This window comes from Lepidochelys kempii, chromosome 15 (genome assembly GCF_965140265.1).
Source record: "Lepidochelys kempii isolate rLepKem1 chromosome 15, rLepKem1.hap2, whole genome shotgun sequence".
Taxonomy (NCBI): domain Eukaryota; kingdom Metazoa; phylum Chordata; order Testudines; family Cheloniidae; genus Lepidochelys; species Lepidochelys kempii.
In genome coordinates this window covers 10,780,636-10,845,281 of record NC_133270.1, presented here as the reverse complement: position 1 = coordinate 10,845,281, position 64,646 = coordinate 10,780,636, and the positions used below count along the sequence as shown (strand labels likewise).

Genomic DNA, 64,646 nt, shown 5'->3' with positions numbered 1-64,646 from the left:
GGAAATTCTACTGTGTTTTCACAGCTATCAAGGTGGGAGGCTTTGGGATAGACTGATCCATGAAGACCAGAGCTTTCATCTAGTATTCTTCAGTGATACAATGAAATGTATCCTGTTTCTCCTTGTTTGGTGTCTGGGTGGTGCTCACTAACTTGCTTTCCCACACTTTAGCATTGGTTGTTTGGAAATCACCAGACGCAATTGCTCAGAGACTTGAATTGTACCTGCCACATGTGGGCCTTGTGCAAATGGGACACACAAAAATACAACACACACAACCATTGAGTTGTTCTTTGGGAGCACGCACGCTAAAACTGGAGAGGAAAGAAACTCCAGAAGGTTAAGGCTTACAAGCAAAAGGAAAGGGCAATAAAAGGAATACAATAAGCTAGCTAGAGTAGTGGAGAACAAGAAGGCTTACAAGTATATGAAAAGTGAAAATAGTAGCAGGAAAGACAATGGGGAAAAGGTGAAATTAATGGTGATTCTAAAGCAACTGAGATACTGAATTGTTTTAAATCTGGCTTTAATAAAGAAGAGGTTTGGACAATTTAGTCACGAGAATCTTGAACAATGACTTGATAAAAAGCAGGGAAGAGTACTTCGAAAATGAACACATACTTAAGCAAATGCTCTGAATAATCTGTATCTCAGGGTGTAAAGGGAACTAGTTAATTAACTTTCTGAGTCAATGAGTGGGAGTCTTAGAGAACTGGGGAGGAAACCAAGAGTTTAAAAAACAACAAACAGCACATGGGGGGACACAAAAGGAGGAAAAAAGTAATCCTGGTAGTTGCAACCAGTAAAACTAGCTACAGTCCCTTAATACAATTATAGTGAGAATCTGAGCAGAGGCCTAGAATTTAAGGCAGTTCTCCAACCCTTTCTCTAGCCCTTGAGCATTTCCAGCAGTGTTTGAAAAAGTAGGAGCACTAGTGTAGACTGGTCACCCAGTGGTTTTGACACTATGTTAACTAGACCTACTCTGAGCAGGCTTAGAAGACAGGTTGGTAAGAATGGAAGTGGTCAGTCTCCCACTTTTGCTAGTTTTGGTGTGGTGGTACAGATACTAGACAGAGTGGGAGAACTGGCTAAAAGTCTCAGTGTAGTTGCATCCCTAGAGGATAATGGAACCATAAGTAATAAATATGGCAAGTTTTTATTTATAAAAATAGTTCTGGAGAGACTTGATCACACAAAGCACAAAATGACGAGCCCCAGGAAATGCAGTACCTGGAATATCTGGATATTAGTAAAGCATGCAAATGAAACTTGTCCATAAAAATTGAGACATTGAAAAGCGCCAGATGGGCCACAGATTAAGGGGAATGATGATAAAGTATTGGGTGGGTTGTAGGGAGGTGGCTAGTGGGGAGCTGCTTATGTTTAAACCCACTTTTATTTAATATCATTTATTATCTGGAAAGTAGTCAAAACTCCGTGAGAGACATGACTGGGTGCTCCCATCACATGCCAGCACTGGAAAATCAGTATCTCTGAGATAAATGATAACCAGGTGGGTGAGTTAAAAATAGTGGACCCAATTCACCCCTGGAGTAATTTTGCTGAAGTTGGAGTTACATTAGAGATAAATTTGGCTCTCTCTCTAAGTTAGATGGTTTGTCTTTCCAGGAGTGTGAGTACCATGCCACCTGCTTATTCCTGGAATCAATTAATCAACAGTTCTTTCCATTAGCAACTCTGTCATCAATCTGATGACATCTGACTGGAGAGAAGTGGATGCAGGTGTTGCCAGAGCGGTCATGGGTCAGCAGGATCATAGCCAGAGAAAGATCTGGCGGTGCAGTGCTAATTAGAGGTGCACTTAGTAAAGTCTGTCATGCTAGAATTGCTCTTAATGTGGGGCACTATATTCATCATTCCTGTTATACACCGTGTATTCGAGTGAACGAAACATTTGTGTTTTCAGGATGGTTTTGATGCATGGGAGAAGGGAAACTTCAAGGTGCTGGTAATTCTCCAATGCCCTCTGGAAAGGGGTTTGCAAAGTCGGTTCTATTGACCAAATACAGGCCAGGTATATCTACAACACTGCCCTGTGCATCTTTAGTTCTAATGTTGCCTGTGGAGATGGCAGGTCCCAAGATGCAAAGTGCCATCTTGATCCCAGCAGCCTGGGAAGCACAGCATGCCATTAAAAATTAGGTTGGCTGAAATCTTCTCCATTTCATACGAACTAATTGGGGCTAGTGTATTTCTTTTGGCAAGATGCTAATGTAGCCACAATTCTGTCAAGGCAAGTGCTACCTCTGCACAAGAATGAGCTCAATTTTCTGTTGGAGCCCACTCACAATTTGCATCTCAGTGAAAGCCCTGCTCGATCTTTTCTGAATTCTGATATGGAACTGCAGGCTTAGTAACTGATGTTAATTCTTCAGACCATTCCTTTTGACATTTCTCCTCTCCTTTGTTTACATCCTACCACCAATATTTTCCACGTTACGGCTGTTCCCTGCTTCTGCACCCTAAGAAGCTGAGAAACATTCCAACTCCCATGGTTCCTCCAACTTGCCAAACATTCAGTGATCACAGAACTGGAAGGGACCTCGAGAGGTTATCTAGTCCAGTGGTTCTCAAAGCTGGTCTGCCACTTGTTCAGGGAAAGCCCTTGGCAGCCAGGCCGGTTTGTTTACCTGCCGCGTCCACAGGTTCAGCCGATCGCGGCTCCCACTGGCTGTGGTTTGCTGTTCCAGGCCAATGGGGGCTGCAGAAAGCAGCACGGGCCTAGGGACATGCTGGACACCCTTCCCGCAGCCCCCATTGGCCTGGAACGGTGAACCGCAGACAATGGGAGCCGCGATCGGCCAAACCTGCGGACGCGGCAGGTAAACAAACCAGCCCGGCCCGCCAGGGGGCTTACCCTGAACAAGTGGTGGACCAGCTTTGAGAGCCACTGATCTAGTCCAGTCCCCTGCACTAGTGGCAGGACTAAGTATTACCTAGACCATCTCTGACAGGTGTTTGTCTAACCTGCTTTTAAAAATCTCCAATGATGGAGACTCCACAATCTCCCTAGGCAATTTATTCCAGTGCTTAACCATCCTAACAGTTAGGAGGTTTTTCTAATGTCCAACCTAACCCTCCCTCACTGCAATTTAAGCCCATTGCTTCTTGTCCTATCCTCAGAGGTTGATAAAAAACATTTTTCTTCCTCCACCTTGTAACAACCTTTTACATACTTGAAAACTTATGTTCCCTCTTAGTCTTCTCTTTTCCAGTCTAAACAAACCTCATTTTTTTCAATCTTCCCTCATAGGTCATGTTTTCTAGACCTTTAATCATTTTTGTTACTCTTCTCTGGACTCTCTCCTATTTGTCCACATCCTTCCTGAAATGTGGCGCCCAGAACTGGACACAATACTCCAGTTGAGTCTAATCAGTGTGGAGTAGAGCAGAAGAATTACTTCTCATGTCTTGCTTACAACACTCCTGCTAATACACCCCAGAACAATGTTTTTTTTTTTGTTTGTTTTTTGCAAGTGTTACACTGTTGACTCATATTTAGCTTGTGATCCACTATGACCCCCAGATCCCTTTCCACAGTATTCCTTCCTAGGCAGTCATTTCCCATTTTGTATGTGTGCAACTGATTGTTCCTTCCTAAGTGGAGTACTTTGCATTTGTCCTTATTGAATTGCATCCTATTTACTTCAGACCATTTCTCCAGTTTGTCCAGATCATTTTGCATTTTAATCCTATCCTCCAAAGCACTTGCAACCCCTCCCAGCTTAGTATCGTCTGCAAACTTTATAAATGTACTCTGTGTACCATTATCTAAATCATTGATAAAGATATTGAACAGAACCCGACCCAGAACTGATCCCTGTGGGACTCCACTTGTTATGCCCTTCCAGCATGATTCGGATCCACTGATAACTACTCTCTGGGAGGTTTCAGAGTAACAGCCGTGTTAGTCTGTATTCACAAAAAGAAAAGGAGTACTTGTGGCACCTTAGGGACTAACCAATTTATTTGAGCATAAGCTTTCGTGAGCTACAGCTCACTTCATCGGACGCATACTGTGGAAAATACAGAAGATGTTTTTATACACACAGACCATGAAAAAATGGTTCTCTCCCCCCACCCCACTCTCCTGTTGGTAATGGCTTATCTAAAGTGATCACTCTCCTTACAATGTGTATGATAATCAAGGTGGGCCATTTCCAGCACAAATCCAGGGTTTAACAAGAACGTCGGGGGGTGGGGGGGGACGAGGAAAAAACAAGGGGAAATCGGTTACCTTGCATAATGACTTAGCCACTCCCAGTCTCTATTCAAGCCTAAGTTAATTGTATCCAATTTGCAAATGAATTCCAATTTAACAGTTTCTCGCTGGAGTCTGGATTTGAAGTTTTTTTGTTGTAATATAGCAACTTTCATGTCTGTAATCGCGTGACCAGAGAGATTGAAGTGTTCTCCGACTGGTTTATGAATGTTATAATTCTTGACATCTGATTTGTGTCCATTTATTCTTTTACGTAGAGACTGTCCAGTTTGACCAATGTACATGGCAGAGAGGCATTGCTGGCACATGATGGCAGATATCACATTGGTAGATGTGCAAGTGAACGAGCTTCTGATAGTGTGGCTGATGTTATTAGGCCCTGTGATGGTGTCCCCTGAATAGATATGTGGGCACAGTTGGCAACGGGCTTTGTTGCAAGGATAGGTTCCTGGGTTAGTGGTTCTGTTGTGTGGTATGTGGTTGCTGGTGAGTATTCGCTTCAGGTTGGGGGGCTGTCTGTAGGCAAGGACTGGCCTGTCTCCCGGGATTAGTGAGTGTTGGGTCGTCCTTCAGGATAGGATGTAGATCCTTGATAATGTGTTGGAGGGGTTTTAGTTGGGGGCTGAAGGTGATGGCTAGTGGCGTTCTGTTATTTTCTTTGTTAGGCCTGTCCTGTAGTAGGTGACTTCTGGGAACTCTTCTGGCTCTATCAATCTGTTTCCTCACTTCAGCAGGTGGGTATTGTAGTTGTAAGAATGCTCGATAGAGATCTTGTAGGTGTTTGTCTCTGTCTGAGGGGTTGGAGCAAATGCGGTTGTAGCGCAGAGCTTGGCTGTAGACAATGGATCGTGTGGTGTGGTCAGGGTGAAAGCTGGAGGCATGTAGGTAGGAATAGCGGTCAGTAGGTTTCCGGTATAGGGTGGTGTTTATGTGACCATCGTTTATTAGCACTGTAGTGTCCAGGAAGTGGATCTCTTGTGTGGACTGGACCAGGCTGAGGTTGATGGTGGGATGGAAATTGTTGAAGTCATGGTGGAATTCCTCAAGGGCTTCTTTTCCATGGGTCCAGATGATGAAGATGTCATCAATATAGCGCAAGTAGAGTAGGGGCGTTTGGGGACGAGAGCTGAGGAAGCGTTCTAAATCAGCCATAAAAATGTTGGCATACTGTGGGGCCATGTGGGTACCCATAGCAGTGCCACTGATTTGAAGGTATACATTGTCCCAAAATGTAAAATAGTTACGGGTAAGGACAAAGTCACAAAGTTCAGCCACCGGGTTAGCTGTGACATTATCGGGGATAGTGTTCTTGACGGCTTGTAGACCATCTTTGTGTGGAATGTTGGTGTAGAGGGCTTCTACATCCATAGTGGCCAGGATGGTGTTATCAGGAAGATCACCGATGGATTGTAGTTTCCTCAGGAAGTCAGTGGTGTCTCGAAGGTAGCTGGGAGTGCTGGTAGCGTAGGGCCTGAGGAGGGAGTCTACGTAGCCAGACAATCCTGCTGTCAGGGTGCCAATGCCTGAGATGATGGGGTGCCCAGGATTTCCAGGTTTATGGATCTTGGGTGTAGATAGAATATCCCAGGTCGGGATTCCAGGGGTGTGTCTATGCGCATTTGATCTTGTGCTTTTTCAGGGAGTTTCTTGAGCAAATGCTGTAGTTTTCTTTTGGTAACTCTCAGTGGGATCAGAGGGTAATGGCTTGTAGAAAGTGGTGTTGGAGAGCTGCCGAGCAGCCTCTTGTTCGTATTCCGACCTATTCAAGATGACAATAGCACCTCCTTTGTCAGCCTTTTTGATTATGATGTCAGAGTTGTTTCTGAGGCTGTGGATGGCATTGTGTTCTGCACGGCTGAGGTTGTGGGCCAAGTGATGCTGCTTTTCCACAATTTCAGCCTGTGCACGTCGGCGGAAGCACTCTATGTAGAAGTCCAGTCTGCTGTCTCAACCTTCAGGAGGAGTTCACCTAGAATCCTTCTTTTTGTAGTGTTGGTAGGGAGGTCTTGGAATTAATTTGCAAATTGGATACAATTAACTTAGGCTTGAATAGAGACTGGGAATGGTTGATTCATTATAAAAAGTAACCTTTCCTCCCTCCCACTGTTCCTCAGACATTCTTGTTAAACCCTGGATTTGTACTGGAAATGGCCCACCTTGATTATCATACACATTGTAAGGAGAGGTTTCAGAGTAACAGCCGTGTTAGTCTGTATTCGCAAAAAGAAAAGGAGTACTTGTGGCACCTTAGAGACTAACCAATTTATTTGAGCATAAGCTTTCGTGAGCTACAGCTCACTTCATCGGATGCATACTGTGGAAAGTTTAGAAGATCTTATTATATACACACAAAGCATGAAAAAATACCTCCTCCCACCCCACTCTCCTGCTGGTAATAGCCTATCTAAAGTGACCACTCTCCTTACAATGTGTATGATAATCAAGGTGGGCCTCAGACGTTCTTGTTAGACCCTGGATTTGTGCTGGAAATGGCCCACCTTGATTATCATACACAATGTAAGGAGAGTGGTCACTTTGGATAAGCTATTACCAGCAGGAGAGTGAGTTGTGGGGGGGGGGGGGAGGATGTGAGAAAACCTGGATTTGTGCTGGAAATGGCCCAACTTGATTATCATACACATTGTAAGGAGAGTGATCACTTTAGATAAGCTATTACCAGCAGGAATGTGGGGTGGGAGGAGGTATTTTTCATGCTTTGTGTGTATATAATAAGATTTTCTAAACTTTCCACAGTATGCATCCGATGAAGTGAGCTGTAACTCACAAAAGCTTATGCTCAAATAAATTGGTTAGTCTCTAAAGTGCCACAAGTACTCCTTTTCTTATTGTAAGGAGAGTGATCACTGTACATAAGCTATTACCAGCAGGAGAGTGGGGTACAGAAGTTAAGCTGACTGGTCTGTAACTCCCTCGGTTGTCCTTATTTCCCTTTTTATAGATTGGCACTATATTTGCCCTTTTCCAGTCTTCTGGAATATCTCCCATCTTTCATGTCTTTTAAAAAATAATCACTAATGGCTCAGATATCTCCTCAGTCAGCTCCTTAGTATTCTAGGATGCATTTCATCAGGCCCTAGTGCTTAAAGACATCTAATTTGTCCAATTTTTAACTTATTCTTTCCCTATTTTAGCCTCTACTGATCTAACCTCATTTTCACTGGCGTTCACTATGTTAGACGTCCAATCACCACCAACCTTCTTGGTGAAAACTGAAACAAAGAAGTCATTAAGCACCTCTGCCATTTCCACATTTTCCTGTTATTTCTCTCCCCCACGCCCCATTGAGTAACGGCCTTGGTCTTCCTCTTGCTTCTAATGTATTTGTTTTCTTATTACCCTTTATGTCTCTAGCTAGTTTGATCTCATTTTGTGCCTTTGCCTTTCTCGTTTTGTCCATACATATTTGTGGTGTTTATATTCATCCTTTGTAATTTGACCTAGTTTCCACTTTTTGTAGGAATTTTTTTTTTATTTTTAGATCATTGAAGATCTCCCTCCTTCATGTTTTCAAAATAACAGCCTGCTTATCCCTTAGCATCACACAGTGCCTCCACCTAGCCACCCACCTCATGACAGAAGTCCATTCAGAATGGGGTGAACTGCTTTCACCCTATTATCTGGACCAGGCCAGGAGAACACAGGTGCACCTTCTGGACTGGAGATAAAATAGGGTGCCATGAAAATGTCAGGCTAGTTCCTAGGGGGATAGGTATTTGTATCAGAGGAGTCATCAGCACAACTGCTACCATTGGTGCTAGTCTCACCAGAGGCCACACACACTGTCTGGGATTGGAAACAGTTCTTCAGGCTTTGTAGTTGGGGAGCTTGCCCATGTTATACTGTATCTGTTTTATGGATGTCAAGAATTTATTTCCAGGACTTTACATTTAGCTTGTTACACAAGCATTATCTTAATTTTAAATTTAAAAAAAAAACAAGCTAAAGTATGCAGCTGGCCTGTTGGCTCCTGGAAAGGTAACTGCTGACCTTCAGCCAACTTTGCTATACTCTGTGATCCCACATCCCTTGACAGAAGTCTGCATTCGACAATGTAAACACTGCCCTGTTATCACACTTGTGTCAAGGTCAGGCTGTAATTATAAAGAGACTGATGCAGACCACAAAGACTATATTTTTCATACCCTGCTGAAGGAATGAAATTCATCCTGCTCATTCTGCTGTTTTCAGGTATGACTACATCATTTACTCACTCTCACGCCCTAAGTCTGTCTATCTTGCACATGTGTCACGGACTGGAGGTCTTGGTGGGTATGAACTCAACTTGCCACACATATGGCAGCAGACACAGGTAATTTATGGAAAGTGACAGTTTGACAATGAGCTCATCCACCTTCAGAAGCTGCCTCTGTGACACCCCATTTTTGATAGACAGGAGCATTAGCGCTTTAACTTCAAAAACCCAAAGAAGAAAGCTATTTTCCCACCCTCCCCCATATCCCAGTCTTTCGGATCTGATTAACATCAGTTTGGTTGTAGCTACAAGGGAACCAGATTGGGCACGTCTGAGACATGAATATGTGTTGTCTGCTACTGTCAGGTATAACTCCCACCTGAGTGTTTGTGTTTCTTCTCAGTGGGTGCGGCCAATGCCGCTACCATCTCCCGGGCTCTGTGGCAGTTCCGCGCACTAATCAAATGTGCCATCCCGAACAGCAACCCACTACATGATTACAATAACTATGGCTGCTACTGTGGCTTCGGAGGCAGCGGAACACCAGTGGACACCCTTGACAGGTTGGTGAGACTTTGCCTTCTCAAAACCCTTCCCTCTCCTTGCAGCTGTATCTGCAGTTCTTGCTGTCAGCCCTTTCCCAGGTGCCCCTGCCTGTAGGTGTTTGGAGAACATTCCTGGCTAATATGACATCCTGTGCCAAGAAATGGGGTTGTATTGTATTTCACTGTGTCCATTCTCAGGGGTTACGCATCATCCAAGCAGCTCCCCTTGTTTCACTCTTCTGCTGGTGGTTGCTATACTGAAGAGCTGAATTGAATGTGTAGTAGCAACTCTTGTAGTGGTGCTAAGTAGCAGCCAAGAGAGAAACAAATCAGGGTGACCAGATTTAAGCATACATCACAGGGCTTTGGACCCAAGTGATGCCACTGCAATGCTACTGATGTAAGTGCATGTGCAACAATAAGACTGAGAATTTGGCCCCTTATCTGGCAGGTTACTTTCCCTTCAGAGATGCCCTACATTTGCTGTCTGATCATTGTGCCCTTTTGTTCAGAGTATTGTCTAGACCAGTGTTTCCCAAACTTGTGACGCTGCTTTTTCACAGAAAGCCCCTGGTGGGCCAGGCCAGTTTGTTTACCTGCCGCGTCCGCAGGTTCAGCCGATCGCGGCTCTCACTGGCTGCGGTTCACTGCTGCAGGCCAATGGAGGCTGTGGGAAGCGGCACCGGCCTAAACAAACCAGCCCGGCCTGCCAGGGGCTTTCCCTAAACAAGTGGCATCCCAAGTTTGGGAAACACTGGTCTAGACAATCCACCCTAGTTAACTTAAAACAAGCCAGCTGAGCTCAAGCCTGAGTATATGGTTCTGAATGTATTCCCCATTGTTTCACAGGTGCTGTCAGGTGCATGATAACTGCTATTCTATGTCCAAGCAGCTTTCAGCGTGTAACGGACTTCTGGACAACCCTTACACAGAGATGTATACCTACAGCTGCTCAGGCACCACCATTACCTGTAGTAGTATGTCTGCCTTCTCTTATTTCACTTTAGCCACTGGTTTCTTTTTTATGGTGGTTTGATCTAAGCTGCATCTCCTTCAGCAGGAAGGTGCTTCCTAAGCAAGCTCCCCTCCATACCATTACCCACTTCAGTAGAGATGGTGTTTGCCAGGAGTGGGTATACCTCCCTGTAGAGACTCTGTAGCAATCACATTCTACACAGCATAGCCCATAGCTCTGGTTTGAAAGGCCTTAACTCCTTGGGATCACAGGTTCATATCCAGGACACACATCAAAGGACAAAGCCTTTTGTCCTGCTAAACTTGGTTTTACACAGTGTCTGGTGCACAGAGCTCCCATCTCTTCTTGCTAGCTATTAAGTTTCATGTCAACTCTTATGAGAGGGGGTTTGCCCAAGAATCTTGCCCATAGTTTCCTCTCCTCCCACTGTTGAGGGCTATTTGACTGTAGCTCTTTATCCCTGGGGTGGCTGCATTTCAATAGTGGTGTGTTTGAAGTATTCTGGAAAGCACCTTGAGAGCATTTCAAATTAAAAGGAGAAGGTATGAGAGTGAAGGGAAGGAGTATAACTTTTTAAGTTTATCAGTTTCACTAGCCAGCAGAGAGAATCACCTTGGCTGCCTCTCCTCCCTGCCACCTAGGAAGATTTAAAGTAGTCTGAAACTGCCTCTCTTAATACAGCTATTGCTTAAACATTTGAAAACTGAAAATATGTAACATTTCCATGATAACCATAGGGATACCCTCTGAGGCTGGTGCCACCTAAAAGGGGATAGGCACAATTGACACCTCACAGGGTCAGGACTAGAGCAGTGCGTAAAAAGAATAAAATATCTGATTCAAAACAGCAGAGGTTTTGGCCTCCCCAAAGTGCTGCCATTGCTTGGAATAAAAAAAGCTGTCCCATTACTAGAGGCCTTCTGAGTTTTCACCTTCCGCCGCAGCATGGGCCATGTACTTGGTAGGACCATCTTACTAAATCCTTTCCCTGCCATTGCAAGGCCCTTGGTGCAGCCGGTCCCTCCTGTTCTCTGCCTGGGGCACATCACCGTGTAGTCTTGCAAGGGCTGCACGGTGTTGACCTAATGCTGGCTGTTGGCTTGGCGTGGGTGGCTGGGAGGGGTCTGGGGGCCTGTGCAGGGCCGGTCTCAGCCAGGCCTGTAGACCCCAGGGGGGTGAGGCCACGGCTTTTACTGGCCCAGCTTGTGCTAGGGTAAGAGCCAAGCTTTGGGGGGGTCCAAGGCTCTTCTTCCGGGGGCGCTCCGTCCTCGCCCTCACAGGTAACGTGCCCAACGCCTAGGGCCCGGCCGGAGCGCTCCGAGCGGCCCACAGAGGCTCTGCCCCCACAGCCCAAGGGTGCCAGACGTGCCCTGGTGTCGTTCCCCCCCCCCCGGGTCCAAGGCCCGCGCGGGCCACCCCGCGCTGGGCTCGCCGCACGGGGAAGAGCCGGCCTAGTGAGCGGCCCCTGGGGCGGGCCAGGCCCGTGGCCGGACGCTCGCTGGCCGCTTTGCCCTCGCTGACGCCGCCTCCTTTCCCCCCGCAGCCAAGAATGACGAGTGCGAAATGTTCATCTGCGAGTGCGACCGCAAGGCGGCCATCTGCTTCTCGGAGGCGCCCTACAACCCGGAGTACAAGGACCTGGACTCCGCCCTGTGCGGCTGACCGCCCGCCCACCCGCCCGACTGGCCCCGGCCCCGGCCCCGGCCCCGGCCCCGACCCCGCGCAATAAAGCCTAGCACCGCGCCGCGCCTCCCCCTTCTTCCTTCCTGCGCCTGGCAACCGCCACCAACCGCCCCGCGGGCCCGCCCACGGCAGCGCGCCAGGGTGGGCGGGGGGATGGGACCCGCCCGCTGGCCCCACCTACCGGCCCGTTCGGGGCAGAGGGCGAGGCGACGCACGCTGGCTTCCCCGGAGTGACGTAGTAACCCCGCCCTCCCAACTGTCACACCAGCGCTTTGTCACGTGTGCGGCCCACGCGCCCACCTCCCCGATTGGGCCGCTAGGGACACGTGTTCCGGGAGCCGCCGTCCCCGCAATAACAGCCGCTACACAGAAGACAGGGAGTTCGTGAGCCCCGCCCACTCCCGGGGTAGGGGACAAGGAGCCACGCCCACTTCCCCGCCCCCATAGGAGACCTAGACCGTTCTCTCACTGTCCACCCCCACAGGGGACAGGGAGCCCCGCCCACTGACCCCATCGAAGACTGAGCCACGCCCACTGCCATTCCCTCTCCCTCCCCCCACCCCCATAGGGGGTTTGGGGCTGCAGAAACTGATCCATTGCTTCTTCCCTTCAGTGGAATAAGGGGCGGGCAGTTTCACCTGCTACGCCTTCCCCAGTGTTGAGTAGACTGGTGGGGCCAGGCCTTTGCTTGAGGTGTAATGGGGCCTGGCTGTTCCCCTCCATATTTTCCAAGTTGCTGGATGGCCCCTCCTTACCTGTCAGGGAATAGGGGGGAGTGAGTGGGAGTCATCATGGCCCAGGCCAGCCCCACCAGTGCTTGTGGGTCATGGTCCTGTTGCACATGGCCTGTCACTTTGTGACACCCCCATGTCCCACGGGGGCACTGGCTGCACAGGGAGGTGGGGACAGAAGTGGAGGTTGTGGTACTGTGGTCACACTCTGGGTAGGAGAGTCTGAGGGGGCCTGCTCTGCTGCCGCCTCTCTCTCTTAGGAGAGGGGATTTGGCTCTTCAGCGGCATTGAGCCAGCTCCTCTCCCCAGCTGGAAGTCACTTCCCTCAAACAGGATGCAGGTCATGGTCCCAGCTGCCCTTGGAGGAAAATGTTTGTGTGCAGAGGAGCCTAAGAGAAGCCCTGCCCAAGAGGATCACTTATCTCCTTATTTTCCTGTGGGAGGATGTTCTGTCCTGAAGCTTCCAGCAATTTCAGCAACTCTTATTCCCTACACAGACCCTCGCCAGGAGAGGTTGGCACTAGGATAGCTATGAGCTCCTACTAGAGCAGCAATCTACCCTCTTGTGAGTCAGTGTCAGGGCCTCAGGATGGGAAAGGAGGGTGGCCTCTACTTTTCAGTCAGAAGTAAGTAACTCTGCTGGCTCGCTTTCCCATTCAGGATAGCTTTACTGCCTGTCTTTCTCTAGCGAAGTGTAGGATGGAGACCTTGGATGAGTTTGACAATGAATACCCCCTCAGTATGTCATTCTGCAAGCTGATTTCCCCTGAGGACTTTGAAGTACAGTCTTTATCCTACACTGAGCAGTGCCTGCAAGAACTGTATACAAACATGGAGCAGAGCCCAGGGATCTGTGAGAGGGTCATGCGAAAGCGGAAGCAGATGGAGAAAGAAGCATCTGGCCTGGCATCATTTTTAAAGGTACCTGCAGTGCCTTCCTGACTAACAGCTCCCCCCACCAAATATCTGAGATTATTGGGGGAGATTTTATCAGGAATAACAGCGAGAGAATGTGTCTCTCGGAGCCAGGAACTCTTGACCACTCTAGTAATGAGACAGATCACCTTGTAGTTTTGCACCACCACTCTTTCCCTGTTTCTGCTTAGGCTGCTAGTATCTGTGCCACAAGAGGAGGGAAAAGTCTGTTTTCCAAATTGTGCATGAGCTTTCCTGAAACCCGCATCCCTCTCAGGGTTCCCCCCTGCCTCCAGCATGGAAAAGCCTGGATGTAGCCTCATTACATGACCTGGATCAATCTCTTCTGGGACTAGGGAATGAAGTGCTAGCTTGAGACCACCACTCTAGTCTCCACCTGCGTGTTGACTCTGATTCTCAGATCGCTATTTGCAAAGTGGTCCAAGCTTTAAGGGGAGTTAAATGTTACTGAAATCACAGGTTATGGTGATATATGTTCAGCCTGGTCAATATGAATCCAGTCATGCGATTTCCACTAAAGGGAATTATGGGAGCAAATTCCCCTCACCCAATGGAAAAATTACTCTCTTTTTTAGGAGTTTTTTATGTTTGTTTGCTGGGGGAGTGTGCAGGGAATAGAGACTGGAATCGACAGAGGAAGTGCTACTGAAGCTATTGTTGTACTTCCTCCTTTTCCCTGTAGTAAGGGCTCCTTAGGTTGACTTGGATACTCTCGCCAGCTCTCTATCTGCTCTGTGACATTAACTTTCCCCTGACTCCAACCCACATGAATCTAATGGCAGCCTGAAGGCACCTGACCATTCTGTGTATGTCACCGCTCTGGCAGTGTAAAGGGTCCTTAAAGTCAGTGTAAATGTCCCCCTGAGACTTCCCCTTGTGCAGGGAGCTGCCTGACCAGTGTAAAAGCTCTACCCCAGTCCTTCTCCTAGTCCATAGCATAAGGGTCCATTGAGGGGATGGCCAGATTTCACAGCACTACAGCTGTTCTCTGCTTAACAGAGTTCACAGGGAGCTATGGGAAGCAGAATGTTAGAGCAGCCCAGAGGCTGCTGCAACTTACACTGCGAGCAGGCACAGCCCTACTCAGCATCAGAATGGGGGCGTAAAAAGATAGCTTCAGGCTATCTTTGTGATTTCAGATCACTAACGCTCCCATTGCACACAGAGCCTGGTTTTCAGTTGCTCTGTTCCTGTACTTGGGGCAGGGATGGAAGCTGTGGGAGGGACAAACAGAACGTCAAAGCCATAACAGCTGGTATGTGGGATACTGGAGAGATGGTTAGGTAGTCTTGTGAACCAACAGTCCACCTTGGCTATTAGACAGCAGTACCCACTGCAGAGGCGAATAGCAGTGCCTTACCCTCCATTCCCCCCACCCTCCATGTTGTTTTCTAGGCCAAGTTTTTCTGGACACTTCAGGGAGAGATGAATTACTGTAACTATGTGGGGATTGCGGAGATGCAAGAGAAGGTGGTGCAGCTGAAACGAGACATGCAGAAAGTGAACAGCTATGCTCGGGGTAATCCCTGTGCTTCAGTATCCATTTAGACATGTGGCACAACTCTTGGAAATTTCCCTTCTTGGCTCTTCCTCTCAGACTCCCCTCTCTCCATCCTGTGGCTTGTGATGCAGAAGAGAAAATGCAGCGATGTTGTAACAGTGCCTTTCCCCATTGGGAAGGGATAACTCAGAAGTCTAAGCACAAGCTTGAAATAGCTAAGCTCTCTGAAACAGCAGGCTTAAATCCACCCTTCATGCTTCTGAGGCAGTTTCATTTAGCTAGCATCTCTCTACTGATTTTTATCCATAGATCTGAATGCTTTACAAAGGGAGATAAGCAGTATTATCTCTGTTACCTATGAAGAAATAGCCTCAGGGAGGTGAAGTGACTTTGTGAAGGTCACACAGTGAGTTGGTGGCATGGCTGTGAATTGTACCGAGGTCTTCTGTCTCCAAGTCTAGTACCTGGACAACACAGCCTGGACAACACAGCCTCCCCAGTTTGCCTCATTGTCCTGTGCCAAAATTTCTCTTTCATTGTGCACCCGTTGTGTGCCACTCTCCCACCCCTGAGCTGGCTATGTTTTAGTGGTGGTTTATGTATAAAAGTTTGTGAACCACTTTGGGATGTCTGGGATGAAAGGTGTTATAGAAATATTAGATGTAATTGTTTGTTAATTAGCTGTTTGGATTCTGATGGCCATTTTCACCCCAGTCTATGATATAGCTCTGATGTTTCCTTCTCAGTCCTTGGCCTGGTAGTTATATTAGCAGCTGGTATAGAGTGGGAGAGGGGGTGCGGGGTGTGCGTGTGTGTGTGCGTGTGTGTATCAATCTACAGCACTTCAGCATGCCTCACACTAACTCTGTGGATCCTCCTGATGCACATTAAAAGTTCCCTAGTGTGTATTGACATCCTACAGCTTGAAACAGAGAGATTGGGGACTGTCCCTCATCATTCTGATCTAGTTGGCGGACAGCAGCTCTGAGGTCTGCCCAGAAGCCTATACAACTGTATAGTTTTGAACTACTTAGAAGAGCAGGGAAAGGACAGCCCTTGACAGGGAAGTTCTCTCTCTGTATCCCCACTCTAGGGTCTAATTCCATGCATTATTAGGTAGTCTGTGGTAGCTGCATGTGCACCTCAGGCCAGGCTGGGGGTAACAGTCCAACTAGAGGAGACTGTAAGCTACACGTGTCAAGGTGTCCAGATGCTAGAGATGAGTGAAGGATGGAGTTGCATCTCATGGCCCTGCCCAGCTCTAAGGTGTGTATTTTGGGGCTCATTGGGGAAATCTTTGCTCAACATAAGAACGGCCATTCTGGGTCAGACCAAAGGTCCATCTAGCCCAGTATTCTGTTTTCTGACAGTGCCCAATGCCAGGTGCACCAGAGGGCATGAACAGAACAGGTAATCATCAAGTGATCCATCTCCTGTCGCCCATTCCCAGCTTCTGGCAAACAGAGGTTAGGGACACCATCCCTGCCCATCCTGTTTAATAGCCACTGATGGACCTAACCTCCATGAATTTATCTAGTTCTTTTTTGAAACCTGTTATATCTTGGCCGTCACAACAACCTCTGGCAAGGAGTTCCACAAGTTGACTGTGTGTTGTGAAGAAATACTTCCTTTTGTTTGTTTTAACTTGCTGTCTATTAATTTCATTTGGTGGCCCCTAGTTCTTGTGTTATGAGAAGGAGTCAATAACACTTCCTTATTTACTTTCGCCACACCAGTCATGATTTTATAGACCTCTATCATATCTCCCCTTAGTCGTCTCTTTTTCAAGCTGAAACGTCCCAGTCTTATAAATCTCTCTCTTACAGCAGCCGTTCCATACCCATAATCATTTTTGTTGTCCTTTTCTGAACCTTTTCCAATTCCAATATATCTTTTTTGAGATGAGGCAACCACATCTGCAGGCAGTATTCAAGATGTGGGTGTACCATGAATTTATATAGAAGCCATATGATATTTTCTGTCTTATTATCTATCCCTTCCTTAATGATTCCCAACATTCTGTTCGCTTTTTTGACTGCCGCTGCACATTGAGTGGATGTTTTCAGAGAACTATCCATAAGACCCCAAGATCTCTTTCTTGAGTGGTAACAGCTAATTTAGACCCCATAATTTTATATGTATAGTTGGTATTATGTTTTCCAATGTGCATTACTTTGCATTTATCAACATTGAATTTCATCTGCCATTTTGTTGTCCAGTCACCCAGTTCTAAGAGATCCTTTTGTAGCTCTTCGCAGTCTGCCTGGGACTTGACTATCTTAAGTAGTTTTGTATCATCTGCAAATGTTGCTACCTCACTGTTTACCCTTTTTTCCAGCTTATTTATGAATATGTTAAATAGGACTGGGCCCAGTACAGACCCCTGTGGGACACCACTATTTACTCTCTCCATTCTGAAAACTGACCATTTATTCCTACCCTTTGTTTCCTATCTTTTAACCTATCTCTCTCTCTATGCACTTTGGAAAGATTATGTCCAACACAAACATGAGTCCAGCATCTCAGTTGCCCCCTCTGCTTGAGCAGGGTTTTCCTTTTATTGTGCTTCCATGTGAAATTGAACTGCCCTGAGGCTTAGAGGATATTTTCCAGGACAAGGAATTTGTCCAGCAGCCTTTCCATCAGGCCTGGCATCCATTCCTTCAGCAGCAGCAGAGGCTTTAGGGTCCAGTAAGGATATATGACCTCTCGATGTCGCAGCACACCAGCCCGCACCACTTCCCGCGCACACTCTTCTTTGGGACTTGCCTGCATGGTGATTTTATCACCGATGATTTTCAAAGCATTGTCTGGGATGAAGAGAACAATTATCACACAGGGTATCTCCTTTCCTCTCTTCTTCCAGATTAAACAGACTGCATCTGGGTGCACTGGGGAGCATAAACTCTCTGAACTACAGCAGCCAACACCCAAACCTTTTCTATAGTTCTTAAGATCATTATCATGTAATAAATCTCCTGACCTCCCCTTATTCCCCTGAGATTATCTCTCAACATCTGGATGATATTTTTCCCCTTCTGCACTGTGTATTGCAGCCTAATGATTGGGTCTGCCCAGTAGAGAGTAGCATTTTTGTTTTACCTGTGTCAATATATCCCAGCACAGCAACTGTGACGGAGAGACTGATCTCCCGAAGGTGCAGCTCCCTGCGTAGCGAGCTGTAGAATCCTTCCAGAGCAAACTTGGCTGCATTGTACGAAAGGGTGAATGGACCTCCAATGCGACCTGAAGAGAATCAAAGCAATAGGAATAGCTGAGAAGTTCCCCCAAGGAAACGATTCGCTGAGGGGAAAGGTTTTAGGCAAGTGGAGCTGTCAGAGGACAAACTGGAGTCTCATGTAGATCCAAGTCTAAATACTGTTCAGATCATTTTTCTGTTGCATAACTGCCAACCTCAGAAACCAGACACGTCTTCTATTAGATGGGGCAGCCCCACCAGCTCTTGCTGGGATCCCATCGAATCTCACAAGCTAAACAGTGTCAGGGCATGTCAGTACTTGGGAGGAGACCTCCAGGGGCACCTGTAGATGGTTTGGTAGGTGGCCCTCTTTACTCTGCTTTGAGTTCCTACTCAGACTAAATCCCCAGCGTAGCTGCATTTCAGAGATGGGTGAGTGATCCCAGTGAACAGTTTGTACTGAGCATTTTGAAAGACAGATTTGGAGGAGAGTTGTAATTACCCATCCTCTGCCACCAAAGAGTTAACAAAACTTCTCTGGAACTAGAAGCCTTTGTAACAGGCAGGAAGAGATTGGCTGTTGTTGTAACTAATGGCTTTTCCTGTGGAGGAGGTGAGATGAAACAATGATTCCACCAGTATTGTTAGCTGTGAGATTGGTTTGACTGAGTAGGGCAGTTTGGATGCGTTCACTGGTAACTGAAAGGAGCAGCCTTCCTTACCACTCAGGGACGATATGACAATGATGCTGCCCTGAGACTCTTGCAGCATGGTCATTGCAGAAACTGTCAGCTGGACGTAGCTCAAGAAATTGACAGTCATAGAGCTGGTCACTGCTGCCATGTCTCCTTGGAATGGGCCAAACCGGCCACTTCCCCCAACGTGGTTCAAAACCAGGTAGTCAAGACCCCCTGAAAGAGAAGGGGAAACACAGATTCAGATGAAGTATGTGCATCTGTTCTTGGATCAGATGGATGCGGTACACTATCTGCCCTCCCCGCTCCAAGATAGCAGCCGTTCTGAATCAGAGTCTACCAGAATCAGGGGATCTGCAGTGGGATGCACTCACATTTCAACCCAAATATTTCTTAGGTGGAGCTAGACTTACAGCCACTGAAGTCAATATCTAAACTCCCACAGATTAAAAGGGAATACTACTGGACTCTGGTATTGTCGGCCTTGATCCCAAGCTAATTCCCACTCTTTGTTCCCCAGAGTTGGGATGCACATCAACTATTCCCATATACCCTCCTGCTGATGCTCGTGACGGCTGATGGCTTTGGAGTCAGGGCCCTAGCGGAGAAACCACTCACAGCTCCATCCTGCTTATAAGCCAGTGGAGCCATCTCAGGTTCTGCTTTTCTCTCCTCTGTGCAGACTCCTGGAGACCTCCCCCACTCTCACTGCAGCCTTCCCCCCCTCCCTGATAAATCTGACCTAGCACCCACTGAATGTCTGACTTGTCTGCAGCTACTCCGTGCACACTCGAGTGCTCCATTGTGAGAAATGGTGCTTGTTCCATCTGACACCGCGCACAGGCCGCTTGGGATGAAGCAGTCACTGTTGATTAAAGCCAGGACCCTTTTCCATGGAGGGCCCCAACATCTGTGATGGAATAATACTAATGGCTGTTCAACTTCCCAGTGAAGCTGCCCTGCTACCACTGACGTTTAGTGCAGGGATTTCCCAGCTGGGGCCTGGGGAAGTCCCCGTTGTTTGGAAGAGCACCTAAGCCGGTCATTCTGGAATTCTCTGCATCTCTGCTGCCAGTTGAAGTAATTAGTTATTCAAAAGAGAGCTGCACTAACCCTACAGGGAATCAGTGTTTGGGAATCTGCGTGGCTGGGCCAATCCCTAGGATGATTAGGCTTTTTCCGGGTAGCAGAAAAATGGAGCATCCTGTTTCAGGGAAAGGCAGCGTGGGTGATTGGAGTAGTTGACCCAGAAGAGGTCTGTGTCCTTCCCTGTCCCAGGAGGACACGAAAAAGGAGGGAAGCAATGCAAGTTTTACCCAGTTTGTTTCTGGTTTCTTCAATGACATTCTGGGCTGAAGTCAAGTTGTTCATGTCGGACACCACGTGCCTGGCGGAACTCGCCCCCAGTTCCAGACACTTCTGTGCCACCTGCAGAGAAAAGAGCAGCCATCAGCGAAGAACCTGACACTGCAGCAGGCTGTGCAGCCTTCCGCGTGGCAGCTGTTTCATAGCACAGAGTAGAGCGTGCAGCTGCCTGCTTCAGTTCGCCCCAGGTTAATGGATGGGGCAGGAGCTCGGTCTAGCATGAAATAGAAGGGACTGAATGCAGCTGAAGAATCACATTGGGCAGGGGAGCAAAGAAGTGATGATTTGCAGTAGCGTGCTCAAGGCCACATCCTGGCCTCGGGTGTGAATACAATTTCTGTTGAGAGAAGGGGGTTGTAATGTGGGTGGGTGGCCAATGTGTCCTGGCGTTTGGCCACCTCTGCACCCTGCTGTGTGGGATTGGAGAGTGGGGTATAATAGAAGCCCAAATGTTCCATTTCTCCACCCTCCTTGGGTTGGGGGTCTTACCTCCTTGAGCTGCTTCTCCCTCCTGGCAGTGAGGAGCAGGTGCGCTCCCATTCGTGCAAACTCATAGGCTATTTGTTCCCCAATCCCAGTGCTCGAACCAGTGACCAGCACACGCTTCCCTCGCACCATTTCTGGAGGTTTAAAAGGCTGTTAGCAGGAATTTGACCAACTGCTTCCCTAAGATACTGGGCATCAGGGAGCCCCAGGACTGCAACACTGATTCTCTAAATCCCAACAATATGTGCCATCGAAGAAGGTCTATCTTTTCATCTGTAAAATGGAGGTAGTGATACTCTAGGAGTACTGAGAGTATTCGTTTGTAAAGTGCTGAGTACCGGCACCAAATTGTTTGTACAACTGGGGAGTCGTTACACCTTTGATCAGCCTGACCTGTTGGAGGAGAGACCACTTGTGATATGGGCTTATGTGTAATTGGACAAGTTAGGGAGGGAAAGGACCTGTTAGGTCACCCCATCCCTCTCCCTGCCACTACAGGATATGGTACATTTACTAGAGTTTGTCCAGGCTTGCTTTAAATGTCCCAAGCAATGGGGCTTCCACCATTTCCCTTGGAAGACTATTCCACAGGCTAATGCAGCTCTCTGCAAATGTGGCCTTGCCCGCTATTACAGAAAGCATGTTCCCCAAACGCATGGCTCCTGTGATAGTTCCCAATCCCCAGAGGGAGCTCATGGTGAGCACCAGAAAGTTGGTTCTCTCAATGGCTTCTTTTAGAAAGAGGTATTTTCTCTCTTTCCTGATATTCGGGTTCCCCAGCCTCTGAAACAAGGTTATCCTGGTCTGTCTTTGCTACTCAGAACCAGCATTCCTCCTTTGTCACCACCTGGAGGAAATCTTGCAGCCACAAGCTTCCATTGTGATACCACGTCTGTAGGAAAGTATCTGGCTTTTCTTAGGGCATCATTGGGGCTCATTTCCTGTCAACATTCTGCATTTTCTAAACTCATTGGAGTGGTTCCCCTTACAGTGGAGACTGAGCCACATGTTCCCTGCTTCATTACCCCCTTTTACACTGGCCCTTCTCTCTGTTCACCTCTTGTTTTTCAGCTCCAGCTTTCTGTATACCTCTTAAATAGATCATTGTCATAGATCTAGCTTAGTTTTAGAAAGTATTTTCAATTGCTTTGGATGCTGACAGTAGTCACCAAATGGGGGGTCATCTTTTCCCTTTACACTGAGCTGTGAGAGTGCCACAAAAGGGGACATTTCAGCTCAGTTTTTCGCAATCAGCAAAAGATCTGACTGTAACAGGGAGTCAGCGCTAGCCCTCTTCTGTGCCTGGGGTGTGAATTCCCTGGGGTCCCGTCCTGCTTTGCTTACCTGCAGATAGGGTTTCCTGGCTGTAGAAATAATAAGCACATAGGCCAACAAGGAGCGAGAGGAGAAGCCTGATTGCAGCCATTGTATCAGCTCTGAGCATAGACACTGGAGTGAATCATTAAACCCAGCAGGCTCTTTCATGTCCAAGTGATAAACAAGTGAGGGTCACAATTTGATTTCAGCATATGTCACTGTCCAATTTCTCTCACCAGCCTCACATTGGAGCACTTCCCTCCTGCCAGCAGTTTGTACTAGACTAGGTATGCACTGGGGCAGCGATTTACTGTTTAACCCAGATCCCCTTTTGCACAGTGCACCACATATGGTGCCATCCCTTCTGAGCTGCATCCAAATGAACTGGCTTGAACTACATGGAAGATGTTAATTGGCTCCTGTTTAGGGAGACAGTTACTCCCCTTTGTTGTGGGAGAGCAGACTCTGAAAGCTGCTGCAGACCATTAGCAGCCATTTGAATGTCCTCTTACTGTCCCTTGTCAATATGAGCATTTTGAGGGATGGGGGGTTAGGGTGAGACCCAAAGAACATTGGAGGCAGCTTCTCCATCCTGACTGGCTGGTGGGGAGGGTCACTAAACTGTACTATATACATTCTTGTACTTTGCTCATCAGCATAGTATCTGAGTGCCCTCCAATAGTGCATTAAGCAACATGATTAACATCTGCCATATGTTGTTTGGTCTCTGATCCTCTCTCCACAGGGAGAAGTGTGTGCATTGGTGTCTTGTTTTGACAGTTTTTTTTTAATAACTGGTGGTGTGACTTGTGATGGATCTTAGTTCCTGAGGGAGTTAATGTCATAGAACTTTCTCAAAAAGAAAAGGAGTACTTGTGGCACCAGACTAACACGGCTGCTACTCTGAGAACTTTCTCAGGAGCTGGTCCAAGACTGTCTCCTGCACAGGCAAGCTTTTACCCTTATGGCAGAGAGAGCCATTGAGCCAGAGGAACATAGAGAACATTATCAGTGGAAAGCCATTGCCTCCCTCAGAGACCAGTAGGGTGACCAGACAGCAAATGTGAAAAATCAGGACGGGGGTGGGGGGTAATAGGAGCCTATATAAGAAAAAGACCCAAAAATCAGGACTGTCCCTATAAAATCAGGACATCTGGTCACCCTAGAGACCAGGGTGGGTCTGAATCTTCCCTTGTGTATGGCACTTTGCAGGATTTTTCTCACTGGCTCCCCATCATAATGGAGTGATAGAAAGGTCCGGAAATGCTCTCCTGCTTGGCAGTCGTCACTGGCTATAAGAAAGGGAGGCTGGAGAGTTTGGCTCCAAGTTCAGACAGAATTCACTGTGAATGCTAGTTATGTAACATAGCCTTAATGCCAAAGTGATGGGCACATCAGAACTGCCTGCAGCCTTTCTGTTGTGGGTCTGCTGTAAAGGAGAGATTAAGAATTATGGTCTAGTCCATTCTGAGATAAAACTGGCTCAAGCACCCACCACAGGGAGATGGTTCAGTTGTGTAAGCAGGGAAAGCTGGCTGAGTTGTTTGGATTGCAATGCTTGAGAGAGATGCAGTGAAGCAAGTCTGAAGCCTGTACACAGCACCCTGTGCTTGCCACCACAGAGGGATGCTCAAGCTTGTGGGATAAATGCCAGCAGACAAGAATGGACGAATAGCCCATCTAGTCTGGTATTCTCCCTCTAACCATAAGAGGTGTAAAACCCTATTGGTCATAATGTACCTAACGTTTGATACTGACCCATTGCAGGGGAGAATTCAGATAATGCCTTGAAGCATGACAACTGTTGGCCCTTATAAATATTCCCCTAGCTGGTGCCTCTGCAGCTGCCATTCCTACTCATATAAAGTGTGACATTATTTTAAAATGCATTGGGTCTAATTTTCAAAGCTATAAGCAAAAATGCATAGGTTTCACTTGCACTTTAGGTATCTGCACATGCCAAGAGCTAGCTATGTGTCTTACTAGCCATCACATGCACAAATAGTAAATATGTATATTTGCCTCTAGCTTTTTGAAAATCATGCCCTCTAGACTATAATAAGCTATAACGATGCACTAATATATTGTGGCTGTGTTTCACTTTTTTATGTAAAAAGAAAAGGAGGACTTGTGGCACCTTAGAGACTAATAAATTTATTTGAGCATAAGCTTTCAAGAGCTACAGCTCACTTAATTGGATGCTCACGAAAGCTTATGCTCAAATAAATTGGTTAGTCTCTAAGGTGCCACAAGTACTCCTTTTCTTTTTGCGGATACAGACTAACACGGCTACTACTCTGAAACCTGTCACTTTTTTATGTGTTGTTGCAGCCATGTTGGTCCCAGGAGAGGCAAGGTGTGTGAGGTAATATCTTTTATTGGATCACTTATCTTGTGGTGAGACAGAGACACTTTTGAGTTTACACTGGTCTCTTCTTCTTCTAATATCCTCGGACCAACACAGCTACAACAACGCTTCTCTATACCAGTTATTATTTCCTATATTCAGACAAACTCAAGATACATAGGTTACGGAAAATGGGTGCGTGTGTGTGTGTATGCACAGAGTTTGGGATTTTTGCCAAAAAAAAAAAAAAAAAAAGGACCCAGCCACAGCTGAGCTGCAGGCAGGATGGGTGGATAAACAAGATCAATGGGTCCCTTTTGGATTTTAATGACTAAGAGGAATGTCACTGCATTAGACTGAAACCCAACAAATCAAATCTGTTTTAACTATGGGCATTCACTGGGTATGTTCAGCACACCAGGATTTTGCTCCCTCTCAGAAGGAGAGTGTCTTAAGCAGGGAGCAATCAGGTGCTTTAAGGAAAATGTCCTCTCTGAATTTATTACTGGTGAAAGGTGCTAGATTGACAAGGCTGGAGGGCAAAGTCCTCTGTCCCTACATTCACTGTCCACCAGCATTTCTCCTCTCCAACCTGGAAGGACAACTGCCCAAGGTTGGAGAGTTCAGTCTCCATGACCTCTCTGCTGAGATGGCCAACAGGTGGCCAGTTGTGCTGATGTGGACACTCACCCCCTAGGAACTTGACTGAGCCCCTCCATATTTATTTCCTGTAGGCCACAAGCAGCCACCAAGGGCTGATAACTTTCTGTCACAACTGACCTGAGCGGCATTAGGACAGCTGATCTAGGCTCCGTTGCCTATTACCAAACCCTGAGCCATTCAGTTCCCTTCTGGGCTTGATTTTTAAATACATGGTATCACAAGAACTGAAGAACTACATTGCACCCTGCCTGCCTCTCTGGGCAGTGAAACACACCCTTAGGCCTTAAAGTTGCTGGTTTGAAGTGCTTTGGGGGTGTGCTTTTGTTTTCTTTTCTCATAGCTGCAAAGGCTGTGAAAGTGCGATACCCGAGGCAAGTGACTGGGAAGAAGCAAGCTCTGGAGGGAGGATTCTGTCCCTCCTGGGCCAGGACTTCTGGCTCCACCGCTCCTCCCAAGTTCACCATGCCCAGGATCTTCGGACCTTTTCCCGAACTGATGAGCAACCAGGTTTGTATTTGGATCTTCCACTAATATGTTCCTAGAGACCCCAGTCCTGACATATCCTCAAGCCATGCAAGTCCTCCAGGCTGCCTGGGGTCTCTCTGCTACCCTCAGTGTAGCACAGTACACATGGCACCTGTCCCAGGCTGCAGCCCTCTCTAGTGTGGAGTTAACTCTGACTGTGGGCATTAATAGAGGAGCAGGAAGCAAGGCTTTCCCAATAGGAGGAAGTCCTCTCACAGTAGCAACTCCAGCCCCAGGCTCTCCCAGCAGAGATTCTGTAGGAAATGGGCAGGAGCACTGGCTGTGCGGGAGCTCACAGTTACTCCAAGTCTAGCCTCCCCAGTAGAGGCCCTGTAGAGAGTGGGATAGGAATGCTCATTGTGTGCAGGCTCCCAGCATCTCCATCCCAGCTTTAGCCTTTCCCAGCAGGAGCACTGACTGGTGGGTTAGCTAACTTGCTTGTGAAGAAACAATGCTTGTGCCGTTGTCTAACGAGTACTTTTATTTCCAATAGATGGACAGAGCAACAGCTTCGAACACTGACCTGAAGCACCACTGGGCTGGGGTGTCGACAATGAACCAAAAGAGGTTTGAGGCACTGGGGAGGGTCAGTACTGGCTAGGGGTATGTCTACACTACGAAATTAGGTCGAATTTATAGAAGTCGGTTTTTTTGAAATCGGTTTTATATATTCGAGTGTGTGTGTCCCCACAGAAAATGCTCTAAGTGCATTAAGTGCATTAACTCGGCGGAGTGCTTCCACAGTACCGAGGCAAGCGTCGACTTCCGGAGCGTTGCACTGTGGGTAGCTATCCCACAGTTCCCGCAGTCTCCGCTGCCCATTGGAATTCTGGGTTGATATCCCAATGCCTGATGGGGCTAAAACATTGTCGCGGGTGGTTCTGGGTACATATCGTCAGGCCCCCGTTCCCACCCTCCCTCCCCCCGTGAAAGCAAGGGCAGACAATCATTTCGCGCCTTTTTTCCTGAGTTACCTGTGCAGACGCCATACCACGGCAAGCATGGAGCCCGCTCAGGTAACCGTCACCCTATGTCTCCTGGATGCTGGCAGACGCGGTACGGCATTGCTACACAGTAGCAGCAACCCCTTGCCTTGTGGCAGCAGACGGTACAGTACGACTGGTAGCCGTCATCGTCATGTCTGAGGTGCTCTTGGTCGCCTCTGTGAGGTCGATCAGGAGCGCCTGGGCAGACATGGGCGCAGGGACTAAATTTGGAGTGACTTGAGCAGGTCATTCTCTTTAGTCCTGCAGTCAGTCCTATTGAACCGTCTTATGGTGAGCGGGCAGGCGATACGGACTGCTAGCAGTCGTACTGTACCATCTTCTGCCGAGCAGCCATGAGATGTGGATGGCATGCAGTCCTTCTGCACCGTCTGCTGCCAGCCAAAGATGTAAAAGATAGATGGAGTGGATCAAAACAAGAAATAGACCAGATTTGCTTCCCCCCCTCCCCTGTCTAGGGGACTCATTCTTCTAGATCACACTGCAGTCACTTACAGAGAAGGTGCAGCGAGGTAAATCTAGCCATGTATCAATCAGAGGCCAGGCTAACCTCCTTGTTCCAATAACAACGATAACTTAGGTGCACCATTTCTTATTGGAACCCTCCGTGAAGTCCTGCCTGAAATACTCCTTGATGTAAAGCCACCCCCTTTGTTGATTTTAGCTCCCTGAAGCCAACCCTGTAAGCGCCCCTCCCAGCGTCAGAGCAATGGCAAACAATCGGGCATCTGAGAGTGCTGTCCAGAGCACTCACAATGGAGCACTCTGATGGGGCTAAAACATTGTCGCGGGTGGTTCTGGGTACGTGTCGTCAGGCCCCCGTTCCCTCCCTCCCTCCGTGAAAGCAAGGGCAGACAATCGTTTCGCGCCTTTTTTCATGAGTTACCTGTGCAGACACCACACCACGGCAAGCATGGAGCCAGCTCAGGTAACCGTCACCCTATGTCTCCTGGGTGCTGGCAGACGTGGTACGGCTTTGCTGCACAGTAGCAGCAACCCATTGCCTTCTGGCAGCAGACGGTGCAATACGATTGGTAGTCGTCCTCGTCGTGTCCGAGGTGCTCCTGGCTATGTCGGCTGGGAGCGCCTGGGCAGACATGGGCGCAGGGACTAAATTTGGAGTGACTTGACCAGGTCATTCTCTTTAGTCCTGCAGTCCTATTGAACCGTCTTATGGTGAGCGGGCAGGCGATACGGACTGCTAGCAGTCGTACTGTACCATCTTCTGCCAGGCAGGCAAGAGATGAGGATTGCTAGCAGTCGTATTGTACCATCTTATGCCAGGCAGGCAAGAGATGAAGATGGCTAGCAGTCGTACTGTACCATCTTCTGCCAAGCAGCCATGAGATGTGGATGGCATGCAGTCCTTCTGCACCGTCTGCTGCCAGCCAAAGATGTAAAGGATAGATGGAGTGGGTCAGAACAAGAAATAGACCAGATTTGTTTTGTACTCATTTTCCTCCTCCCCTGTCTAGATCACACTGCAGTCAGTCACAGAGAAGGTGCAGCGAGGTTAATCTAGCCATGTATCAATCAGAGGCCAGGCTAACCTCCTTGTTCCAATAACAACGATAACTTTGGTGCACCATTTCTTATTGGAACCTCCGTGCAGTCCTGCCTGAAATACTCCTTGATGTACAGGCACACCCTTTGTTGATTTTAGCTCCCTGAAGCCAACCCTGTAAGCCGTGTCGTCAGTCGCCCCTCCCTCCGTCAGAGCAACGGCAGACAATCGTTCCGCGCCTTTTTTCTGTGCGGACGCCATACCAAGGCAAGCATGGAGGCCGCTGAGCTCATTTTGGCAATTAGGAGCACATCAACCACCACACGCATTATCCAGCAGTATATGCAGCACCAGAACATGGCAACGCGATACCGGGCGAGGAGGCGACGTCAGCGCGGTCCCGTGAGTGATCAGGACATGGACACAGATTTCTCTGAAAGCATGGGCCCTGCCAATGCATGCATCATGGTGCTAATGGGGCAGGTTCATGCTGTGGAACGCCGATTCTGGGCTCGGGAAACAAGCACAGACTGGTGGGACCGCATAGTGTTGCAGGTCTGGGACGATTCCCAGTGGCTGCGAAACTTTCGCATGCGTAAGGGCACTTTCATGGAACTTTGTGACTTGCTTTCCCCTGCCCTGAAGCGCATGAATACCAGGATGAGAGCAGCCCTCACAGTTGAGAAGCGAGTGGCGATAGCCCTGTGGAAGCTTGCAACGCCAGACAGCTACCGGTCAGTTGGGAATCAATTTGGAGTGGGCAAATCTACTGTGGGGGCTGCTGTGATGCAAGTAGCTCACGCAATCAAAGATCTGCTGATATCAAGGGTAGTGACCCTGGGAAATGTGCAGGTCATAGTGGATGGCTTTGCTGCAATGGGATTCCCTAACTGTGGTGGGGCTATAGACGGAACCCATATCCCTATCTTGGCACCGGAGCACCAAGCCGCCGAGTACATAAACCGCAAGGGGTACTTTTCGATAGTGCTGCAAGCTCTGGTGGATCACAAGGGACGTTTCACCAACATCAACGTGGGATGGCCGGGAAAGGTGCATGACGCTCGCATCTTCAGGAACTCTGGTCTGTTTCAAAAGCTGCAGGAAGGGACTTTATTCCCAGACCAGAAAATAACTGTTGGGGATGTTGAAATGCCTATATGTATCCTTGGGGACCCAGCCTACCCCTTAATGCCATGGCTCATGAAGCCGTACACAGGCAGCCTGGACAGTAGTCAGGAGCTGTTCAACTACAGGCTGAGCAAGTGCAGAATGGTGGTAGAATGTGCATTTGGACATTTAAAGGCGCGCTGGCGCAGTTTACTGACTCGCTTAGACCTCAGCGAAACCAATATTCCCACTGTTATTACTGCTTGCTGTGTGCTCCACAATATCTCCTTGATGAAACCCCCCGCCCCTTGGTTCACTCTACTTCCCTGTAAGCTAACCACCCTCCCCTCCTCCCTTTAATCACCGCTTGCAGAGGCAATAAAGTCATTGCTGCTTCACAGTCATGCATTCGTTATTCATTCATCACACAAATAGGGAGATGACTACCAAGGTATCCCAGGAGGGGTGGTGGAGGAGGGAAGGAAAATGCCACACAGCACTTTAAGCACAGCACTTTAAAAGTTTACAACTTTAAAATTTATTGAATGACAGCCTTCTTTTTTTTGGGCAATCCTCTGTGGTGGAGTGGCTGGTTGGCCAGAGGCCCCCCCAACGCGTTCTTGGGCGTCTGGGTGTGGAGGCTATGGAACTTGGGGAGGAGGGCGGTTGGTTACAGAGGGGCAGCAGTGGCAGTCTGTGCTCCAGCTGCCTTTGCTGCAGCTCAACCATACACTGGAGCATTCTGGTTTGGTCCTGCAGCAGCCTCAGCATTGAATCCTGCCTCCTCTCATCACGCTGCCGCCACATTTGAGCTTCAGCCCTGTCTTCAGCCCGCCACCTACTCTCTTCAGCCCTCCACCTCTCCTCCCGGTCATTTTGTGCTTTCCTGCACTCTGACATTATTTGCCTCCACGCATTCGTCTGTGCTCTGTCAGTGTGGGAGGACAGCATGAGCTCGGAGAACATTTCATCGCGAGTGCGTTTTTTTTTCTTTCTAAGCTTCACTAGCCTCTGGGAAGGAGAAGATCCTGTGATCATTGAAACACATGCAGCTGGTGGAGAAAAAAAAAGGGACAGCGGTATTTAAAAAGACACATTTTATAAAACAGTCGCTACACTCTTTCAGGGTAAACCTTGCTGTTAACATTACATACATAGCACATGTGCTTTCATTACAAGGTCGCATTTTGCCTCCTCCCACCGCGTGACTACCCCCTCAACCTTCCCCCCTCCCTGTGGCTAACAGCGGCGAACATTTCTGTTCAGCCACAGGCAAACAGCACAGCAGGAATGGGCTCCTCTGAGTGTCCCTGAAGAAAAGCACCCTATTTCAACCAGGTGACCATGAATTATATCTCACTCTCCTGAGGATAACACAGAGAGATAAAGAATGGATTTTGGTTGAATGCCAGCAAACATACACTGCAATGCTTTGTTCTACAGTGATTCCCGAGTACGTGTTACTGGCCTGGAGTGGTAAAGTGTCCTACCATGAAGGACGAAATAAGGCTGCCCTCCCCAGAAACCTTTTGCAAAGGCTTTAGGACTACATCTAGGAGAACCGCAAATGCCAGGGCAAAGTAATCCTTTCACATGCTTGCTTTTAAACCATGTATAGCATTTTAAAAGGTACACTCACCAGAGGTCCCTTCTCCGCCTGCTGGGTCCAGGAGGCAGCCTTGGGTGGGTTCGGGGGGTACTGGCTCCAGGTCTAGGGTGAGAAACAGTTCCTGGCTGTCGGGAAAACCGGTTTCTCCGCTTGCTTGCTGTGAGCTATCTACAACCTCCTCATCATCATCATCTTCTTCGTCCCCAAAACCTGCTTCCGTATTGCCTCCATCTCCATTGAAGGAGTCAAACAACACGGCTGGGGTAGTGGTGGCTGAACCCCCTAAAATGGCATGCAGCTCATCATAGAAGCGGCATGTTTGGGGCTCTGACCCAGAGCGGCTGTTCGCCTCTCTGGTTTTCTGGTAGGCTTGCCTCAGCTCCTTCAGTTTCACGCGGCACTGCTTCGGGTCCCTGTTATGGCCTCTGTCCTTCATGCCCTGGGAGATTTTCACAAAGGTTTTGGCATTTCGAAAACTGGAACGGAGTTCTGATAGCACGGATTCCTCTCCCCAAACAGCGATCAGATCCCGTACCTCCCGTTCGGTCCATGCTGGAGCTCTTTTGCGATTCTGGGACTCCATCATGGTCACCTGTGCTGATGAGCTCTGCATGGTCACCTGCAGCTTGCCATGCTGGCCAAACAGGAAATGAGATTCAAAAGTTTGCGGTTCTTTTCCTGTCTACCTGGCCAGTGCATCTGAGTTGAGAGTGCTGTCCAGAGCGGTCAGAATGGAGCACTCTGGGATAGCTCCCGGAGGCCAATACCATCGAATTGTGTCCACAGTACCCCAAATTCGAGCTGGGAACATCGATTTAAGCGCTAATCCACTTGTCAGGGGTGGAGTAAGGAAATCGATTTTAAGAGCCCTTTAAGTCGAAATAAAGGGCTTCACTGTGTGGACGGGTGCAGGTTTAAATCGATTTAACGTTGCTAAATTCGACCTAAAGTCCTAGTGTAGACCAGGGCTAGGAGAGGATGAGAAAGCAAGGAAGAGAGGAAGCACATCCCCACTTCCTTATAGGTGATGGGGTGAGGGAGAAAGTGAACCTGTGATGGAGTTGGAGGGAAGCAGGCACTTGTCAGGTGTGGGCTGAAAACTCATTTGATGCCCTTCAGCCCCTGTAATGCTGCTCCTCCTGCAGCCTGGTCAGTGTGACACAGGGATCTCTTCCCTCTTGTCTGTTCCTATAGGACTACTACATCTCCCCCCACAGGTTCCACTTGTCCCCAGAGAACCAGGGTGAACAACAGGGCACTGCTCAGTTTAGCTGCAGTGAGTGTTAGCTCTCTTCCTGAATGCCTTGTCTTCCAACAGCATGATCGATCTGCATCCTATAGTGCTGAACCCTGGTGGCTTTCATGCCTCGCTCCAGGCTGGTAACCACATCAATAAGCTGAGGTACACCTGTTTCTCAAGGTAGGTCTCATTAGTTACCCACTATCTCAGGGCCAGATTCTGATCTTCTTGTTCTTTCTGAGTAGAACTGTACTGCACAAACAGTCCCATTGAAGAAATGGCAGAAGGCGCTGCTTCATGCGAGAAAGGGATGAGAATATGGCCCTTGGGGAAGGGCCTTTTGGCTCACTGTGGGATCTCCTTTTGTGGGGAGGAAAGGGGAATTTGATTACACATGAAGGGCTCTGATCCTGTTCTCACTGAAGTCAATGATGGCGAAGCTTCCTCTTCAGCAGTGCTGGATCAGGTTCAGCAGAAAGAAGGAATCCCATCGTCTCAGCCTTGTACTGGTCAAGAACCTCCATAGGGAGGAAAAGGTTAAAGTCCATTGCATAAGAGTGCTAACAAATGAAGCAATGCAGTTTCGAGGATTGACTCTGCAATGATCAGATCCTTGGTTGGGAGCGAGAGAAGAGGAAGTGTAGTGGTAGTGAAGAGGCTGTAGAGCATTTGTATACCATCATACACTGTGCAGGTAGGTTCTGACCACTGGGAATTCATTCCATACCATGCTGTTCCTATATATTTATATGTACCTCATGTAAACCATTAGAGGAATGTGGCTTAGCCTAATTTATCAGTAATGCCTGAGGGGAGCTGTGACTCCTTTCACCAGTGCTCAGCTGCTGGTACTGAACAAGTAAGGATAGGTGAAAGAGGTTAGCTACCCATCACATTACTTCTCCCTGGCTATCCTCACTGGAAATGTTTTCTTGTTCTAGGCCTCCTGGGAACAGTCCCAAGCCTTCTCCCCAAAAGGCAGGCCCTTCTGACATGAAGTCCACACCTTCTGTTTTTGACACTCCCATGCTGTCCAAGTTTCAAGGTGGCTCAGAAGATGACATGGATAATGAGAAACCTGGCCCCAGTTCCCCTCCAAAGGGAGCATAATTGTCTCTTCCTATATGGAAAATTGCTACGTGAATAAAAGTTCCATGCAAGCTCCTTGACTGTGGGTGAGAACTCCGCTGTGTAGGAGCCTTGATGATAGTACAAAGAGAATAGCTGATTGATTGCTTGGGAAGCTTTGGCAGGTGGGGCAATTCTAATAGGCCAGAGCTGGCATGATACTTGTGAGCATCAGCAAACAGACCTATGATTCACTGCAAAGGTGTCCCCGTTTATGTAGAGCTGGTGGTCTGTGGTAGGGGGACATTAAGCTACCTCACTTCAGATGGTGGCATGTGTAGCAGGGTCTCCCCTAGCTTATTAGTTACTGCTGTCCTCGTCTGGATTTGAACAAGTGCATAAGCAGGGAAAACCTCTGTGTCCCATAAGCAGCCTTCCCTACTTTGCTACTTGGAGAGGTAGTGTCCTTTCAGCAAGTGACCACAGCAGTCCTGGCCCTGTGCATTTATTATTATTCTCTTTGGATGGTTACTGTAGGAAACTGCCCTTGAAGATGGCACTGGAGCATTTTAATCTGCATCCTAATGGAATCTTAAGAACTCATCACAACACTGAAACCCCCTTATAGCATGCAGGTCAGCTCAAAGACCCAATGTTTGCCCAGCGCACACTTCTGCCTCTCAATCTGTATACAGCAAAATACATCTTAAGGGACCAACAGAAATTGGTAGCTTAACAGAGGTGGATTTTCTCTTAGTGGTGGGGCAAAATGAGGGATGGGGATACTTTAGGGTGGCCTGTTGAGACAGACAGTTCCCTCATCAGGGTGGTCTCTTGTGCAGGTATCGTCGTATTACTCTTTTGCTTCATCTAGTGCTAATAATTTCAGCTTGAATTTCTGAAACGGAAAAATGAATCTGACCCAGGCATGAACTTGACTGATTCATAGGAGAGGAAAAATTCCAAAGTGGCACCATAAATCTTGTAAGCAATTTTTAAATTTAATTACACACGGAAAACCCTACTCCCAGCTGCGCATTCCAGAGAAGGTCATAGCTTAGTTAGGAGCAGCTCTGGTCAGGCTGACTCAGTGAAACTCCAGCAATATCCCAGTCATTGGTTTTTTTTTTAAGGTTCAAATAGGAGCCAAGGGAGCTGCCAAACTGTACAGCACCTCCCTCTGGCCCCGTAATGCTCAGCCTTCTCCCTGCTCGAAGAGGAGGACTTGTTCAGCTGATAACCCACCCCGCAAAGAAGTCTCTCTCTGGAAAGCAGATGCATTTAGCAGGTGCCCTTGTTCAACTTCTCTGCTGAAAACATTTTTCCCAATACAGGTTCCTCCCAGCTCTGGGAGAGCAGAGTTCCGGCTTCACGGGGCCTGTCTTATGCCGTCCCCTCTCACCTTCTTCTGACATTAGATCCCCCAGCTGCTAAAACCCTCTTCAGCTCCGTGCTCCCCCCCATTCCAATTTGTCTTATCCCTCCTCCAAGCTCCCCTTCCCCAACTCTCCTCCTGGTGCCAATTGTAAGAAAAGTGTCTTGGTTTGGAGATACAAAAGTCTGATCACCGTGTCCCAGCACCTTGTAGTGAAGGCAAAGCAGAGGCACAGTAGACTCTAGGGACAGGTAGGGCCGAGAGAATCTCATACCAGGTGCTTTCCACCCATCCTGCTTCCAGGTAAATGGAGACCATGGCTCAGTGCAGAAAGCTGATCTGATTGGAACGGATGATGGATTGCTGTCCTCTGCTGGTCTCATCAAAAGATGCACCTTTAGATCTCACCTCCGTTTGCCTGCTGGGTTAAAATAGCCCCTCTTAAGAGATTATGATGGGTCAATAAGCACTTGACGATATGAGGAAAAGAAACTGATTTATGTTGCTTATTATTTGTATTTCCATCGCACCCAGTTGGAACTTGATACTTTAAAAATCAGTGCCCAATTAGCTGTGCGCAATCCTACGCGGCAGAGTTTTTGTATTACCACATCCTGTAAACTTTGCACTAAAAATCACAGTGCACAATGGGCCTTGGTAAGTCACTTTTTTTTTAATGTCCTGACACAAAGTTTCAACAATGTGCTGATCAGCCACTCTATGACCCTGCAGCCACTCCCTGGGGGCTTTCTGCTAACTGCCTTGTTAAAGTAACTATCTGATTGGAACCCAAAGAAACCAGAAAACTGATGAGACGAGTCAAGTCTGAAAATTCCTCTCACCCCATTCTCTGGAAGGATTAGCATCCTGGGAGCCATTCTCAAACCCAAAGAAGTCAATGGGAATTAAGGGTGCTCAGCTCCTTTATTTAAGTTAATTAATTTGTAGGCAGTCAGCCTTCCCCATCAGGACTGCATCAGTCAGAGCTGAAACTATATGATCAAGTGTTGGCACCTGTTACTGGGATGGCTTTTTTGCTTGGCTGATCTTAGTCCCTATCCTGCCAGAAGTGCTCAGCATTTGATGGGTGTCCAAGGACCTCCTGCTGCTCAGTGGGTGTGACTGACAATCCCACGTCAGCTTGTCACAGGTAAGGCTGGGGAGTTTACTCACCATGAACAGGGTACTTACCTTGGGTGGGTGCAGGTGCTTGGCTCACTAACACTAGAAACTGGGTCACCGCAGGACAATCAAAGGCAGCAACTCCCCACACCGGGAATTCAGTTTCATGGATGCAAAGTGATCTGACCTTGTGGGTCCAATATTAATGATCACAATTGGCAGCTTCTTCTCATGGGCAGCAAGTGCAAACCTGTAACCAGAGTACACCTGCAGGGACACAAAGAAACAAAGTGATGTGGAGCCTGGACAAAGGAAGAGCTATAGAAAGAACCAGTCCACATAGGCCATTGCCCAATGGTGGGACATGATTGTTCCCTCTGGTGTATTTGCAGATACACACTACACAGAAAAATGCTATATAAGCTACTCTTCATTCAAGTACTAGATTCTTTCTTCAAATCTGCACAGGATGGGAGCAGCTGCTACTTAACTCCTAACAGAGGAAAGATTTTCAATACTGTGGAAAATATTCCCCCTTCAATGGTTTTTGTGACTTTCCTTGCCACCCCTAGCTAGTTATCATAGAGTCTTGCTTATATGCTTCCACCTTTGTGGCCTATCTCCTCTGCCCATTTGGGGATAAACATGAGACCTTGATCGCTTCCAGGGACAGGATTATGACTTCACTTCAAGCTCAAGCAGCAGTTGGGCCCCAAATATCCTGAAGAGGTGAGGACTGGAACTCAACAGCCTCAGCCTTACCCACTCACGTCAGCCCTTGAGATGTGTGTGAGCATTTTACAGTGCAGCTTTATTCTGTAAAGTAGCTTTCATGCAAACTGTGTCCCAGACACTTTCCCAGGTTAAGTGGTGGGCTCAGAGTCAGGATAAATAACAACACAGGCAAGAAATAGCTCAGGGAGAAAAAAAGATGGCAAAGCAAAGAAGGGAAGCTGTCCAGCAGGGCTGTTCCAGAATGCAGGTGAAGGCTCTCTGCTCCCTCATCTTCTTCAACTTCTTTCAGCAGTCTAATGAGGAATTAATTCACTTGCAACTCTGTTCTCTCCAGGCAGAGAACGCTCTATCTCAGTCTGCTTCCTGCAGGTCTCCAGCCTGGATAATGTATAAACCTCCCCACACTAGAGACAAAGTTATTTCAGGTTGCCATTCCCATAACACTAGGGCGTGAGAGGAATATGTTAGAAAATTCAAAGGAAAACCTGAAGTGGGGGTGAAGAGGGATTTTGCAGCACTGATCTTTTACACCAGGCTTAATAGGGTGCTAAAGACAAAAGAGTTGGGCAAGAAAAAGTGGGATTGTGATCTTTGCAGGGCTAATCTGCATCTAAAGTCAGGTAGATAACAGGGCTACCTGGGCAACCGTGGAGATTAAGAAAGTATATCTGGGATAGCATAGGCAGATCAGATCAGTATCTGGGAAATGGCTAAGTCCGACTGGCACTGAAGTGAAAAGCACATTATAGGTACCTCACAGGGATGGCTGTGAAGCCAGATTATAAAGACAGTAGAACAAAATACTAGGAAATTCTGGAGACTGGATTCAGATAAGAGGGATGGTGGTCCCAGATTATGGGATCAGGGACCACTGCAGAGACAGTAGCCCAGAAAAATAGGAATACAGACAGGAGATATGAGCAGTTACCTGCAAAGAGGATCCTGCCACCAACATGGAATCTGATTCAGCCAGGCGCTTGTGCACAAAGTCCACTTTCTCCCGGCTAACTGTGTCCCCAAAGAACGTCACATCTGGCTTCAGGATCCCACCACATCTGCTGCAGGCCGGGACACGGAAGTTATGCACCTGCTCTTCTGTGAGGAAGACATCCCCATCCGGGGCCATGCCATGTGCTTCAGCTGTCCAGGTGGGATTCAGCACTTCAAAGCACTTCTGAAGCTCAGAGCGGGGAGTTTGCTCTCCACAGCCGAGGCAGAGAACCCTGAAACACAGTTCATGGTCTTTCAAAGGGCCCCATCTCCACTGGGCTGCAGCAATTCACTGATCCAAAGATTTTAAGGCCAGAGGGACCATTTGTGATAATCTAATCTGACCCCCTGCATAGTACAGGCCAGAGAATGTTACCAATCATTCCTGCGTGAAGTCTGGAAGGCCCAATATGGACCTCACAACTCTGTGTTTAACTATGACCCTGAAGGAAACTGCCCCATGGGAGCCGGTGGGTTCTAAAGAATATGTGATCTAAATCAGTGGTTTTCAACCTGTGGTCTGTGGACTCCTGGGGTCCACACACTATGTCTAAGAAGTGCAAAGGGGTCTGCATCTCCATTCAAAATTTGTAGGGGTCCACAAATGAAAAAAGGTTGAAAACCACTGCTCTAGAAAGTCAGAATTACTCAAGAAGAGATCTAAGGGTATGTCTTCACTAGCAACGTTAACGTGGCTGTGTAGCCGCGGCACCAGTGCTATAAAAAAACCACCCCCACGAGGGGAGTAGCTACCTGCACTGGTGCACTGTCTACACTAGTGCTTTACAGCGCTGAAACTTGCATCACTCGGGCGGTGGGGATTTCACACCCCTGAGCAAGAAAGTGTCAGTGCTGTAAAGTGGCAGTGGAGGCCAGGCCTAAGTCCTCTACCTACTTCCCACCTCCATCCTCACCAGCGGGGTGGGGGGATTCATGGTTTTAGCATTGCTCTGAAATATCACCACAGGTTCAACTTCCAACAGTGTCAACTCAGCCCAGCATCCTTCCAAGGCAGAGAAACTAGCTGCCAGGCTGTTTACTGTGTGTGCAGATCTTTCCCACAGGGCCTCCAAACATTGTGGTCCCATCTGTGCTGTGTAGACATTAAAGTACCTTGGGATCTTTTGGTAAGTGGCCTTGGCTAAAATCCCCCCTCCATTTCTGTGGTGCAGAGTGCTGCTCTCCCTCCCAAGAAGTGGCTGCACGGCAGTGGTGCTGTTTACGTATAGTATGCAATGTCTGTGGTATGTACTATCCTTGCTGCACTTCTTGTCTCCAGACAGGTCCACCTTCTGTGCTCCCAGCACAACACACTGATTTCAGCCCCATTTACCTTTCCCTGCACACGCATGGTCTCTGTTCCCCTTCTTGCCCTCGCTGAGAGGACTCTAGATATGACAGAAAAGGAGAAGATCCTAATGATAACAGATTAAAGGGGAAACGAGTCAAACAGTACTGCATGAAAGGTGTGTGAAACGTGGGAGCACCCGGGCAAAAGATGTTCTGCCCCTTAAACAGCATCTGTGGATTAGCCACCCTCCCGCCATAGCATAGCAATTCTGTGCTCACCTCTCCCGCAGTCAAGTAGCACCTTTATGTTGTCCCACCTGTGTAGTAACATGACATCCTTACATAATTCCTTGTGCCCCCCCATAACACCACACCCGTTCGTAAGCTACCCTCCCACCCATAAGATGGTACCTGTGCATTAACCATCTTTTCCCTAACCCTGTAGCGTACCTGTGTGTGCAGCCATGCAATTCCATCACCCGCTGACTCCCAGCCTTGGTATGCAGGGCATCCACATTCTGGGTCACCAGCCAGTGCAGCTTTCCTAGCTTCTCCCAGTTTCTTAAGGCCAGGTGCGCTGCGTTAGGCTGGTGAGAGGAGAACTGGGGCCAGCCCACAAAGTTCCTTGCCCAGTACCTCTGGCGGGCACTGGCACTGCGAAGAAACTCAGTATGCTGGATGGGCCGCCTGTCCGTCCTGGCATAAAGCCCCACCCCTTCTGAGCGGTAGTCAGGGATCCCTGATTCAGTGGAGATTCCAGCGCCGGTCATTACCAACAGCCTCTGGGAATGAGAAAAGAAGCGCTGCAATGCCTCCACTTCCACGGCATCTGGAGGAGGGCTGGCTGGCACAAAAGCCAGGTTTGGAGAGGCCTTGGCCCCGGAGTGAGATCTGTAATGGTGGAGCCTGAGGGCTCTGCAACCTTCCGGCACCTTCAAAGCACAGTATATACTCATCTAGGACCCAAGAAGATGAATATATGGCAGTTAAACCTTGGAACACAGAGGTCTTCCTTAACGACAAGGTTATTTTTTCTTAGGCTACTGTGAGGAATTCATGATGCTGATAATGATACTTTGTTCTTCTCTTCTGCCTTCTAGTCAACAATCCCAAATCACTTTGGACACGTTAATTCATTAAACAGCACCTGCGAGGAAGGCATTATTAGCCTCCTTTTCCAGCTAGAGAAACTGAGGCACAGAGAGGTGAAGTAACTTTTCCACGGTCATGCAGTGAGTCAGTGGTAGAGCAGGCACTCGAGACCAGAACTCCTGACTCCCAGCCCTGTGCCCTATTCATAGGTCTCACCCTTCCTCCTTGGTTGACAGGCAGCTCCCCCCTGCAAGTGGGCAAACTTGGAAGAGATGGGGCCAGTTCTTCACATTTTATGACTTTTTTAAAGGGACACCCAGGCAGGGGAAAGCCAGAATCTACCTAAAACATGGCTTTATACGGGGTTGCAAGTGGACAGCATCCCTTTCAGGCACATGTGATGGGCACAAAGAGTGGCAGCGGAGAGATAGGGTAAGAGAACCCCAAGTATGCCAAGCTCATCTCCACCGGCCTTGCCTGGTTTGGGAGCCCAGCTTCTCCTCAGGTGGGAGTTTGCTCTGCTGCTCTTGGCACAGAGTTGTCTCCAAACCGGGGTGGAGAGCAGCGCACACAGAAGCAGCATCACACAGAGCAAAGCCCTCACCACAGCAGCAACCCCATTCTTCAGAACCCCTCCCCACAGATGACGCCCCTCCTCACCACTGCCTCTGATGAGGGAAGGCAGAGATGACTCGCCCTGTTGTCTCCCTCCTCTTCAGGGTAGAGGCCCTGTTGGTAGAGGAGAGTATAGAGCCTCTGGCTGTTACAGAGCCTGGGCAAAACAGGCCTTGAATTAGTGGGTGAGTTTGCAACCTAGGCTGCCTCCCAAGCCAGTTGCCATGTTGGGCACCATCCCCCTCAATATGAGCAAGAGAGGGAGGCAGGAATGAGGCCTATCTCTGCTGCTTCTCTAGCAGCAGGAAGGCCTGGGTTTGGTGTGTCTCTGAGTTGCTGCTCCCTTACAGGGCTCTGGAGGGGGCTAGGAACAGAGGGGCCCAGTGTAGGAGGAGCAGCTGGGAGATGGAGGCCAACAAAGGGGCAGCAGAGTGGCCCTCAAACAGTAGGGGACAGCATGAAATGACTGAGGGAGGGGAGAATGGATTTTGGAGAGCTAGCAATGTAAATTGGCTGGGGGAGGGGAATTGATCTGGGGACAGGAGAGGCATTGATTGCTTTGGCAATAGGGTTGGGAAAGAGTCAAAGAGCGCAGAGGAGCAAAGGCACAAGGAGAGACATTTGTCCACCCTATTTTCAGGAGATTTTTGTCCACTCTGTGTACAAAGAGCATTTACAAAATTTCCCTGTGTACAAAGAGCATTTAAAAAAACAAAATAAAACAATGGAGGGGATGAACTGCCTGGAGATTTCTGGAGACAAGAGGAGCGAAAACAGGGAGAGAATTTGTAATTCACACTAAACACCAAATATATCAGTTTGGGCCAGCATGGGAGCCTAAAATGAAGAGCCTGATTTGCAAAGGTAGGTGCTGAGTGCCAGGTACAGTCAATGGATGTTGCAGCTGTCCAGCATCACTAAAAATTTGACCACTTCCTTAGGTACCTAAGTCTGGATTTAGGTACCTAATTTTAGGCACCCACATCTGAAGCGTTTGGCCTGGATTTTTCAAGATATTAGGCCTTGCCCCGCTCAGCATTGCAAGGCCTAAGGCCCAGACCCTCAAAGGTTTTGGGCGCCTAACGCCCACTGAGTTCACATCTACCCAACTGGGCCCCGCAAGCGAGATAGGTGAGGAAATAACTCATTTGTGAACCCTAAAGGGGCCTAGGTGTGAATTAGGTGCCAAGCGGCTGGTCAGGGTCAGGGCTGAGGCAGCTGAGCCCAGGCCCAGCCACCAAAATTTAGGTGCATCAGACACTTTAACTGCAGAAACTTAGGCACCTAGAGACATGAGGCGCCCACCGGCTTTTAGGCAGCAGCTGAGCAGGGATTTTGTGAGTGCTCGTGGCACCTACATATTGGATGCCTGAATTGGCAATTAGGCACCTACTGTCTCTGCTATAGCCACTACTGTGGCAGAGCTGTGGCCCTGCTGCTGTGACGATGTAGAGTAGCCATGACTTACATTGACGGCAGGGGTTTTACCGATGATGTAGGTAATCCACCTCTCTGAGAGGAAGTAGCTCGGTCTGCCTAGGCGTGTCCGCACTGGGTATTAGGTCAACCTAACTACAGTGCTCAGGGCGCAAAGATTTTCACAGCCTTGAGCAACACAGCTAGGTCAGCCTAAGTTTTAGGTGTAGAGCAGGCCTCAGTCTGACTTGTAAATCCCTCCCCTAAATGTGTTTACAAGTCTGGGACCGACAGCTGAAATTTTTAAAGGGACTTAGGCAGCTAAACAAACAGATAGGCACATGGGCCCATAGCCCCAAAGGTATTTAGGGATTTCAATGGGAGTTAGATGCTTGAATACTTCAGAGGACATTTTCAAAGATTCAGCCCAGGTGCCACCTAACCCATCTAGGTGCATAAGTTCCCACCAGCTGACATTTTCAAAGCAGCCTAAGGGCTGCTACTACTTTGCAGCTAAAGAGCTGCTCTGAGCCCTAGCACAAGCTGAAGCCCCAGAGGCTCTGCCACAGAACTGGGATTTTTAAATTAATTGGAGGAATGTCTATCTTGCCAACAGGGCCTGATCCTGTAGGTGTGCTCTGAGCATGCCTAAGTCCTGTCAGACCCTGCAACAGGTGGGCCGGATGGTGGCCACCATTAGGTGGAGGGGTGGCCAGTACAGCACCTGCACAAAAGAGAGCAGGAGACCCAGGGCAATGTAGGGTGAGGCGAGGTAAGAGAGGGATGGAGTATGAATGGGGGTGGAAAGCAGGGGGTTAGTTGCTAGGGCACAGGCTCCCTAAGCAAATGACCTGGTTTAGATGCCTAACTCCAGGAGAAGGTTTGTGGCTGAGGATCCCAAGTGGACGGAGGCGCCTATCTCTGGCCCATCAGCCGATCGGACCAAGTCAGACTCTTAGATGCTTAAGCCCCACTCTTCTGCCCTCCCCTCCCCCTGGCATTTTACTCCTGGATAGCTTAGGTGGTTCCTGCTCAGTTCTGAAAATTTTACTTCCTGGCCAGCTTCTGAAAATCCCTTTGGCAGGTGCTTAACTATCTCCATGCTCTAGTCTAGGGAGCGTAGGCAGCATAAAGCTGCCAACTCAGGGCTGAAGATTCCACTAGACAGTGGGCCACCTAGGGGGTTAGTCATAGAATCATAGAATATCAGGGTTGGAAGGGACCTCAGGAGGTCATCTAGTCCAACCCCCTGCTCGAAGCAGGACCAATTCCCAGTTAAATCATCCCAGCCAGGGCTTTGTCAAGCCTGACCTTAAAAACCTCTAAGGAAGGAGATTCTACCACCTCCCTAGGTAACGCATTCCAGTGTTTCACCACCCTCCTAGTGAAAAAGTTTTTCCTAATATCCAACCTAAACCTCCCCCACTGCAACTTGAGATCATTACTCCTTGTCCTGTCCTCTTCTACCACTGAGAATAGTCTAGAACCATCCTCTCTGGAACCACCTCTCAGGTAGTTGAAAGCAGTTATCAAATCCCCCCTCATTCTTCTCTTCTGCACACTAAACAATCCCAGTTCCCTCAGCCTCTCCTCATACGTCATGTGTTCCAGACCCCTAATCATTTTTGTTGCCCTTCGCTGGACTCTCTCCAGTTTATCCACATCCTTCTTGTAGTGTGGGGCCAAAAACTGGACACAGTACTCCAGATGAGGCCTCACCAATGTTGAATTGAGGGGGACAATCACGTCCCTCGATCTGCTTGCTAGGCCCCTATTTATACATCCCAAAATGCCATTGGCCTTCTTGGCAACAAGGGCACACTGCTGACTCATATCCAGCTTCTCATCCACTGTCACCCCTAGGTCCTTTTCCGCAGAACTGCTGCCTAGCCATTCGGTCCCTAGTCTGTAGCTGTGCATTGGGTTCTTCCGTCCTAAGTGCAGGACCCTGCACTTATCCTTATTGAACCTCATCAGATTTCTTTTGGCCCAATCCTCCAATTTGTCTAGGTCCCTCTGTATCCTATCCCTGCCCTCCAGCGTATCTACCACTCCTCCCAGTTTAGTATCATCCGCAAATTTGCTGAGAGTGCAATCCACACCATCCTCCAGATCATTTATGAAGATATTGAACAAAACCGGCCCCAGGACTGACCCCTGGGGCACTCCACTTGACACCGGCTGCCAACTAGACATGGAGCCATTGATCACTACCCGTTGAGCCCGACAATCTAGCCAACTTTCTACCCACCTTATAGTGCATTCATCCAGCCCATACTTCTTTAACTTGCTGACAAGAATACTGTGCGAGACCGTGTCAAAAGCTTTGCTAAAGTCAAGAAACAATACATCCACTGCTTTCCCTTCATCCACAGAACCAGTAATCTCATCATAGAAGGCGATTAGATTAGTCAGGCATGACCTTCCCTTGGTGAATCCATGCTGACTGTTCCTGATCACTTTCCTGTCATGTAAGTGCTTCAGGATTGATTCTTTGAGGACCTGCTCCATGATTTTTCCGGGGACTGAGGTGAGGCTGACTGGCCTGTAGTTCCCAGGATCCTCCTTCTTCCTTTTTTTAAAGATTAGCACTACATTAGCCTTTTTCCAGTCATCCGGGACTTCCCCCATTCACCAGGAGTTTTCAAAGATAATGGCCAATGGCTCTGCAATCACAGCCACCAATTCCTTTAGCACTCTCGGATGCAACTCGTCCGGCCCCATGGACTTGTGCACGTCCAGCTTTTCTAAATAGTCCCTAACCACCTCTTTCTCCACAGAGGGCTGGCCATCTATTCCCCATGTTGTGATGCCCAGCGCAGCAGTCTGGGAGCTGACCTTGTTTGTGAAGACAGAGGCAAAAAAAGCATTGAGTACATTAGCTTTTTCCACATCCTCTGTCACTAGGTTGCCTCCCTCATTCATTAAGGGGCCCACACTTTCCTTGGCTTTCTTCTTGTTGTCAACATACCTGAAGAAACCCTTCTTGTTACTCTTGACATCTCTCGCTAGCTGCAGCTCCAGGTGCGATTATGGCCCTCCTGATTTCATTCCTACATGCCTGATCAATATCTTTATACTCTTCCCTGGTCATTTGTCCAACCTTCCACTTCTTGTAAGCTTCTTTTTTATGTTTAAGATCCGCTAGGATTTCACCGTTAAGCCAAGCTGGTCTCCTGCCATATTTACTATTTTTTCGACACATCGGGATGGTTTGTCCCTGTAACCTCAACAGGGATTCCTTGAAATACAGCTAGCTCTCCTGGACTCCTTTCCCCTTCATGTTAGTCCCCCAGGGGATCCTACCCATCCGTTCCCTGAGGGAGTCGAAGTCTGCTTTCCTGAAGTCCAGGGTCCGTATCCTGCTGCTTACCTTTCTTCCCTGTGTCAGGATCCTGAACTCAACCAACTCATGGTCACTGCCTCCCAGATTCCCATCCACTTTTGCTTCCCCTACTAATTCTTCCCGGTTTGTGAGCAGCAGGTCAAGAAAAGCTCCCCCCCAGTTGGCTCCTCTAGCACTTGCACCAGGAAATTGTCCCCTACGCTTTCCAAAAACTTCCTGGATTGTCTATGCACCGCTGTATTGTTCTCCCAGCAGATATCAGGAAAATTAAAGTCACCCATGAGAACCAGGGCATGCGATCTAGTAGCTTCTGCGAGCTGACAGAAGAAAGCCTCATCCACCGCATCGCCCTGGTCCGGTGGTCTATAGCAGACTCCCACCACTACATCACCCTTGTTGCTCACACTTCTAAACTTAATCCAGAGACACTCAGGTTTTTCTGCAGTTTCATACTTGAGCTCTGAGCAGTCATACTGCTCCCTTACATACAGTGCTACTCCCCCACCTTTTCTGCCCTGCCTGTCCTTCCTGAACAGTTTATAACCATCCATGACAGTATTCCAGTCATGTGAGTTATCCCACCAAGTCTCTGTTATTCCAATCACGTCATAATTCCTTGACATCACCAGGACCTCCAGTTCTCCCTGCTTGTTTCCAAGGCTTTGTGCATTCGTATATAAGCACTTGAGATAACCTGCTGATCGCCCCTCATTCTCAGTATGAGGCAGGAGCCCTCCCCTCACAGACATTCCTGCCTGTGCTTCCTCCCGGTATCCCGCTTTCCCACTTACCTCAGGGCTTTGGTCTCCTTCCCCTGGTGAACCTAGTTTAAAGCCCTCCTCACTAGGTTAGCCAGCCTGCTCGCAAAGATGCTCTTCCCTCTCTTTGTAAGGTGGAGCCCGTCTCTGCCCAGCACTCTTCCTTCATGGAACACCATCCCATGGTCAAAGAATCCGAAGCCTTCTCTCCGACACCACCTGCGTAGCCATTCGTTGACTTCCACAATTCGACGGTCCCTACCCAGGCCTTTTCCTTCCACGGGGAGGATGGACGAGAACACCACTTGCGCCTCAAACTCCTTTATCCTTCTTCCCAGAGCCACGTAGTCCGCAGTGATCTGCTCAAGGTCATTCTTGGCAGTATCGTTGGTGCCCAAGTGGAGAAGCAGGAAGGGGTAGTGATCCGAGGGCTTGATGAGTCTCGGCAGTCTCTCCGTCACACCGCGAATCTTAGCCCCCGGCAAGCAGCAGACTTCTTGGTTTTCCCGGACAGGGCGGCAGATAGATGACTCAGTCCCCCGGAGGAGAGAGTCCCCGACCACCACCACCCGCCTCCTTCTCTTGGGAGTGGTGGTCGTGGAACCCCCCATCTCAGGACAGTGCATCTCATGCCTTCCAACCAGTGGAGTCTCCTTCTAGTCATTGGTCTGCTCAGCTGAGCCGTACGAACATCCCTTTAGAAATCTGGTCCTAACTAGAGAAGCCACTTTTGAAAATGGACTTAGCTATCTAAGGGCCTGTCTACACTTAAAATGCTGCTTTAATGATGATGCTCTAAACTGATGGGAGAGAGCTCTTCCTTCAGCATAGTTAATCCACCTCCCCCTAGAAGCAGAAGAAGGTCTCCTGCCAACAGAATACTGTCTACACTAGGGGTTAGGTTGGTATAAGTGGATTTTCACACTCCTGAATGAAGTAGTTATACTAATATAGATCTGTAGTGAAGACCTGATCTAGGTCAATTATGCCCAGATCCTCAAAGATTTTAGGTGCCTAAAATCAATAGAGCTGAAGAGAAGCCAGCGACATGATCTTTGATAAGGGACTGACATGATGAGAGCAGTGGGAGAGAACACTTGTTTATGCAGCAGCATTTGGGTCAGACTGGAGGGGAGCAAGATGAGAGGCAGAGTCTGCAGTGGTATAGGTGGGAGGCGACAGTAAGTGGCAAAGACCAAGAGGAAGGGATGTATTGGAGAAATGTGGTGAAAGATGAAAGAGAAAGATTTTGTGGCAAGCATTACTGAGGGGTGAGGGGAGGCTAAATGTAAAGAAATAAATATTTAATGAAGAAAAGAAATACACTTGAAAAACAGGACTTTTTATGTTTAAAATATGATTCTTAACCTTAATGCTTTCTAGTCCACAAAATAATTAAAAATAATTTTCCATTTCACTCTCCTGCCAAGTCCCACATCTACAGTTCTTTGTTTCCCCTGTTACAGTTGCAAAAAATATACTAACATTTCACACACAGTCTAAAAACCACTACGGAGACAGATCAGATCAGCATTACAGCAGGAAAGGGGCAGCATCTGAAGATAACCCCTGACTCTAAAGATCTCCACAGCACCCAGCTTAGCCATACCTCCATTTCTGTAAAACATGCATATTAACAAGAGAAAAATAAAACAGAAAAAATAAAGCCCTTGTTGCTAAACCAGCAAGAAAAATTCTATAAGCATTTGCAAGTTCACCTCTCATGTTATGGCAGTGCCTGACCTTCAGAGAAGACAAAAGGCTGCAGAAACAGAGAACTCTGGGAAATGAAGTTCACAAAACAAAACTAAAAAGGAAAACTACAAATCCCACAATTCAAAGAATACATATGTTGAAAAACTGAGCAAAGAAAAAAGAGCAAAATTTCAGAACACCAGGGAAACCAATCATACAATCCTTTTTCTGAAAGTCTCGGGGGAGAAAGTCACATGAGTACTAGAGACAGATTCTAGCAATACTTAGCGTATTACAGTTAATTTAGCAGATTTACACTGGCATATTTTAATTCACGAATTTGGCATCTTATAATATAGACAGCAGAGATAACTTGAGAAAAGTTGCAGCATGTGTGAAACTTTCCTGGGACAGAAGGGTGACAGAAAGCTGGTGTTGCAAGTTGGGTGATGGACTAATTAGCTTAATGATGCCTTGAAACCAGTCTGGTTCACCCCATGCTGGAAAGCAGGTGGCCGGCAAGTGAGCAAGGGTCACAGTTTCACTTCTTACCTTCTCAGAGCTAAGATCACGTGTAACTTTGACCTGTTAACCTTTTACCCCCAAATGGGAATATTGCAATTATGTATTCCTTATGCTGTCTGATTTTAAACCAAACTTTACACCACTTTATAATCTGTACATTATTCCCTGATAACCAGAAACTTCTATGCTTAAATTCTGTTTGCTTTTTTAAAAAAAAACATCATTGTAATAAATTTTTAAAGTCTTTTGGCCTATTAAAAGCTATGATCAAATGTCTTGATGTGTTTGGTCTTTTAGCCCCAAGATGAAAACCTTGTTTGTGTCTTTTGGGCCACGAAGCACAAACATTATCTCCTAGCTTCTGAGGTTCAACTGAAGCATGATTATTACTAATTGAAAACTTTTCCAAATATCCTGCCTTGAGAGGTGGAAATACAGCTGTCATTAGCAATTTTTAGTAGCTTCTTTGGAGGCTGACTTCTTGCCTGACTGAAAAAACAGATAAGGTGAAGGTTCTTAGGTAGGTTCCTTTTTAGTTGTGTCTCCTTTTCTCTGGGCTTTCTGAATTTCTCACTGGGGTTCTCTGTGATGTTTTTGGTTTAGTGGGGTTAGAATAAACACTGAACTTCCTCTCAAAGCTGTAGTGAGTCAGTCTGTGTTCCTGAGGAGCTCTGCTGCCTTCTTTTTCTGGTGCTTTGTGTGCTCTGGGGGTGATTATTCTCCAGAGCCAGGAAGTGCAGATTTCATGAATTCCTAAAGTGAATCCAGTGCTCACTCACTTCAAAGAGCATGACTGACCCCAGAAGATGTATGGGCAGCCATATAATATTCCCTTCTTTCTAACAAGAGGGGGACTGAGGAATGGGAGGTGAATCAGCGAACATGGCCAAAGCAGAGGCTCCAGTGTGACGTTGCACTCTATATGATTTTATGTAAATATGCTAATGAGTGTGAATATAATGTAACTGGAATATGCTTCATGCAAAAGGTCTCTTGTAAGGTATCATTACAGAGCTTATAATCTACTGAGTGTGGTCATCCAATTTGTATAAATGTATCATTCTTGTATCTGAAACTAGAAATATGAAATATAACTCTGAGGGCCTATTGTAATTATGCAAAGAGTGGACCATTAATTGTGGCTTGGAATCTTAATGGCTCCCATTAACCAGGACAATTGGTTGTCAATGGCTCTGTTTACTTATAAGTCCTCCTGTATACCTGCGTGCTGGCAAGTGGGTGATCATGTCACCGGAACTGGAATCCATCTTTAACCTGGTGCTTTTCCATTTAGAAAGAGGGGTGGAAACCCAGAGAGGGACAAAGGATTCCCACCTTGTGCAAAAGATATATAAGGGGGTGGAACAGAACAAAGGGGGATGCAGTCATGAGAAATCCCTTAGCTACCACCTGAGCTGGAACAAGGACTGTGCCAGGGGAAAGGATTGGGCCCAGACTAGAAAGGAGTCTAGTCTGTGAAAGAAGCTTATTGGAACATCTCTGAGGGTGAGGTTTCATCTGTAATCTGTTTCTTACTGTATTAGTCTTAGACTTGGTTGTTTTTGTTTTATTTTGCTTGGTAATTTACTTTGTTCTGTCTGTTATTACTTGGAACCACTTAAATCCTACTTTTTATATTTAATAAAATCACTTTTTGCTTATTAATTAACCCAGAGCAAGTAATTAATACCTGGGGGAGCAAACAGCTGTGCACATCTCTCTAGCAGTGTTATTGGGGGCAAACAATTTATGAGTTTACCCTGTATAAACTTTATACTGAGTAAAATGGATTTATTTGGGGTTTGGATCCCATTGGGAACTGAGTATCTGGGTGCTGGAGACAGGAGCACTTCTTAAGCTGTTTTCAGTTAAGCCTGCAGCTTTTGCAGGACGTGGTTCAGACCTGGATCTGTGTTTGCAGCAGGCTAACATGTCTGGCTCAAGAAGACAGGGTACTGAAGTCCCAAGCTGGCAGGGAAAACTGTCTTAGAGGTAGTCTCAGCACATCAGGTGGCAGACCAAGGGGGTCTCTGTGACCCAACCCGTCACACCTGGCTACCTGAGTTGTGAAAGCCAAAAGTAAAACTGGGTTCAAAAAATCATTAGCTAAGTTCCTGGAGTAGAGGTCCATCATTGGCTATTACCATGCTGCAGTGTCCCTAACCCTCTGATTGCCAGAAGCTGGGACTGGATGACAGGGGATGGATCATTCAATAAATTGTCCTGTTCTGTTCATTCCCTCTGAAGCATCCAGCACTGGTGTCTGTGGGAAGACAGGATACCGAGCTAGATGGACCATAGGTGCTGGAACTATGGGTGCTGCCACGCCCCATGGCTTGAAGTAGTTCCCATCATATACAGGGTTTACAGTTTGGTTCAATGGCTTTCAGCACCCCCACAACACAAATTGTTCCAGCACTGTTAAGATGGACCATTCTTCTGACCCAGTATGACCATTCTTATGAGCTATTCCCTTTTGCTGACAGCAAGTAGATGGTGGTAGCAGTCACTGGGACAAGCCAGAAGTAGCCAGGTCTGAGCCAAAGTGCCGTGTGGTTCTCTGTCCCCTCACCCCTGCTTAGGGAAACTGTTTCTGGATGCCTCAGTTGCATGGGAGTTGTGCTCCCCTCCAGCCTGCTGTGCCCTTCCTCTCAGTCTCTCCCCAAGTAGCCAGTGGAGCTGCAAGGAGCTTTGGGCTGCCTTCCTGTCCTCCAAACTGTCTGGAAGAGTCTAATAGGGTGTTTATTGGCATTGGTCCTGTAAGAGAGCAGGACAGTTGCTGTGGTGCTGATGCTATGGGCAGGGGAGGAGAAATGTATGAGATTCCCCCTGAAGATGCCTGAGCTCTGGGAGAAGCTGCTGTGGAATTTTTGGGAGACAGGAAGGGGACAGGAGGCTGGGGTTGCCAAGAGGGTGACAGGCTAATTAGTATAAACAGGCCCATGATGCCCTGTCACCAGACTGGGGAAAAAGACTGACATGGGGCAGCCTTGTGGGGGGTTTTTCAGGGGGTAAGATCCGGCAGCAAGAGAGGCTCCCAAATGGCATAGCTGCGCCATCCAGTGCGAGCTAAGCAAGCGGATCTCTCCATGCTCTAAAGCAGGTGGCCGGCGAGTGAGCAAGGGTCACATGACCTACAGTTTCAGGTTTGTACAGTGGCAGTATTGTAGTCTCTGAGATTCAGCTGAGGCATGGTTATTACTAATGGAAACCTTTTTGTAATATCCCACCTTGAGAGCTTGATTTACAGCTGTCATGGGTGATTTTTGGTGGTTATTGTAAAAGCTGACTTCTTGCCTGAGTAAAAAACCAGATGAGATGAAGGTTCTTGGGGAGGTTCCCTCTTTATTTTATCTTCTTTTCTCTGGGCTTTCTAAATTTCTTATTGGGGTTCTATGTGGTGTTTCTGGTTTGTTGGGGCAGGAATAAACATTGGTCTTGTCTTAAAGCTGTGGTGGTTTAGTCTGTGTTACTGAGGAGCTTGTTTTCCTTTTCTGGTGCTTTTTCTAATGAAAGAGTGAAAGTTGTCTGAGACAGATCAAACTGTAAATGATCCAGTATGATGTTAATTTGATAATTTACATTAGGGTCTTTTTTTTTTTAATAGTCCTAAACTCTTTTCCTTGCCTCGGCACTTATCAATACAATTAGCTAATTAGCATACAATATCCCAGAATGCTTCAGTATCTCTTCTTGTCTTTAAATTGGTAATAAAATTAGGGAAAGTCAAAGTCTGTGTAAATATCTTATTGCTTAATTATAACAGAGGTAGGTTTACATTGATCTGATGGAGGAAAGATTTCAGGGCATTCTGAGTTCTTGTGAAAACTCCCTTTAACCTGAAGATTGATCAGATTTTAGTGGTTTGTAAGATTGGCGAGTTTTCTTTAGCTTTGCGCTGTGGCAGTGTCATAGCCAATGAGGATAATCTGAGGTGTGATTATTGTTAGTTGAAAACTTTTACTAATACCCCACCATGTTAATTTGAAATATAGTTAACACTGGTAATTTTTGGCAATCTTATGTGAGACTGTTATGGTTGTTGTAAAATCATATTTTAATTGTGAGTGTCCATTATTGATGAACATATAAATAGGTTTTTGGAGTACATGTGATTTTTGAGTGGACCTAGTTGTGGGTGAATCTACTGTTCATTGTTTTGACTGTCAGGTGTTTTTTCTCTTGTTTTTTTTCTACTGTTCATATTACCTGTTAGTAGTGAGTGCTGCTGAATAACTGCATGTATGGAATGTTCTGTTTATTTAATCCATAAATGTCTCTTGATAATTTAGTTTTTGGCCCCCTTTCACAGGTACACCGGGCTTAAAGGAGCCCTTTAACGAGTGGGCCTAAGGGATAGCTTCCCAGTGCACTACCCACTGGGCATTGTGGCAGGGGCAGTGAACTCTGGGTGTGAATGTCTCCAGGCTGGGTGACCCTGAGTATTAGCAGATATTACTCGGAGTACTTGGGTCTACTGTCGTGCAGTGGGGATTAGTGTTTCATAACAGTGGCGCAGAGCTACAACTCCGTAGTAATGTCCCTGAGCGCTTGGTTGGTGCATGGGGCTCTCCACCCTTTACACCCCCTGCACGTACTCAGAGAAAGGCACCAGCCAAATCCCCCCTAGCTCCCAGCCTTGTATCTCAGGAATATACCATCCTGCAATGCTCAAGACCCTTTCTTGAGCAATGCAAGTTTATCAATTGCTTCTCCACTTTGTCAATGGAAAGTAGATATACACCAGCCTTTGTAACCTGACAGATTTACCAAGCACTTCAGTCAAATTCACCTGTAAGGATAAACATTAAAATACATTTATTGATTACACAAGATAGATGTTAAGTGATTATAAGTGATAGGCAAAAATCAGAGTAGTTACCAAAGGAAAATAAAAGATAAGCACACAGTCTAAATTCTCAGCCTTATTAGACTAGGCAATATCTGGACTAAGCAGTTTTTCTTATCCCACTGCATATTGCAGGTTGGGTACAGTCTTTCATATGCAGGCTCTCCCTGTTAGCCTGGGGACTACTCTCCTCAGCTCCAGCATTCTCATTGCCTTCAGCGTAGGTGGGAGAAGAGACAGGACAAACCAAGTGGCCTCTGTCCCCTATTTTATATCCACAGTCCATGCGCTTGGAGAACACAAGTCCAGACATATCTGGTGGGCATTGCTGAGTCACCAGGCACGGTTGAGCAATTCTCCTGGGGTGGACTTTTGCATGTGAGTCCTTGCATTGTAACTCCTTGCTGGACAATGGCTGTTGATGGTTGTTCTTCACCTGCCCAGGTGTTAGTTACCTCCCTTGTCCTGGTCTCTGGGGATCTAAAAACTGAGCAATTCCCCAATTCACAACATATTTTAGTGACAACCATACAACATAACCTCATAACTTCATATGCACTAATGCAGGGGTTCTCAACCTTCATTGCACCATGACCCCCTTCTGACAACAAAAATTATTACTACACAACCCCAGGAGGGGGGAAGAACCAAAGTCAAAGCCTGAGCCCCGTTACCCTGGGAAGAGGGGCAAAGCCGAAGTGCAAGGGCTTCAGCCCCAAGTGGGGGCCTGTAACCTGCATCCTGCCATCCAGGGCTGAAGCCCTTAGGCTTTGGCTTCAGCCCCAGGCAGTGGGGTCTCAAGGTGTGGCTTTGGCCCCAGCAAATCTAACATCAACCTTGGTGACCCCATTAAAACAGGTTTGTGACCCACTTTGGGGTCCCAATCCACAGTTTGAGAACCACTGAACTAATTATATATATATTTAGATAGAACAATGGCTTTAAGCAGATCATAGCCTTTCACACAATACCTTATGTGGCATGCTTTATATGAAATACCAATTACATATAAATGATGAATATGGGGTTTACAGGGCGCTCCCTCGAGGAATAGAGTGTCAAGCCAGGGTTGAGCAAAAGTGCTATGTGGTTCTTCCCCCTCCCCCCACGGATAGGCAAGCTGCTCCCAGAGGTCTGAGGTGCATGGAAGTTCTGCTCCCCTCTGGCGTACCATGGCCTCTCTTCTCAGCCTCTCCACAAGTGGTCACTGGCCTTACTGAGGCTGGAAGGAGCTTTGGGCTGCGTTCCTGTTCTCCAAGCTGTCTGGAAGAGTCTAATGGGGTGTTTCTTGGCATTGGTCCGGTAAGAGAGCAGGACAGTTGCTGTGGTGCTGATGATATGGGCAGAGGAGGAGAAATAGGTAAGATCTCCTCCTGAGGATGCCTGAGTCCTGGGAGAGGCTGCCACACGTGGAACTTTTGGGAGACAGGAAGGGGACAAGAGGGTGCAAAGAGGGTGACTGGCTAATTAGCATAATCAGGCCCATGATGCCCTGCGACCAGATTGGGGGAAAAGGCTGACATGAGGTGGACTTGTGAGGTTTTTTCCCGCAGGATTAGGTCCTGCAGCAAGAGAGGCTCATGGTGGAATAGCTGCTGGCAGCTTCATCCAGCGTGAGCTAGGCAGGCAGTTAGTTCACCCCATGCTGTAAAACAGGTGGCTATTGAGTGGGCAAGGGTCACCTAGTCTCTATGGTTAGTTTTGTGTAGTGGTAGTATCATAGTCTTTGAGGTTGAACTGAGCCATGATTATTGCTAATTGAAAACTTTTATCAATGCCCTGCCTTAATAGCTTGAAATATAGCTGTTATTGGCAATTTTTGGCAGTCTCTGTAGTGGCTGAGTTTTTATGTGAGTAAAAGATAGGTAAGGTGCAGAAGGGTCTCTGAGAGGCTAGGTTTTTTTCTTAGTTTTCTTTTCTTTTTCTCTGGGGTTCCTGAGTTTTTCACCAGGTTTCTGTGGGGGTATTTCTGATATATTAGAGTGGTAATACATACTGATCTTGTCTTCAAGCTGTGGTGGTTCAGTCTGTGTTCCTGAGAAGCTCTGGTATTTTCCTTTTCTGGGGGTTTGGGGTGGGGGGCTTGTTCTCCAGAGCTGGGAAGCACAGACTCCCTGAATTCTTAAAGTGAGTCCTGTGCTTGCTTGCTTTAAAAAGCATGACTGGACCCTGAAGGTGAAAGGGCAGCCATATAAATTGCCCCTCCACAAGGCAGACAAGATCATCCAGCAACTGGTGAAGAAGTGGCTGTTCCTTCCCTAGAGAGCCAGCAATGAGCTGGTCTATATCACCCACAGGCATGGCAGCGCCAACGTTCCCTGCATGGGCGACTTGTGCGACGTTGTGGGGGATCATCCATGCCTTCCGCCTGCTGATGTGTCCTGACACCACGGTAAGGAACATCACAGCAAACACCCTGCGTGATGTGATTAAGTAGTGGATCGGCAGAGCCCCCTCCAACCAAGATATCGCCACCTTCCTGAGCGGCTCCCTGGATGGCGAATTCGGATGGGACGGGCACGACATCGCTTCACTATGGTCCCACACTCGCAAGGCAATGCGTCGCCTGGGGAAGCGCATTGGCTGCCACTGGGTGTGGTGTGAGAAGCACCAGGAGCTGGGAGTCCTGGTGCTGCAGATCAGGTCCGACAACAACACCATTGTCGCCCCGAGCACCAGGGGCCTGCTGGAGAGGACTCTGAAGGCCGCCATCCACTTGCTGTATGTGGAAACCCTGAAGCGTAAACAGACCAGGGTAAAGCCTTTGAACTGACCAGCAAGTGGGATGCCACCATCCACTTCCTCACCAGGGGTGACTTCACCCGTTTTGCTGACTGGCAGTTCATCCACCATGCCTGGCTCAACTGCGTCCCGCTCAATGGAGCCGTCCACCACGGGAACTGAGACAAGCATTGCAGGAAGTGCAGCTACTCCAACGAGACCCTGCCCCACGTCCTGTGCAGCTGCAGGCCCCACTCCAGAGCCTGGCAGCTGCGCCACAACGCCATCCAGAACTGCCTGGTGAAAGCCATTGCACCGCCCCAGGGGAGATCACCATGAACTGCACCATCCCCGGTACCAACAGCCCGCTGTGACCTGACATCATCGTCACCGACAAGGCCCAGAAAAAGATCATCCTCGTCAATGTCACGGTCTCCTTTGAGAGCAGGATCCTGGCCTTTTGCGAAGCCTGAGCTCGTAAGCTGGAAAAGTATGCTCCCCTGGCCAACACCCTGAGAGCGAAGGGCTATGAGGTGCAGGTGGACGCCCTGATCGTCGGAGCCCTGGGCGCTTGGGACCCCTGCAACAAGCGTGTGCTGTGGACCTGCGGGATCGGTTGATGCTATGCACGGCTCATGCGGCACCTCATGGTCTTAGACACCATCTGATGGTCCAGGGACATCTACACCGAACACATCACTGGCCACTGACAGTACCAGGAGGCGTAAGCCAGAGCAACAGCATGCATTGACTACAAGAAAGGAACTGAGAGACTTTGTCCATTGGACCATATGAACTGGAACCATAAACTCACTGAATGTTAAATCTCACCAAATGAGGGTCAATCCATCCTCATCATCGTAACCACTCATTATACTCCACACCTGAACATAGCCATTATATGAACAACATACCCTCATATGTCAATGTCTGTACTTTGACCTGTCAACCTTTTACCCCCAGATTATATATTCCTTACGCCATCCGATCTTAAACTGAACTTCGCATCCCTTGATAATCTGTATGTTATTCCCTGATAACCAGAAACTTCTACGCTTAAACTCTGTACCGTTCACTTTTTTTTTTTAAACATCACCTTCATAAAAAAAAAATTTCCCTTCTTTCCAGTGAGAGCAAGACAGAGGAATGGGAGGTAAATCAGGCCACATGGCTAAAGCAGAAGCCCCGGCAACCATAGCTGTGAAGACCAAAAGTTAACTGAGTTCAAAAAAGAATTAGCTAAGTTTTTGGAGGAGAAGTCCATCAATGGCTATTAGCTCAGATGGTCAAGGATGCACCCCATGCTGCGGGGTTTAGGCTTGGTGCTACTCATGATGTCTGGATTTAGGTGGCTCTGTGAACACACACTAGTAGATAATTTAGGATGGTTTATCAATGGAAACTGAGGTACCTTGGGAATTTAAATGCTTATAGGATTTGGCAGCAGCTGAGCATGGGGGCAGAGGAGCTAAATAGTTTACCTAGGTGCTTAAAGTAGAAGTCAGAAGCCTAAGTCCCTTTGTGGATCTAGCCCTAAATGTATCTTTAGGCACCTAAATACCTTTAATAATCAGGCTCCCATGTCGATCCCCTATTTTTCATCCAGAGCATTAAATTTGTGTCCAATGCCTGGGAAATTAACCTGTAAATCACTTCCAAATTAAGAGTTATAAATGTTTCAGCTAATAAATAAAATTATTTCTTGTTTCCAATGAACATTATCAAGATTAATTAATCAGTCAAATTCTATTCAAATTTTATCTTTTGAAAGGGGGGGGGGTTTGAAAATAGAATTTGACCCAGTAGTCACTAAACTTTAAATATTAAAGGCCATATATATGTTACGTAATAGTAATAAGTAATATTGTTGCTTTTATTACAGTACTATTAATATCAAAATACAGTCTCTTCTCGCTGTGTTACATGTCTGTGTTGTGCGATATAGTTGTTGCAGATGGTGCATATGAAACAAATGTGAACAAATTTGTAGCCAGCAATTTCTGTTTTCTTCTGCTTCCACAACGTTTAAATGTTGAAGTTGGTACAATAACAAACCATATTGTTTGCATCTAAATGGGGCTATTCCCCAATAGAAGATTAACAATAAAAAAATAAAGTGTATGAGAAAGATCGAGCAGCTGCATTGTAGCAAATTAAATGTTACACATTTACAGAGGTTGGATACAATTGGTTACTGCTAACAGAGGTTTCTTATGGCCTTTTGCAGTTTCCTGAGCCAATTATCATAAGATCCCTGGATCTTTTGTTATAAAGGTAATAACATTTAGAAAATTTGAAAAGTCTCTATAAAGGTTTCCGTACATCATTCTACCTGAATATAAGCAAGTTTTTCCTTCCTTCCCTGGCTATGTTAGAAACTCACTCTGTCCACTTTCTGAGCGTGGTAAAGTGAAAGACTTTAAAAGGTTATTTTTGTGTAGTGGTGCTATAGCCTGAGAGGTTAGGGGAAGGTGTGATTATTGTTATTTGGAAACTTTTTCTGTGTTGATTTGAAATATAGTTTGTACTAGTAATTTTGGAAGGTCTTTTTGAGAGAGTGGGTGCAGTTTCGTGGTAGTTCTAGAACTGAAGCAACGTATTTTCTTTTAAAGTGAATGACTCTGAAGACTGAATTGTAAGAAAGTATCTGAAGATTTGCATTAGAATGTTTATTAATATGTGAAGGTGTTAGTCTGGGTAATGAAGCTTGTTTCTGTTCTAACTGGTGGTTTATTAAATGTAGGAAGTATTTAATAGGGCTTCATATGACTCACCCTGTAGTTTCTCTAGTGATGTTTTAATAAGTTGTTTGCCAGCTGAGTCAGTCCTGGGTTAATGATACCCTAATAGATATCTGTTAATGTCTTCCCAACTCTTCATTCTTAAAGAGATTTGGTACCTCGGTACCATATTCCTTTCCGTGAATAGGCTGCGATGGGGAGTTGGAATGAGGAGATATTTAGTGCAATTTTCCTTGTGCTCATCTCACTATTTCTATGCAGGTGGGAGTGGGAGTTAACTCTATGGTCATGTCTACACTTACCTCTGGAGCGATCAAGCCAGCGGGGGTTGATTTATCGTGTATAGTGAAGACGTGATAAATCAACCGCCGAGTACTCTCCCATGGACTCCGGTACTCCACTGGAGCGAGAAGCACAGGTGGAGTCGACGGGAGAGTGGCAGCAGTCTACCGACCGCAAAGAAGGCACCGCGGTAAGTAGCTCTAAGTACATCAACTTCAGCTACGCTATTTTATTAGCTGAAGTTGTGTAACTTAGACTGACTTAGCTTGCCCTGCCCCCCATAGTGTAGACCAGGCCTAAGTTTCCTGGTTTGAGAGGTGGGAGTGGAGGAAATGGGAGTTAATGATATATTTTCTGAGAGAGGGAAGTGGAAATCATTTGTAGTTTTGTTGTAAAAGGGAGGCTGTGACTTCCCATGATTTTAATTTTTCCTGGCAAGAAGAATTTAACCCTGGTTATCAAAAGTGATGAAAATAGAAGTGCTTGAGGTGGTTTCCATTATGTACAGGGTTTACAGTTTTGTTCAATGTCTCTCAGCACCCCTACTATAAAAATTGTTCCAGCAGCCTTGCTGGTTATTGATGTTTGCTAGGTGGAAAAAGTAACCAAGAATATAAATATGGGGAAAATTAACTAAATTATCATGTCCAGTTGAGCCAGACGCTTTGCTATTGCTAATAAAGTTTGCAAATTGTCTTTTTTTTTTTTGTTAATCGATTGAGAATCTGAACCGAGATATGCATGTGTTTTAAGCAGTTCATGAAGCAACTTTAAGGCATTTTTCATTTAAGAGTGGTATCTTCAAGACTTCCTTAGAGACTAAATGAACATTTCTCCCAATAACAAATGGGCTGTAAGCTGAATGAGGAAAAGATTTTCTAATGAAAGAGTGAAAATTGTATGAGATAGATCAAACTGTAAATGATCCAGTATACCATTAATTTGATAATTTACATTGGGGTCTTTTTCTAATACAATAGTCTAAGCTTTTTTCCTTGGCATTTTATAGGGTCAATACAATTAGCTAATTAGCATACTTCAGTATCTCTTCTTGTCTGTAAATTGGTAATAAAATTAGGGAAAGTCAAAGTCTGTGTAAATATCTTATTGCTTAATTACAACAGAGGTAGGTTTACATTGACCTGAAGGAGGAAAGTTTTCAGGGCATTTTGAGGTCTAGTGAAAACTCCCTTTAACCTGAAGAGTGATCAGATTTTAGTGGCATGTAAGATTGGTGAGTTTTCTTTAGCTTTGTGCAATGGCAGTATCATTGCTAATGAGGATAATCTGAGGTGTGATTATTGCTAGTTGAAAACTTTTCCCAATATCCTGCCATGTTGATTTGAAATATAGTCGGCATTGGCAATTTTTGATAGTCTCATGTGAGACTGATATGGTTGTTGTAAAATCAGATTTTAATTGTGGCTGTTCATTATTGATTAGCATACTAATAGGTTTTAAAGAGTATGTGTGGACTTGGCTGCAGGGTGATACTACTGTTCATTGTTTTAATTGACAGGTTTGTTTTTTTTCACTTATTTTTTTCTACTGTTCCTATTGGGGTAAATCATTACCTGTTACTAGTGAGTGCTGCTGAATAGCTCGGTGTAGGGAATGGTCTGTTTGTTTAACCACTAAATGTCTCTTGATAATTCAGCTTTTGGCCCCTTTAGCAGGTACACTGGGCTCCTAAAGAGCCCTGTATTAAGTGGGCTTAAGGTATGGCTTCCTAGTGCATTGTGGCGGGGGGAGTGAAGATAAGCACACAGTCTAAATTCTCAACCTTATTAGACTAGGCAATATCTGGACTAAGCAGTTTTTCTCATCCCACTGGATATTGCAGGTTGGGGATAGTCTTTCATACACAGGCTCTCCCTGTTACCCTGGGGACCAGTCTCCTCATCTCCAGTATTCTTGTTGCCTTAAGCATAGGTGGAAGAAGAGGCAGGACAACCCATGTGGCTTATGTCCCCTATTTTATATCCTCAGTCCATGTGCTTGGAGAACACAAGTCCAGGCATATCTGGTGGGCATTGCTGAGTCACCAGGCAAGGTTGAACAATTCCCCTGGGCTGGCCTTGTGCAAGTAAGCCCTTGCGTTGTAACTCCCTTGCTGAGCAATGGCTGTTGATGGTTATTCGACATTGGCCCGGGTGTTGGTTACCTCCTTTGTCCTGGTCTCTGGGGATCTAATATCTGAGCGATTCCCCAACTCACAACATATTTTAGTGACAACCATACAACACAACCTCATAACTTCATATGCACTTGTCATAAATACAGAGGGAAGAATAACAACCTTTATGTATGCAGTAGCATAAAATCCCTCCTTGGCAGCTGTACTGAATTGCCTTACCTGTAAAGGGTTAAGCGGTTCAAATAACCTAGTTGGCACCTGACCAGAAGGACCAATGAGGAAAGAAGATACTTTCAAATCTGGGGGGAAGGATTTGTTTGTTGTTCTCTTTTGTTGTTCCCTCTCAGGACAGAGGGAGAAGCCAGGCAGGTACAACATCTCCTGAAAATATACCTAGATTCCATCTAAAACCCCAGAAATTGGAAGTAGGGCAAGGAAATGCCTTAGGTTATCATTTATTTTGGCTTGTGAATTTTTCTATGCTGCAGAGGTACTTTTATTCCTGTTTATCCTCTGTGTTTTATTGATTTTTATTACTCTGAAAAGTTACCTTCCATCCTGATTTGCAGATGTGATTATTTTATTTTTTTCTTTATAATAAAGTTCTTCTTTTAAGAACCTGATTGATTTCAGTATCCTGAAGACAAAGGGTCTCGTCTGTGCTCTCATTGCTAAGGCAATTAGTTAGTATATTATTCTCAAGTCTCCCCAGGAAAGGAGGTGAACGGGCTTGGGGGGATATTTTGCGGGGTTAGGGATTCCAAGTGACCCTTCCCTGAATTTTTGTGTAAATCACTTGGTGGTGGCAGCAATACCATCCAAGGACAAGGAAAGGAATTTGTGCCTTGGGAAAATTTTAACCTAAGCTGGTAGAAAATAAGTTTAGGGGGTCTTTCATGCGAGTCCCCACATCTGTATCCCAGAGTTCAGAGTGTGGCGGGGGAACCCTGACAGCACTAATGATATATATATTTATATAGAACCATGGCTTTCAGCAGATCATAGCCTTTCCCACAATACCTTATGTGGCATGCTTTATATGAAATACCACAATTATATATTAATGATGAATATGGGGTTCACAGGGTGGTATACAGTGTCAAATCAGGGTTGAGCAAAAGTGCTGTGTGGTTCTTCCCCCTCTCCCCATAAGACTGGAGGCCTGAGGTGCATGGAAGTTCTGCTCCCCTCTGGCGTACCATGGCCTCTCTTCTCAGCCTCTCCACAAGTGGTCACCGGCCTTACTGAGGCTGGAAGGAGCTTTGGGCTGTGTTCCTGTTCTCCAAGCTGTCTGGAAGAGTCTAATGGGGTGTTTCTTGGCATTGGTCCTGTAAGAGAGCAGGACAGTTGCTGCGTTGCTGATGATATGGGCAGGGGAGGAGAAATAGGTAAGATCTCCTCCTGAGGATGCCTGAGTCCTGGGAGAGGCTGCCACACGTGGAACTTTTGGGAGACAGGAAGGGGACAAGAGGCTAGGGCTGCAAAGAGGGTGATTGGCTAATTAGCATAATCAGGCCCATGATGCCCTGCGACCAGATTGGGGGAAAAGGCTCACATGAGGCGGACTTGTGGGGGTTTTTTCCGCAGGATTAGGTCCTGCAGCAAGAGAGGCTCATGGTGGAATAGCTGCTGGCAGCTTCATCCAGCGTGAGCTAGGCAGGCAGTTAATTCACCCCATGCTGTAAAACAGGTGGGTGTTGAGTGAGCAAGGGTCACAAGACCTCTATGTTTAGCTTTGTGCAGTGGTAGCATAGTCTGTGAAGTTCAATGGAGATATGATTATTGCTAATTGAAAACTTTCATCAGTGTTTTGCCATGACAGCTTGAAATATAGCTGTTAGCAATTTTTAGTAGTTTCTGTGGACGTTGATTTTTTGTCTCAGTGAAGACTAGATTAGGTGAAGAAGGTACTCTAGGGGTATGTCTACACTACGGAATAAGGTTGAATTTATAGAAGTCGTTTTTTTATAAATCGGTTTCATATATTCGAGTGTGTGTGTCCTCACAGAAAATGCTCTAAGTGCATTAAGTGCATTAACTCAGCGGAGTGCTTCCACAGTACCGAGGCTAGAGTCGACTTCCGGAGCGTTGCACTGTGGGTAGCTATCCCACAGTTCCCGCAGTCTCCGCTGCCCATTGGAATTCTGGGTTGAGATCCCAATGCCTGATGGGGCTAAAACATTGTCGCGGGTGGTTCTGGGTACATATCGTCAGGCCCCCGTTCCCTCCCTCCCTCCGTGAAAGCAAGGGCAGACAATCGTTTCGCGCCTTTTTTCCTGAGTTACCTGTGCAGACGCCATACTATGGCAAGCATGGAGCCCGCTCAGGTAACCGTCACCCTATGACTCCTGGGTGCTGGCAGACGCGGTACAGCATTGCTACACAGTAGCAGCAACCGCTTGCCTTGTGGCAGCAGACGGTACAGTACGACTGGTAGCCATCCTCGTCATGTCCGAGGTGCTCCTGGCCATGTCGGCTGGGAGCGCCTGGGCAGACATGGGCGCAGGGACTAAATTTGGAGTGACTTGACCAGGTCATTCTCTTTAGTCCTGCAGTCAGTCCTATTGAACCATCTTATGGTGAGCAGGCAGGCGATACGGATTGCTAGCAGTCGTATTGTACCATCTTCTGCCAGGCAGGCAAGAGATGAGGATTGCTAGCAGTCGTATTGTACCATCTTCTGCCAGGCAGGCAAGAGATGAGGATGGCTAGCAGTCGTACTGTACCATCTTCTGCCGAGCAGCCATGAGATGTGGATGGTATGCAGTCCTTCTGCACTGTCTGCTGCCGGCCAAAGATGTAAAAGATAGATGGAGTGGATCAAAACAAGAAATAGACCAAATTTGTTCTGTGTTCATTTGCTTCCCCTCCTCCCCTGTCTAGGGGACTCATTCTTCTAGGTCACACTGCAGTCACTCACAGAGAAGGTGCAGCGAGGTAAATCTAGCCATGTATCAATCAGAGGCCAGGCTAACCTTCTTGTTCCAATAAGAACGATAACTTAGGTGCACCATTTCCTATTGGAACCCTCCGTGAAGTCCTGCCTGAAATACTCCTTGATGTAAAGACACCCCCTTCGTTGATTTTAGCTCCCTGAAGCCAACCCTGTAAGCCGTGTCGTCAGTCGCCCCTCCCTCCGTCAGAGCAATGGCAGACAATCGTTCCGCGCCTTTTTTCTGTGCAGACGCCATACCAAGGCAAGCATGGAGGCCGCTCAGCTCACTTTGGCAATTAGGAGCACATTAAACACCACACGCATTATCCAGCAGTATATGCAGCACCGGAGCCTGGCAAAGCGATACCGGGCGAGGAGGCGACGTCAGCGCGGTCACGTGAGTGATCAGGACATGGACACAGATTTCTCTGAAAGCATGGGCCCTGCCAATGCATGCATCATGGTGCTAATGGGGCAGGTTCATGCGGTGGAACGCCGATTCTGGGCTCGGGAAACAAGCACAGACTGGTGGAACCGCATAGTGTTGCAGGTCTGGGACGATTCCCAGTGGCTGCGAAACTTTCGCATGCGTAAGGGCACTTTCATGGAACTTTGTGACTTGCTTTCCCCTGCCCTGAAGCGCATGAATACCAAGATGAGAGCAGCCCTCACAGTTGAGAAGCGAGTGGCGATAGCCCTGTGGAAGCTTGCAACACCAGACAGCTACCGGTCAGTTGGGAATCAATTTGGAGTGGGCAAATCTACTGTGGGGGCTGCTGTGATGCAAGTAGCCCACGCAATCAAAGATCTGCTGATATCAAGGGTAGTGACCCTGGGAAATGTGCAGGTCATAGTGGATGGCTTTGCTGCAATGGGATTCCCTAACTGTGGTGGAGCCATAGACGGAACCCATATCCCTATCTTGGCACCGGAGCACCAAGCCGCCGAGTACATAAACCGCAAGGGGTACTTTTCGATAGTGCTGCAAGCTCTGGTGGATCACAAGGGACGTTTCACCAACATCAACGTGGGATGGCCGGAAAAGGTACATGACGCTCGCAT

The 64,646-nt window shown here is 47.3% G+C and overlaps 3 protein-coding genes and 6 non-coding genes across 14 annotated transcripts; 7 read left to right on the top strand and 2 right to left on the bottom strand.

Annotated features, from left to right (window-relative positions):
• Positions 1 to 8,421: 8,421 nt before the first annotated feature.
• On the top strand, positions 8,422 to 11,642 carry PLA2G1B (phospholipase A2 group IB). The gene is made up of 4 exons (XM_073313393.1): positions 8,422 to 8,455; positions 8,863 to 9,022; positions 9,854 to 9,981; positions 11,524 to 11,642. The coding sequence occupies exons 1-4, from the start codon at positions 8,422 to 8,424 to the stop codon at positions 11,640 to 11,642; spliced, it is 441 nt and encodes a 146-aa protein (XP_073169494.1).
• A 5,716-nt stretch (positions 11,643 to 17,358) lies between these two features.
• LOC140898515 (hydroxysteroid 11-beta-dehydrogenase 1-like protein B) lies at positions 17,359 to 22,834 on the bottom strand. The gene is made up of 6 exons (XM_073312381.1): positions 21,921 to 22,834; positions 20,580 to 20,710; positions 20,042 to 20,153; positions 18,753 to 18,941; positions 17,934 to 18,077; positions 17,359 to 17,641 (listed from the first exon to the last, which is right to left on the bottom strand). Exons 1-6 carry the CDS (start codon positions 22,018 to 22,020, stop codon positions 17,427 to 17,429), a joined length of 891 nt encoding a protein of 296 aa, XP_073168482.1. The 5' UTR covers positions 22,021 to 22,834; the 3' UTR covers positions 17,359 to 17,426.
• A 6,670-nt stretch (positions 22,835 to 29,504) lies between these two features.
• SIRT4 (sirtuin 4) lies at positions 29,505 to 47,460 on the bottom strand. Of its 6 annotated transcripts, none has more exons than XR_012155039.1 (5): positions 38,923 to 41,165; positions 37,121 to 37,415; positions 35,527 to 35,724; positions 34,610 to 34,756; positions 29,505 to 30,095 (listed from the first exon to the last, which is right to left on the bottom strand). XR_012155039.1 is itself a non-coding variant. In XM_073312681.1 (5 exons), exons 2-4 carry the CDS (start codon positions 39,240 to 39,242, stop codon positions 35,572 to 35,574), a joined length of 768 nt encoding a protein of 255 aa, XP_073168782.1. In that variant the 5' UTR covers positions 39,243 to 39,254; positions 47,418 to 47,460; the 3' UTR covers positions 33,941 to 34,756; positions 35,527 to 35,571. The 6 variants fall into 6 exon arrangements, 5 of the variants coding, with proteins under 5 accessions (XP_073168778.1, XP_073168782.1, XP_073168780.1 ...); XM_073312681.1 differs by lacking the exon at positions 29,505 to 30,095 and adding an exon at positions 47,418 to 47,460 and having other exon boundaries at positions 33,941 to 34,756; positions 38,923 to 39,254; XM_073312679.1 differs by lacking the exon at positions 29,505 to 30,095 and adding an exon at positions 47,418 to 47,458 and having other exon boundaries at positions 33,941 to 34,756; positions 38,923 to 39,428.
• A 791-nt stretch (positions 47,461 to 48,251) lies between these two features.
• Positions 48,252 to 48,392, top strand: LOC140899021 (U4 spliceosomal RNA). Its single transcript, XR_012155188.1, has one exon. It is a non-coding gene; the product is annotated as a U4 spliceosomal RNA (small nuclear RNA).
• A 2,671-nt stretch (positions 48,393 to 51,063) lies between these two features.
• LOC140899020 (U4 spliceosomal RNA) lies at positions 51,064 to 51,204 on the top strand. The gene has a single exon (XR_012155187.1). It is a non-coding gene; the product is annotated as a U4 spliceosomal RNA (small nuclear RNA).
• Positions 51,205 to 51,808: 604 nt separating this feature from the next.
• On the top strand, positions 51,809 to 51,949 carry LOC140899017 (U4 spliceosomal RNA). The gene has a single exon (XR_012155184.1). It is a non-coding gene; the product is annotated as a U4 spliceosomal RNA (small nuclear RNA).
• A 2,516-nt stretch (positions 51,950 to 54,465) lies between these two features.
• On the top strand, positions 54,466 to 54,606 carry LOC140899018 (U4 spliceosomal RNA). Its single transcript, XR_012155185.1, has one exon. It is a non-coding gene; the product is annotated as a U4 spliceosomal RNA (small nuclear RNA).
• A 5,153-nt stretch (positions 54,607 to 59,759) lies between these two features.
• Positions 59,760 to 59,900, top strand: LOC140899016 (U4 spliceosomal RNA). The gene has a single exon (XR_012155183.1). It is a non-coding gene; the product is annotated as a U4 spliceosomal RNA (small nuclear RNA).
• A 2,480-nt stretch (positions 59,901 to 62,380) lies between these two features.
• On the top strand, positions 62,381 to 62,515 carry LOC140899019 (U4 spliceosomal RNA). Its single transcript, XR_012155186.1, has one exon. It is a non-coding gene; the product is annotated as a U4 spliceosomal RNA (small nuclear RNA).
• Positions 62,516 to 64,646: the final 2,131 nt, after the last annotated feature.

What these genes read in the sequence shown, in the direction of transcription:
- LOC140898515 (XM_073312381.1), bottom strand. Translation starts at nt 22,020, where the DNA reads ATGCTCAGAGCTGATACAATGGCTGCAATCAGGCTTCTCCTCTCGCTC. An exon ending in CCAGGAAACCCTATCTGCAG is followed by an intron (nt 20,711 to 21,920) that starts GTAAGCAAAGCA and finishes TTAAACCTCCAG; the next exon opens with AAATGGTGCGAGGGAAGCGT. An exon ending in GGGAGAAGCAGCTCAAGGAG is followed by an intron (nt 20,154 to 20,579) that starts GTAAGACCCCCA and finishes TTTTCTCTGCAG; the next exon opens with GTGGCACAGAAGTGTCTGGA.
- PLA2G1B (XM_073313393.1), top strand. Translation starts at nt 8,422, where the DNA reads ATGAAATTCATCCTGCTCATTCTGCTGTTTTCAG. An exon ending in GCTCATTCTGCTGTTTTCAG is followed by an intron (nt 8,456 to 8,862) that starts GTATGACTACAT and finishes GTTTCTTCTCAG; the next exon opens with TGGGTGCGGCCAATGCCGCT. An exon ending in CACCACCATTACCTGTAGTA is followed by an intron (nt 9,982 to 11,523) that starts GTATGTCTGCCT and finishes TTCCCCCCGCAG; the next exon opens with CCAAGAATGACGAGTGCGAA.
- SIRT4 (XM_073312677.1), bottom strand. An exon ending in AGGCGGAGAAGGGACCTCTG is followed by an intron (nt 30,096 to 30,682) that starts GTGAGTGTACCT and finishes TTTCTCCACCAG; the next exon opens with CTGCATGTGTTTCAATGATC.